Raw genomic sequence first — 72089 nt, forward strand, 5'->3', positions numbered from 1 at the left:
TTACGAATCTTAGTACTCACTTGATTGATAAGAATATTCAAAATATCTTTCTGAATATCTGGTGAACTATGTTTTACATTTTTTGAAACTTTCTCTAAGACGATGTCCCCAATATTCTCATTTATTTTTTCCATAAATTTTGTCATCTCAATAAAATTTGAGTGATTATTAGAAGATGGAGATCCATCATGCCCTCTAAATGCACATGTTTGTAAAGTGAGCCATCAAATGCTTTCAATAGTTGTTGTAAGCTGCAATCTGTTCTTCTACTTTTTTTTCTGAAATTGTGCATTCATCACTTTATCAATATGACTAGGTATATTCATCAAATTATTAAGATATTCCACAGCATTATTATGTGGTGAAGTATTGCATCCTATATGCATGTACATCTATCATCATCATTAACTCACTTCCAATATTTGAATTCATCCGTCATAAATGCAGAATTATGAGGATGCTTATGGTCAATCAAGAAGCATGGAAAGAAAAAAGCAGCATTTTTAGAAGGAGAATACTCTAACCAAGTAATTTTTTAAAACCAATGACTTTGAAATCGTCGATTTTGACTTCCAAATTTGGTCGGTGGATACTCATTCTTAATAGGTCGATATGACCCTGATCCGGCGGATAGAGCAGGGGACCCCCATTTTGAGGGGTCAACGCCATGTGGAAATCACAAGGCCAGGTGGTCGACCGGAGAAGGGCGGACCGGGCGGCTGACCGGAGAAGGATGGGCCGACCTCCCGGCCGGCCGACCGATGAATAACCAATGGCAAAAGGCGTCCCGACAGGAGTTGGGGTTCCGGCGCTCAGTTGAACAGTAAGGAAGGGCCGAGCAGAAGTCATGCTTGGCCGAAGACAAGGTAACATACTGCTAGCAGTCCCTACATAGCACCTTACCGAAGATCTCCCCAGCATGCCTATGCATACGGAAGGCCGGGCGGATGTGAGTGCCGTCCGGCCATTGTAAGATGAGTGCCGGCCGGACGGACTCCCCATCTAGCCGGCCGGACGGACGCCCTGGCATGTGGTAGGTAGAGAAGGACAAGGAACATTTATGACAGCTGTCAAGTCTTATGGCTAGGCCATACTCCAAGTCTGGCGACGAGGTGTTCTGTTGTCCCATCGAGGATATGCCGAGACTGTAGCAGTATGGTGTCAGGTAAGCTCTCTGACAAACACATACCGAGGTATGGACTAAGGACACGTGTTTGCCTCGGTAGGTGTGCGTGAGCTTTTTCACCACTCTATATAAGGAGCTTTATACTTCGCCGGAGGTACGCGTTCTAATATTTTGGGAGCCACTCCTTCACTGTTTGCTTGCCTGACTTGAGCGTCGGAGGGTCGTCGCCGGGAACCCCTTCCCGGCCCGACTTCTGTGCAGGATCGCCGGAGGTTCATGCGACCAGACGGAGACTTACATCATCGACTAGGAGAGCGCCACGTGCCCAGCGTCCGTTGGTTCAACAATTCGGACAGGATCAATTTGGCGCCATCTGTGAGAACGCTCCTGCATCCGAACGGAAGCAATGGACGAGGCTGGACGACAGCACACGGTGACGCTTTCCACAGAGGAACTCGACGCTCTGATTGAGTTGAGAGCCGCTAAGTTGGTGGAGCAAAAACAGAAGGGACCAGCCGAGCGGCCTGAGCAGCAAGCAACATCAGCATCTGGTGGCCGAGCGGAAGCACCCCCAGCCACAGTTCCATTCCATCGAGCTCTCTTCCGCACTCCTCCTGAAGCTGCAGCAGCCAATCGGGATAGAGGCTCTTCGTCAGATGAAGTACCAATGCGGGACAACAGGAAAGGCAAAGCACCCCGAACGGATGCTTCGCCCGAACGGGTCAATCGCCAATTTTCAGAGGCCATCTTGAGGGACCCTCTGCCAAAGCACTACGTGCCCCCGACGATCGGTGAATACAATGGGACCACCGATCCGGATGATCATTTGGGTAAATTTGACAACACTGCTACCCTTCACCAATATACGGACGGGGTGAAGTGTCGAGTTTTTCTAACCACCCTCTCGGGATCGGCCCAACGGTGGTTTCGGAGGCTGCCGGACGGATCCATCACAAGCTTCAAAGACTTCCGAACAGCCTTCCTCCACCACTTCGCAAGCAATCGGCGCTATCAGAAAACTAGCGTGAGCCTGTTCGCCATCAAACAAGAGCCAAGAGAGCCGCTCAGAGCTTATATCCAGCGGTTCAATCAGGTGGCCATGGACATTCCAACGGCCACCTCAGAGACAATGATGAACGCATTTACACAAGGCCTCATGGACGGGGACTTCTTCCGCTCGCTCGTTCGAAAGCCGCCCTGAGACTACGACCATATGCTACACCGAGCCAACGAGTACATCAACGTGGAGGAAGCCCAAGCGGCTCGAAGAAAGGAAACTCCAACTGATCGGGCTCCCTTTGCCGAGCGGAAGCCTCACACCGCTCATCAACGCCAAGAGGACCGAAGGCCGAAGCAACCCACTCCCCCCATGTGAGGTCCCACGTGCAAGAAGTAGCAGCCGAGCGACCCAAGCCAAAGAAGAAATGGACTCCCATGTTTTGTTCATTCCACCGCACGGACACGCATAACACTAGGGATTGTCGAAGCCTTCCCTTGATTGCTCATCCCTTCCCTCGGAGTGGCGGCCATAGATCACCATCATCCGACAGGCGACAGAGGCCCCGCGTAGCCGAGCGGACAATACCCGATAGGCGGCAAAGGCAGACTCCCGAGCGGCATCATACACCGAGACACGAAGACAATCCCCGGATGTCTAGAGAGCGACCTAGGGCGTCCGCCCGAGAGGAAGAGAATAGAAGCAACATTTCCCGAGGCGAGATCAACATCATAGCTGGCGGTCCGACCGGAGGAGATTCTAACCGAGCCAGAAAGGCAAGTATTCGACAGCTCCAGATTCATGCAGTCGGCTGCAGCCAAGAGCGGGCGAGCGGACCCGAAATTAGTTTCGGGCCCGGGGACTTGGAAGGAGTTGAAGTGCCCCACGACGACGCTCTGCTCATCAAAGCGATAATAGCCAACTACACTATTCACCGCGTATTTATTGACACAGGAAGCTCGGTCAACATCATATTTAAAAAGGCGTTCGATCAACTACAAATTGACCGAGCCGAGTTGCTGCCCATGACAACCCCCCTCTACGGGTTTACGGGCAATGAAGTCCTGCCGGTCGGACAAATCCGGCTGGCCATCTCTCTAGGAGAAGTGCCACTCAGGAGGACGCGGACAACAAACTTCGTGGTGGTCGATTCTCCCTCATCATACAACGTCATTTTGGGACGACCGGCGCTCAGCGAGTTCCGAGCGGCCGTCTCCACCTTCCACCAGAAGATCAAGTTCCCCGTGGAGGACAAAGTGGGTGAAGTACGGGGGGATCAACTAGCCGCTCAGCGATGCTACGTCGAGATGGTCCGAGCAGAAGCCAATTCCGCTCGGAAGGCGCCCCGGATCGAGGTAAACGCTATCACTGAAAAGCCATCCTCTTTGATTTATGAATAAAAAGAGGAAGTGCAGATTCATCCGACCCGATCGGAGGCCACGACCTTCATTGCGTCCGATCTGGAGGTCAACCAGAAAGAGGAAGTGATCAAATGCCTCCAGAAAAACTGTGATGTCTTCGTCTGGTCGACGCACGAGCTGCCCGGAATCTCGGCGAGCATAGCGCAGCACGAGCTACATGTCCGACCGGACGCTCGGCCAGTGAAGCAGAGAAAAAGGGATTTCAGCGCTGAACAGAATGCCATCATCCGGGCGGAGGTTGAGAAGCTTCTGGAGGCCGGCCATATACGCGAGGTTCAGTTCCCAAGCTGGCTGGCGAACGTAGTATTAGTCTCCAAGCCGGGCAACAAGTGGAGAGTATGCATAGATTTTTGGGATCTCAACAAAGCTTGCCCGAAAGACTTTTATCCTCTGCCTCGGATCGATCAGCTGGTGGACTCTACGGCCGGCTGCGAATTGATATGTATGCTCGACGCTTACCAAGGTTATCATCAAGTGCCGCTCGCCCGTGAAGATCAAGAAAAGGTTAGCTTCGTCACCGCCGATGGCACATATTGCTATAATGTGATGCCGTTCAGACTGAAGAACGCGGGAGCCACTTATCAACGCTTGATGAACAAAGTATTCAGAGAGCAGATCGGGCGAAATCTGGAAGTGTACGTAGACGACATTCTCATCAAGTCCGTCCGAGCGGCTGATCTCTTCGAAGACATGGAGGAAACTTTCCGAACGCTACGAAAGTATGGAGTCAAACTAAACCCTCAGAAGTGCCTGTTCGGAGCAAAAGGAGGGCGTTTCTTGGGTTACATAGTGACCGAGCGGGATATCGAAGCAAATCCTAGCAAAGTGAAAGTCCTACAAGACATGCCGCCTCCAAGAAATCTGAGGGAAGTGCAGCGCTTGACCGGTCGGATAACTGCTCTGTCCAGGTTCATCTCCAAAACCGCCGACCGGAGCCTGTCTTTCTTCAAAATCTTGCGCAAAGCCACCAAGTTCATTGGGACAAAGAATGCGATCGGGCGTTCGAAGATTTGAAGACATATTTGAATTCTCTTCCGGTACTAGCCAAGCCAGCTGCGGGTGAGCCGCTTTATATCTACTTGTCTTCAACCGAGCAAGCAGTCGGCTCGGCACTAGTGAGAGCGAGTGGAGAAGAGTCTGTATATTTTCTGAGCCACATTTTAAAAGATGCTGAATCTCGCTACACCGGGCTCGAGAAGTTGGCTTTTGCTCTGGTCCTAGCCGCTCGGCGCCTTCGACCATATTTCTTGGCCCACACCATCATCGTACGGACGAATAGTCCACTGGGAAGAGTTTTGTTAAATCCAGAAGCGTCCGGACGGCTCATCAAATGGACTACAGAGTTGAGCGAATTCGACATTCAATATCAACCCCGCTCGACGATAAAAGCGCAGTCCTTGGCAGATTTTGTCACCGAAGTACAAAGGCCAGAGCCCGAAGCCATGTGGAAGATATTTGTGGACGGATCGTCCACTCAGCTCGGAAGTGGTATTGGTGTATTATTGCTGTCTCCCCAAGAAGAGAAGATGCATCTATCCGTCTGGCTTGACTACAGAGCTACGAATAATGAGGCAGAGTATGAAGCCCTTATAGCCGGCTTACAGGCCGCCCGGCATGTGGGGGCCAGGCAGGTGATGTTACATTCAGACTCTCAGTTGGCCGCTCAGCAGCTCACAGGTACCTTTGAGATTAACAACGCTCGGCTCAAACTCTATGCCGAAGCCTTTGAAAAACTCAAGGCTGATTTCCAAGAGGTTATTATCCACAAGATACCCCGAGCAGAGAATCAAGCGGCCGATGAGTTAGCCAAACTTGCAAGCTCAATAACGCCGGTCGCCATCCAGCAGCCAATTGAGCAAGTATCTTTGGTGGCGCACGTCGATCGGATGGAAGGTCTCACGTTTCCGAGCGACTAGAGAACACCCATTACGGAGTTTTTGCACTCGGGCGCCACACCGTCTGATCGGAATGAAGCCCAGCTGTTAAGGAGGAGAGCCGGTTGGTTCACACTCATCGGTGATCAGCTCTATAAGAAGGCTTTCTCTCGCCCGCTGTTGAAATGCGTGAGCTCGGAAGACTCAGCTTACATCCTCCAAGAAGTACATCAAGGATCATGCGGAGGACATCCGGGCGGACGATCGCTGGCTAAGAAGATCCTGCTGGCCGGATACTTCTGGCCAACCTTACAAGCAGACGCCGCTCGGACCGTGTCGACGTGTCTTTCTTGCCAGAAGTATCATAACTTCTCCCACCGACCGGCGGAGGAAATGAAGGCAGCTACTGTATCCTGTCCGTTCGACCAGTGGGGAATGGATATCGTGGGTCCGTTTCCTATGGCGATCGGGCAGCGGAAATTTCTGCTAGTGGCGGTCGATTATTTTTCCAAGTGGGTGGAGGCCGAGCCGCTAGCTAAGATCACCGAGCAGATGGTTAAAAAGTTCATCTGGCAGCACATCATTTGTCGGTTCGGCATCCCTCGCCGACTGGTTTCCGACAACGGGCGGCAATTCACAGGGAAGCTGCTCGAAAATTGGTGCAAAAGCTATGGCATCGAGCAACACTTCACGTCTATGGCCTATTCCCAAAGCAACGATCAAGCCGAAGTAGCCAATCGGGAAATTCTTAGTATTCTGCGCGCTCGGCTCGACCACTTGGGAGGAAGCTGGGTAGATGAAGTGTCGGGCGTCCTATGGGCCATCCGAACGACCCCGAAGGAAGGAACCGGTATCACGCCTTTCCATCTGGTATACGGCGGCGAAGCGGTGATTCCTGTCGAAGTCGGTATCGAATCCGTCCGGATCCAGAATTATGATGAGGGCAACGCCGAGCGGAGGAACATGGAGCTGGATTTGGTTGATGAAGAGCGAGCCAAGGCGTCCGTCCGGCTGATGGCGTACCGTCAACTGATGAAGCAAAACTACAACAGGCGTGTAATCCCCAGATCATTCCAGGTCGGCGACCTTGTTTGGAAGAAAGTCAAGCCGGTCGGCGACGTTGGCAAGCTGGAGGCTCCTTGGGCGGGCCCCTTCAAGGTTATCGAAAAGCTCCGCTCGGGCGCTTATTATTTGGAGGATGAAGACGGGCGCCAGCTGGACCGACCGTGGAGCGCTAATCATCTCCAGCCTTATCGAGCTGCGTGAAAGGTGCACGGATGTAACTCATTTTTTTGTATATCCTAGTTGCCCATGTTCTTGTAATGCAGGAGGCAAAAATGATTTAAAGGATGGCTGATATGTTCGCCGAGCGACCGTGTTAAAGTTAGCCTTCGAGGCCGTCGAGCTCCGACGTTAAAAATCGAGAGACGAGCCGGCATCTATAAACCGCCGAGTAGAAGACCGTCGAGCTCCGACGTTAAAAATCGAGAGACGAGCTGACGTCTATAAACTTCCGAGCGGAAGACCGTCGAGCTCCGACATTAAAAATCGAGAGACGAGCCGGCGTCTATAAACTCCCGAGCGGAAGACCGTCGAGCTCCGACGTTAAAAATTGAGAGACGAGCCGGCGTCTATAAACCACCGAGCAGAAGACCGTCGAGCCCCGACGTTAAAAATTGAGAGACGAGCCGGCGTCTATAAACCACCGAGCAGAAGACCGTCGAGCCCCGACGTTAAAAATCGAGAGACGAGCCGGCGTCTATAAACCGCCGAGCGGAAGACCATCGAGCTCCGACGTTAAAAATCGAGAGACGAGCCGGCGTCTATAAACCGCCGAGCGGAAGACCGTCGAGCTCCGACGTTAAAAATCGAGAGACGAGTCGGCGTCTATAAACCGCCGAGCGGAAGACCGTCGAGATCCGACGTTAAAAATCGAGAAACGAGCCGGCGTCTATAAACTCCCGAGCGGAAGACCGTCGAGCTCCGACGTTAAAAATCGAGAGACGAGCCGGCGTCTATAAACCGCCGAGCAGAAGACCGTCGAGTCCCGACGTTAAAAATCGAGAGACGAAGCGGCGTCTATAAACCCTCCTATTGGAAGATAGTTGAGTTCGGACGGTAAGATTCGACGTTAAAAAGGCGAGCAACCGGAGCCTATAGGGTCGCCGGACGGATGGCTCTCTGCCTGGTCCTCGGTTGAAAGGGCCGACCCGTGGGCAAGCCAGCTGTAAAAGTGAGAAGGAAACCATCGTATGGCCGAGCGGCTTCTTTAGAAAACGCAATTAGCGCAACAAAAAAAAAAAGGATCAGCACAAAAAGTTAAGGATTGGATATTGGTCGAGCAAGCCAATAACAAAGAAAGAGAATTCATTTACACCAAACGGTGAATAGACAAGATTGATAACAATAGTCTTCGCCTCGAACGGCGGGCATACAAAAAACAACAAACTTGAAAGAAGTTTTACAAACCCCTCATTCACTATCGCCAAAATTAAAGAGAGAATCGGGGATGGAGCCCATCATGACCGCTAAATCTTCGGGGGGGACGAACAGCTCGGCAGGTATGTGGCCTTTGCTCTTCAGATATTCAACGGCCACTTTGATCGCTTCTTCAAAAGTTAAGGACGGCTTATCGCTGAACTTTTCGGCAAATTCATCCGAGCGGACGTATGCTTTGCGCGCCTCCGCCAAACGATCGGGCTCCCCATCTTGATACTCTTTAAGAGTAGCCTTGGAAGCGTCAAGGGCATCTTGAAGGTCCTTCATAACCCCCTCTGCTTTAGCCTGGTCGGCTGAGTGGCCCTCCCGTTCGGCAGTCAGCGAGGCGTCCAACTCCTTGACGTGCTGCTCTAGTCCCCGGTTCTCCACCTTCAGCAGGTCTATGTCCTCGATGGCTTTAAGCTTCCGGGTGGTCGCGGTCTTTACTTCCTTGTCCCGCTGCTTGACCAAGGCTTCGAGGCGGGCCACTTCGCTTGTCAAGCCGGAGGATTTACCCCGTTCGGCTTCCAACAACCTTTTGGCCTTCTCCAGAGCGGTCGTCGATTGTCTGCTGTCCCCCGCGGCCTTGAGCTTCTTCAGCTCGTCCTCCAGTTCGGCTAGGCGATTGCTGATGACAATCTGCTCCACCCAGTTCTGCGAACGGATATGAGCAAGTTAGAAGCTCGATCCAAAATAACCAACAAAGTAAAACAACATACCCCGGTCGCCTGTTGTAGATTGCTGTCGCCGAGCTGACCAGGAGTCATCATGGAGATTCGGAGACGAGCATCCTCCCAAGCTTTGGCGAGGGGACCCGTGAGTGTGATTTGCTGCTCGGGGACCATCGGTCGATCAGCGGCCGCCATGTATTCTTCCGACGGGAGGCGCAGGACGGTTTTTATCAACTTTGGGCCGCTCGGATCACCCTTCGAAGCAGCGGCCTTACCGGACGGCTCACCGGTGGAGGAAGAAGGACGGTCGCCCAATCGCCTAAGACGCCGCAGGGTTCGGGGAGGACTAGAGGGCGGCACCTCAGAGGTAGCCCTTGGAGAGCCGAGTGGCGTCGGGGTACTCTCTATAGAGACCGTCCCGGATAACACCGGAGCTTCATCGCCCCGCTCGGATTGCGGTTCATTAGATGGAGTTGGTTGAGATGTTGGCTCCGGCTGTTTGCGCTTCCGAGTTGCCAGAGGAACGTCGTCGGCCGAACGACCCTCTACCTCGACTTGAGCAGAGGGTTCTATGTCGCCCGCGGCCTCGTCGTGAGAAGCAGGAGCGTCTAAGGCTTCGGGGTCAGTTTGAGTCCCCTCACCCTCTTCGCTGACCGGATCAGCTGAAGCCGAGCCCCGCTCGGCGACCTCCCTATTCTTTGCCACCTCGATCTCGGCGACTCGCAGTTTCAACCGCTCGGTAGCCTTGGCGCGCCACATGACTTCAGCTGCAGAAGCAAAAAATAAATCAGTTAGAACAAAACAAACGGGAAGATAAGGGAACTTACTCATGCTGCAAGGCAGATCGGCTGGGGTAGAAGACAAGCCGAATATATACAGTACTCCCGGAAGGAGCAGCTTGTCAATGTGATAGCGTTGACCGACCAGCCGGTCGGCTGCATGAAGGTAGGCCGGATCGCCCCTGAACTTGCCGAGTTCCGGTTGCGCTGGCATCGCCGTTTGCCATTTGATACGAAAGGCCGGTGGCTCGGGAAAACGCACATAGAAAAAGTGCTCCTTCCAGTGTTTGTTGGAGCTCGACATGTTATCAAAAAGAACGAAACCTATCCTAGATTGAAAAACAAAAGTTCCCCACTCGGCCTGCTTGGGGTAGTAGAAGTAATGGAACACTTTGGGGTCTAATGGGATGTTGTTCAATTTAAAGAGAACTACCACCCCGCTCAGCAGCCTAATGGAGTTCGGAACTAGTTGGCCGAGCGGGATGCGAAAATAATTGCAAACTTGCAAGAAAACTTATGGGGTGGAAAGCGTAGTCCGGCCAAAAATTGGTCTCGGAAGAAAAGAACGGTGTCGGCCGGCGGTTCATGAGGCCGATCAGCGGGGGTGGCTAATACTATGTGGTGGTCTGAAGGGATGTCATAAGTCCGAGCGAGGCGCAGCGCGTCCTCCTCGTCAAACCGGCTCTCCATGGTCGTGTACCAAAGACCAGGAGTGCCGGCGGTCGACTGGGAAGTACTAGTCATGGGCGAAAAGCAGTAAGAAATTCGAGGCGAAAAGAAAAGTTCGAACAAGATGGTAGATTTGAAGGGGACAAGTAACAGAAAAAAGAAGGAAGGAGCGAGGAAAAAGAAGGCTTACGAGCAAAAGGGAGGATCGAAAGGGGCTTCGGGGTCGTCGGGGAACGGAAACGCGAGGTCGCCGGAGCAGAAAGAACAGCGGAAGGACGAAGGTCGATGAAACAAGAAGGCGGCGGAGAGAAGTGGCCGCGAGATTTATAACGTTAGCCTCGCGCGACCTTAGCCGTCCGATTCAGGTCGTGAAGAACGAGGTCATCATCCAGCCGTTCATTTCAAACGGCGACTGTCCCATCAGAGGTAACACCACCGCCATACGCTGACAAAAGCAGGGTCGCCACGTGTCAGCAGGATACAGGTTACATTTAATGAGCGCTCCTTACCGCACGCAGCGCACGTGATTGGCAGTAAAGGAAAGGATTGGGTAGGGATTCCAAGGGAATACAAGGCACGAGCAAGACACCGCCGATCGGATGAGCATCTCTATGCCTGGCCGAGCGGACTAGTGTAGTGGCCGTTACTCAGTCAGATCGGCAGTCCAGTCAGTCGGACTTCGCCTCCTTGGACTAGACTTGAGGGGGAGGCAAGTGATCCGGCGGATAGAGCAGGGGACCCCCATTTTGAGGGGTCAACGCCACGTGGAATTCACAAGACCAGGTGGTCGACCGGAGAAGGGCGGACCGGGCGGCTAACCGGAGAAGGATGGGTCGACCTCCCGGCTGGCCGACCGATGAATAACCGATGGCAAAAGGCGTCCCGACAAGAGTTGGGGTTCCGGCGCTCAGTTGAACAGTAAGGAAGGGCCGAGCGGAAGTCATGCTTGGCCGAAGACAAGGTAACATACTGCTAGCAGTCCCTACATAGCACCTTACCGAAGATCTCCCCAGCATGCCTATGCATACGGAAGGCCGGGCGGATGTGAGTGTCGTCCGGCCGTTGTAAGATGAGTGCCGGCCGGACGGACTCCCCGTCTAGCCGGCCGGACGGACGCCCTGGCATGTGGTAGGTAGAGAAGGACAAGGAACATTTATGACAGCTGTCAAGTCTTATGGCTAGGCCATACTCCAAGTCTGGCGACGAGGTGTTTTGTTGTCCCATCGAGGACATGCCGGGACTGTAGCAGTATGGTGTCAGGTAAGCTCTCTGACAAACACATACCGAGGTATGGGCTAAGGACACGTGTTTGCCTCGGTAGGTGTGCGTGAGCTTTTTCACCACTCTATATAAGGAGCTTTATACTTCGCCGGAGGTACGCGTTCTAATATTTTGGGAGCCACTCCTTCACTGTTTGCTTGCCTGACTTGAGCGTCGGAGGGTCATCGTCGGGAACCCCTTCCCGGCCCGACTTCTGTGCAGGATCGCCGGAGGTTCGTGCGACCAGACGGAGACTTACATCATCGACTAGGAGAGCGCCACGTGCCCAGCGTCCGTTGGTTCAACAATTCGGACAGGATCAGACCCCATCTTAAAATAAACTCATCTAATTTCATCTTTTTGATTAATAAGATATTTTCATATCAGAGTACGTAATGTTGGATCAGGTTCAAGAGAACTGACATTAATATCAATAATAGGAGATTTGTTAGATTGTTGATCACTTAAAATTTAATATATCAATATTGAATGAAAAATTCTCTTAACTTATTGATGTATACTTTTTTGCTTTACAAAAATAAGTTAATAGTTTTTCTTTTCTTCATTCCCTAAGTTTTCTATATTAAAGTGAATTAAATATAGAAATTACTATCATTTATTACTAAGTTTTCTATATTAAAGTGAATTAAATATAGAAATTACTATCATCTAGTAATAAAGAAATACCTCTTAATGGTAAATCAGATACAACGACACAAAATCATATGTTGCTAATATTGAAACAATAATAACTAAACGTTACCAAGTATATAAATAAAAATAATTAATTTAATAATCTAATCTATATGTCATCAATCATTTTATCTCATCGATTAAACTAAGTATTACTTATATCAATATATTAATTAGTATTTAATCATCTAATTAATTAAATTGGTCTTAATTCACTAACTAATTAACTAATCAAAATACATTCAATTACATATTGATTACTGATCTAGCGGTAGTTTTCGGAAACAGGCAGCGACTGATGGTGGCATGGGGTCTGGGAAACTACAAGTGACCTGTGACTAGTATTGGCGTTCCGATGATGATGATGATTACTATAATAAAATGAAATATTAAAATAGGGAATGGAATAAGAATAAGAATGGGATTGATAGAAATAGGGAATGGAAATGGGAGCTTTTTTATTCTCCTCTTTTTACTAGGGAATGACTCATTCCCATATTTAGGGTAATGAATCCATAGGACCCACCACTAATCTCCCAAATCAAACACCCACTTTCAATCCTTTTCCTATTCCTTACTCTCATTCCATCCTACTAAGCACCCCCTTAATAACTAAATACAACCAAATATATTAATAAAAGTAACCAATTTAATAATTAATCTATAAATGTTATCAAATCATTTTATCTAACGTATTAAATTTATTATAAAATCAATTAAACTGATTAATTAATCATCTAATTAAATTGATTTTAATTAACTAAGTAATTAATTAATTTGTCGACAACTCTCCACGTGGCGTCCAATCTCTGCGCAGTTTATTTTTTAATAATCGGAAAGCGGCGCGGCATTAATACCTCATGATCTGAATCAGATTCCGATCTGACGATCCGAACTTATGCTATAAATAAGCCTCATCGTGCCCAGCTGTCTTGCACTTTCAGTCCCTTCTCTCTCTATCTCGTTTGCTTTGTAGGGAGGCACCGCCGTTCTGCTCTCGCGCAAACCCTAGTTAGGGTTTCGGCCGATTCCTGTCCTTCTCTATATTCCTTCTCACTGCGAGCATTCTGATTCTCTCCGTCTCGTGATTTTCATCCACTCGTTGTCTCTATGGATGCGTCTCGCAAGAGAGGGAGGCCGGATGCCGCCAATGGAAATGGCGTTGGATCGAAGCGGAATAAAGGTAAATTTCCTTGATTTATGTGTCCTCTCATGCTTTCTCAACGAGTTTGATGAGCGTTTATATTTCTCAACAGAGTACTGGGATTGACGTTGCCTTGTACCATTATAAAGGCGCCTTGATTTGGCCGATTCATGATTATTTTTTCCGTTTTCTTCTATTATTCATTTTATATGTAGAAATGGTGCTTTTTTCTCCAGTCCATCTTATGCTCCTTGTTCTACAGATATCATATTGTCTAGCTCACTTGAATGAGGCAATTCCTGAATTCCTAATTTTTATCAGCGTTCTCAATTGTTTTTTGTCTTTGATGATTTATGCAATATATAGTGTTTACCGAATCAAAGCACATTTTCAGCATGTTTTTTTTCGATGTGAACGATTATTTTTTTGTTTTTTGAAAAAATAAAGATGCGAGCGATTATTTATTGCTGAAGATGTGATTGATAAACTAAACGTCTATTTCTTACGAATGCTTGTAATTCATAATTTTCTTTATCAGAGAATGAGTAGTTACAAGCGAATGCATTTTTATTTGGGAACTTACAAATTATAACGTAAGTAGCATGGTATTTTTACATTGGTTTTATTCATTAAGGCGATTCCATAATTTAAATTCGTTGCCCTCTGTTCCTTCTTTAATTCCAATTAGAAAACGTGGATGAGATGAGAAATGCATGCATTAATATGTATATTTATTCGGATAGGTTTCACAATCTTTGTCTTTCTGTAGATATCATTATGATCTTTGAAGTTAAACTTTGTCTGGAATTTTGAAATTTTGGGATTTTAAGATTTGTCTCCTAAAATTATGAGCTTTGTTCAACTTCACCATTTAAAAATGTAATATCTTAATGCTTCTTAATCCATGAAGGTCCTATCAAACATGAGACACCCAATTAATATGGCATTAATGAAACTAGTGTATGCTAAAGCGTGACACTCAGGTATAAATGTCAGTGATAAAACTTGCTTCAAAATTTTAAAACATTCAATCTACTCTGCATATTTGTATTTAAAGCTTTCATGTTTATTAAAACCTCTTGCCCTACTTCTCTCTTGACCTACTTGTTTATATGCCTTAAGTCATATGTTAATCTATCAAATCTATATTTGAAATAAAGACTAGTAAATGATCAGAACTTAACTGAGGACACATAATCAATTTCATACAGAAATGGACTCCTTTCAACCTGGTATAGGAGGCAAATCCAAGCCATGCACCAAGTTTTTCAGGTTCTAATCTTAACTTATCTAAAATCTACAACATGGAATTGTTTTATTGTAACTTATATAGCAATTAAATTTATTTGCTTCATGAACTAATTATTTAGTGCTAATCCAACAGTTATTTTAAGATTGTGATACAGGTTTATGTTCTCTAAGCAAGTTAATGGTACTGAGTAATGTAAATTGGTTATTGCAAGAATACTTTGGTCACCTAAATTCTGAAGCAATGTGCAAATCTGTTGCAACTACAAATGAAGCCAATTTTGTGATTTTTTAACATGTTTTTAACTTTAAATTTTTACCCATTTTAAATTATTTACTTTAATCATTCTGATTTCTATGCTCTATGATTACTTTTATTGGATTATTCCTTAATCTCTATGCAGCAGTTTTTTCTTAACAAATGATGATTTTGCTATATTGTCTTAAGATGTCAATTTAAAGGTTTGTATTTAAACCAAAATAACTGAATATTAACTATTTATAACCTTAAAGTAGTGGTGCTAATGCTTTATATTTCTTATTAGCAATCAAGTAATAGTCACTTTTTGAGTTTCTACCATCTACTATTATCAATCTTACTGTTGTGCTGATAGTCTGACCTATGATTCTGATTAGAAGTTTGATTGTATGTCCATACAGAATGTGTCTCTTAAGTCATTCTACCTGTCTTGCATTTAGTAGGATAAAGTATAAGAAAGTAATCCTGATTGTCTGTGCCTCTTTTTGTAAAGATAGCTAGTTCTGATATTTTTTCAAAGCATAACAACTACGACCTCTTTGCTGGTTAAAGCAGGCAAAATATTGTTCAATTTGACCAGATGAAACTCATGAACAGTGTGGTTTGAAATATGTAGTAAATCTTTACGGAAATAACTGGACTGCATTCTTATTCCTTTTACTTGCTTTGGTTCCCTTATGCAATTTTTATAGTAGATGCAGACATCATTTTCTTAAAATGAATTATGCTTGCAAAAGAATTGTCATCGCTTTTAGCCACTGAACATAGGAATGTACAATCACCGATCTAAGCTCAGACTTGGAGTGCATAATAGGTTTACCTTTGTAAAATGCTCATGCAGAAGGTTCTTTTAACTTTGTGGCTCTGCATACTATGGCTACTCTGTATCACAATGCTCTTAATAATAATAGCTGTAAGCTTCCGCTAGTCCTTAATGGAGTATAAAGCATTGCTTTGCTTAAATGTTTTTACTACTCAGAGAATAGAGATATTTGATTTCTTCACTGATTGTTTGTGTAGCGACCAGTTGGCATAGAGGTGTAAATTCTTTCCCTGATTTTTTTTTTTCAAATTGTAATTTAAAAGTGAATATGTGAAAATCACTGAGGTGTTACTGTCTTCTTAGTTACTTTTCTCATTTAAGTGAATACTTAAGTTCTTAAACAAATAAAAGCTGGTGGTGAAAACTACTTTGCATGTATATGGAAAATCATATTACATTCGTCAAATAATGTGTGAGGATCCATATACTAAATTATTCAATCCCATTTGGACACTCAAGGGCTTTGTGAAAAGTTGTCTGCCGGCTTGTTTCTAGTTTTCTGCTTCTTACATTGGATGGTAATTTTTCCATTAAGAGTTGGCATCAGTAGTGGTTGTTCTCCCATTCATTTATCACTTAATAGTTTTTTAGTATGAGCAAATTGGATTAAGCAGATAAAGTAGAATTAGTTTTGTAGATTAAATAAAATGTGTATATGCATGCGTGTGCGTGTGTGTCTATATATATAATGAAATGTTACCCTCAACCAATTTGGGCGCTGTTCCTGGGCTACCCTCATTCCGGGCGCTTAGTGTTTTGGCTGCAAGGGGTTGCCCAGGAATGACACCCAAATTTGGTGTGTAGGGTTCTCTCTCTCTCTCTCTCTATATATATATATATATTCATAGTTTTTTTAGTTCTTAGTTTTCAATAGTGACCTTGCTTGGAGTTCATGTATTTGTAGAACTACTTTGAGCAGCTCATTCGATTGAGTTCAAGTTATTGCTTCAGTTATTATTTCTTTTAAGAATGAATTTAATTTTATTGATATGCAAGCATTTTCTTAATCTGTGAATGACTACTCTGCAGCACTTCTGGTTGTCCATATGGAGAGGGTTGTCATTTTCTGCATTATTTTCCTGGTGGCCTTCAGGCCGTGCAACAGTTGACGAACCTAGGCAACCCTGCTCTGGCACCCGCTGCATGGAACCCAGTGGCTCCTCCACCCTTCCACAATGGTGCTTCGCCCATTGTAAAGACTCGCATGTGCAACAAATATAACACTGCTGAAGGCTGCAAATTTGGGGAAAGGTGCCATTTTGCCCATGGTGAACGGGAGCTTGGCAAGCTATCATCCAAAGATGCTCCAATTGCAGCACCCCCTCCCATGGGGGGAAGACTTGGGGCAAGGTTTGACCCCGTGCCCCCTGGTGTAGATCCTGCTGCTAGCTTCGGTGCCTCTGCTACTGCAAAGATCAGTGTGGATGCATCCCTTGCCGGTGCGATCATCGGGAAGGGTGGAGTCAACACGAAGCAGATATGCCGTTTGACTGGTGCCAAGCTATCGATACGCGACCATGAGTCAGACACAAACCTAAAAAACATTGAGATGGAAGGCACCTTTGATCAAATTAACCAGGCTAGTGCTATGGTAAGAGAGCTAATTGTCAGCATCTCTGCTAGTGCTAAACTGCCACTCAGGAATCCAGCTCCTTCTGCCCCGGCTGGCCCAGGAAGCAACTTCAAAACCAAAATCTGTGACAACTTTACAAAAGGGTCTTGCACTTTCGGCGACCGGTGCCATTTTGCACACGGGGAAAATGAGCTTCGCAAGACACCTGCATGAGATTACTTTTGACCCATGTAGTTCTGAGCATTTTGTTTCTGGATATTGGATACCGAGTTAGGGTCATTCAACATCTATGCCTCCGATGACTATTCCACTGTTATTTAAAACTGCTACGTTTTGTTGTTGTCTATTTTACTGGTGCTTGGTGCTGACAAGTTTAATCTGTGGTAGTCAACTCAGTTTCTTAGTATTCAAGGCTGCCACATTTTGTTCTTCTTGAATCCCTGTTCTTGGGGCTGACAAGTTTAATCCATGTGCTAGTCAAATTAATAAAGCAGGCTTTTCTTAGTCCGTTGTTTCTTTAATTTTTATTTTTTGTTAATTAACTATTCAATTCTTTTGAATCAATTAATTTTGAAGGTAAATTATTCGGTCACATATATTTTTTTTCATTAATGGATGGATTTGGTGGATGATTCAACATCACAAAGTGGTTTGAGAGGTGTATGAGATTCGGTGTATGAGATTCTGTTCTCTGTGCGAGTTTCGAATTGTTGCTGTATGGGAGCTCATCTGATTTTTTTTATCGTCACACTTATCCCCTGTTTGGGAGGAAGAGGGAGGGGAAGGATAAGCCTTAATTTCGTACGCTCAAAATTGAAGTGTAAGAAAGAGGAAGGTGAAGGCAAATAAAATTTCTTCTGATTGCCACCATTGAGTAGAGTAGAAGAAGATGGCTAAAGCCTAAAGTTCTCTTGACGGACAACAACAAGGGAGGTGATTCATGATGGTGAGAGCGTGCTCGAGGAGGCAATGCCAGTTGTAAGGAGATGTCATCATCTATTGTTCTCCAACTGTTTGATGGAGAAGAGGGGCATCAACAGTAGAGTAGACACTCCTATTCTCGTATTACACCCAGAGCCGTAACTTCCATGAGGCCAGAGAGACAACCGCCTCAGGGCCCAGCCCAATGAACGGTCCATTTTTTTTAATTATATTAAAAAAAATGAGAGACATGGAACCTAAATGGTCGTTAAACCTATTCTCACGGCTCCGAGGCATACACCGACGTATGACTCTTCTTTGCACGCAATTGCTTCTCCGGTGTTGCTCCTCTTTGCACGCGATTTCTTCTTCGGCGTTCTTTCTACCAAGGCACGAATCCACGGAACAAGAGGTAGTCATAATCTTCTTCTTCGACCATCTTCTTCGTCTTGCAACACGTGACACTAATTGTAACCTAATCATGCAACAAGAATCGTTTGTGCGACCTAATCGCGTCGATTCTCGCAGTGGCTATCTCGCTCGACGCAAGCTGGTGGTTGGTCTTTGCTCACGTGACTTAATTGCGTAGCATGGGGCTGTCACACGCTACCTCAGTCGCTTGTGCAAACTACGACCTAATTGCATGGTAGTTACTACTTGTCATCTTGCTACTGCCTACCACCACTGCATTAGTATCAGTGTTATAGGATACACTAAATGAGCTATCAATGTTATCGATTGATAAAGATAGAGTTCGACAATTGAATTATGTAGATTTGATAAATATTTTTATCTCTAAAATAATTAGACAAGTAGTGTTTATATAATTATTTTAAATATTTATTAATTTTTTTATTGATGTAATATATTTTTTTATTTTTTTTATATATTTAGTATATATGTTATTTGTAAATTGAACTTTATTATTATTTATCGTAGCAAAAGGATAATTTTTTAGTATGCGCTTCAGGCCCTGTTGAACACAGGTACGACTCTGATTACACCTTGTCCGTCACATGCTCGCTCGGATACTGTGATTTACCTCCTTCGTGATGGTCTTGAGTCGGGTACGACGGGAGTGCTGGGGGCGAGCGTTTCGCCTTTTACCACAATACTTGTGCTCGAAGAGGAGACACCGATAGTGAGGAGACACCAGCAGTAACTGTTCTCTACTTGATGGGGGAAAAGGAGAACAGGCGATGAGTAAATATCACACGCAAAAGGAGTGCATCAGGTGAGGAAAGAGGAGAGGCGAGGGGAGAAGAGAGCAGGGTAAAGTAAGGTTTTTAATGCATTAGAAGACATTTGCATCATTTTATTGTTAATTTCTTTATAGATTTTAATACATGAGACAAACTATTTATATCCATCCCTGAAAAATCCTATTTTCCATTTATTTTTGAATTAATATGTAAATTCCTCCCATCTTTTTATGTTTTTAATGCTATATAATTTTAAATATAAAAATAAAGAACAAAATAGTCTAAAAAGTATAAATATATTTTAAAAATTATTATTATTATTATTATAGATCCAAAATAAAAAAGTGAATAAAGAGATCGATTATTTATAATTATGATCTGATCATGCCGATAACCTTTGAATAATTTTCGATCATCCAACCCACACTATAACTTAACAACTATAAATATAAAATCATAACTAATTACCGCCGAATATCATAATCTGGCCACAGTTAAAACGGTTCATTCGGTTAGAGGATCTGGCCCAATATAAAAAGCATAATTTACCTATGTGTATATCTACATTGACAAGTTTGACCTTGGACGGAAATGTGGACGACATCCTCCACATCGCTACGAAGCTCTCGCTTCGCTTCTAGGGCTTCGATTTCGTCTCGCTACTCCAACACCTCGTCCATCTCCGATCATTCATCGTTGATGGCTACCTCCTTCATCCCTGGGATCTCCCACTCCCGTTCCCACTATCTTCCTATGGCTCCGGCGCCGCAGAAGATCCGCCGATCGAACCGACTCGCTGTCCGCCGGTGTCGCCTTGCGACCGGGGGGTTTCGGGCCATGGTGCAGCAACAAACTTTCCAGGGCCCGTCTGCAGCTTACGCTAGGGAGATGGAGCGCCTCTCTGCTAAGGAATCGCTTCTCCTAGCCGTGAGTCCTTTCCTTCCTTTTTGTACGCTTCACAAATATCTGTAGAAGGATATGTCAGACGCTTGCTCGGTTTCTACACCATAAAATAATTATGTTTTTTTTTTAAAAAAAAAACTGGAATGGGATTGAGCTTGTTGAACACTTTGTTCCCGTAGTAGTTCAGTATGAAATTTCAGGATTTGATTTCCATGAGATGTTTGTTTCTACAGTACGAAGTTTGAATTCGGATTGGATTTTTACCGAATGGGATTAACCTGGGTAAAATAGTTCCATTCTTTTTGAAGCTTCTTATGAAAATTTCAGTTATTTATTTATTTGGATAAGTAAAAGTATATATCATGAGGCAAAATGTACAGTGATGATCATCATCCTACTTATGGTTGATGTAGTATCAAATCAGAATAGATATCCAAAAATTGGTATATATTTACTTGTACACCTAAACAGAATAGATATCCAAAAATTGAATATATGTACTTGTACACTCCTAAAAATCCTCTCTCCATCCAACTGTCCCTCACCCAAAAAAACTAGGATTCATAGTCATCCACACATGGTATATCATGGATGTTATGGCTAGGCGTCTGGCCTTCGTCCCTCAGTAATGTTGCCTGAAGACTCGGAGCATCCGTTGACAAGTGGACATCTCATGATGCATATGCAGGCAAGCTCTAATCCGCTTCCACAGCTCTTCAATAGGGGGGCATCTGAAAAATAGATGCTCTTGTGTCTCCTCCTCCTATCCACAAAAAGTGCACCGTTGGTCCTCGAGGTAATCCTGCTATATCTCATGGGAAGCCTCCACCACATCAACATACAAAGGGTAACTACATGGCTTGGCTGCATCTTCAGCATTGTACTTGTCCATGGCTTCTTGCGGCTAGGCCATTTGAAGAAGTCATAATATGCCTACATTGCCCCATCATCACCCTGCACAAACCAGCATGCCAGCATTTGCCAATATAAGATTTCTACAAGAGATGCTTGATCATAGAGGAATCTGAGTGTGCATCCTGCCCAGTCTAGATATCTGCTCAGGTAGGTAGGATGAATCTACCCAAGAGCACCATGTTCCATGCCTTCAAGTTGTGGAATCCAAGCCCCCTTCCTCCTTGGGTTTGCACATCTCCATTCATGATACAAGTGGATGCTTAAAAGTCCACATGAAGGCGCGGCAAATGTTGCAAATACAATCAATATCACCATGCGACAGCGGAAGGATTGACAACCAGAAGCACTCCACCTCCTCCAAGACTAAACTGATGAGTTGCACCTTCCCTGCATAGGATAAAGTCTTTTGTGGCCATGAGTTAATCCTCTAGATCAGTGAATCCAATAGTGGATTAAAGTCCGACATCCTAAGTCTCTTTGCCGCCAGAGGAACCCTAAGGTATTGAAACGGCATGGTGTCCTCTTGGAAGCCGAACAGAAGTCGACTGTGCATCTAATCGTCAACCCCAGCCGTATATATGTTGGACTTCATGTGGTTAACATGAAGCCCTACTTCCTCGTCAAACACATGTGGAAAGGAAGCCAGTGAGTTGATGCACACATTTTGGATGAAATTTGAAATCGTCTGGTTGTGTTGCTACAACATCCTCTCGAGTAATTCAATGCAGATCCCGAACAGATAAGGTGATAGTGGACCTCTTTGTCACAACCCTCGAGCTCCTCTAAAATAATCAAATGTGCCACCATTGATAACTAATGAAAAGGATGTAGTGGTGATGCACTCCAAATTATTTTTTTATTTCTACCCAACTTTGGCGCAACGATAAAGTTGCTGTAGTCCCTGTCGGTGAAATTTCGACAGCATCTCCCCTGTACTGGTGACAATCTGAAACTTGAATACACAGCCCTTAGGGCCTCTCAATCCTCAACCAACACGGTCGGAACATATACAATACAATAAATAAACATTCCACACAGTTTATAATAATACAGCCTCTGACTGACTACACAACCACGTAGTTTAATAAAACCTACTCCACTACAACAAGGAAAGCACAACCCACAACGGAAAACCATCGCAGCGGAAAACATGGGCAGGGTACCAAAAAACTCGATATAAAATACACGAGTTCAATAACTACACATCACAAGTCTGTAGTTCACAAAACAAGGAAACACAAGTCCGAAATAGAAAACCATGTCGACACGATGTGGGGACTAGCAACTGGAACTTCCTGACGACTTCAACCTAAAAAAGGAATAATCAACGGAGTGAGTTCAAGAACTCAGCGGGTATCAAGTAGACATGCATAATAAGATATATCTATCAGTAATAATCTTGTGGTACAGTCTCCTGATCTATAACAGGAAATGCGAAAACTGAACAAAGGGAGAAGTTGTATTCACCAGGACCTCCTATCCGGATATAAGGGTCATCAGACCAAATACCTCATATCTCCTGTATGCATGTCAATCATATGCAATGACCAAAATGCAGCACCCAAAAGGCAGCAATCACAAGCAATAAATGCAATCCATGCATATGATGCAAATAACATGGTCACCCTTGACGCCAGTCAGCTACCTTACACGCGATGGTGAGGTCGAGTGGGTGCACTCTGCCATCACTACTCCTAAGTGACCGAGTGGATAGGATGTTGTCAGAGTACACCTATCCTCCTACCCCAAACATAGTGGGGGAGCCTAAGCTCTCATCTCCCTGTATCATAGTCAAGAGGAGGGATCCCTGTCCGCTACCACGCTGCAGTCATCGCTACCCATAGCCGACCGGTGGAGCCCTGACAGAGCAAAACTGCACACACCTTGCCTGATATACCACTAACCCATGAATGGTTGTGTGTGCAGATCATGTAATTGGCGATGTGCTCAATAACAATGGAGCTGACAATCGCTCAACATGCAATCATGCAAAATGGTGCATGACACTAAAGCATGTAACTCTTGAAAATACCAACCTCCTCATAATGTGTACCAAAAGGAAAACCGAGTTCATAACAATGATCTAGGTACACATGCCAGATAATAAACCTAGGTACACGTGCCAAGTAATAAACCTAGGTACACATGTCAAGAAATAACACTAGGTACGCATGCCAAGTAATAACACTAGGTACGCATGCCAAGTAATAACACTAGGTACACATGCCAAGTATATCTAGTAGCTAGACCTGTATTCGGTAATGCATTGTATGTCACTACGTAAGTACACAATGCAAGAATCAAGAGAACATGAGCAATAAAACAGAACAGATAACAATAAGGGCATACTATGGGTATCAAGTAGTGACATACCAAGGCATATATAAACATAATCATTACTACTAGATATAACCTACTACGCATATCAAAATGATAATATCAAAAGAGATAAATCAAAGATACCTGTCTCAAAAATGGAAATTGTATCCGAAATAAACTTCACGTCGTGATATGTCTCCTACTAGTATCCTGCAACACAGAACATATAGTGCTACTAAGTTCTATCATAAGCCAAGTCGTTAATCCTAATCCTAATTCAATTAGGAATCTACATTTTAATTCCATTCATTGATCTAACATTTCCTTCGCAGCTAATCCCTATATGAATTAATCCCATTTCGACAGGAAATAAAAACACATGCCCATCATCAACAAATTAACAGATTCCAAATTAGATTCAAATCCAACTCTTTAATCTGTCCAAAATTAGTTTGTTACACATTAAATAACTCTAGCCAATCCACCATCTCATTGGCCTATGCTAAGCATAAATTCTAAAAACTCACCCGAGATGATATCTTGGCCGATGCTTCACAGCTGCAGAAACCCAACGCCAAATTTGGTGGCCGAAGCTATAATGAAGTTGCTACCAGGAATTGCTGCCGGGAACAAGGCCAAAGCAACTGTGAACAATTTACCCACGCACAAACTGTTGGGACCAAAAGGGATTTACATATCTCCACAATAGCATGATATTGTTCACTTTGGGCCTAAGCCCTCATGATTTTGCTCTCGGGCTCTACCCAAAAATCCTCATATCAATGGAGATATTTTATCTCTTATAAACCCATGATCTTTTCCATGTATTTTCAAGATGAGACTATGTTTGCAACCTTGCAGCTCCAACAATCCCCCCCTCAAACAAAGGATCACAAGCTTCTCACGTCCGATCCTCGACCCACCAGGTCTTCCTGCCCCTCGGTCCACCCGACCTACTAGGACTTCCTTGCATAGCCACAGCTAGGATTTCCTGCCTGGTGTCTGGTCCTCTTGATCTAAACATAGGAGCCTCCACTTTCTTTGTTCGAGGTCAATATTGTACCCACATGACTTAATCAGACCATAACTCTTGTGCACAGTCGACGGTTAAACCTTCTGGCAGTCTGAGCTCAGATACCAATTGTTGAGACCAAAAGGGATTTAGACATCTCCATAATGGCATGATATTGCCCACTTGGGGCTTAAGCCCTCATGGTTTTACTCTTGGGCTCTACCCAAAAGGCCTCATACCAATGGAGATATCTTTTCTCTTATAAACCCATGATCTTTCCCATGTGTTTTCAATGTGGGACTATGTTTGCAACCTTGCAGTCCAAACACAAACATCCCATACAAGCATTGGAAATCATATCTCTACATGTCTTACCCCAATTCTCTTCCTCTTCGACAGTAGGCAGCAGAGAGCCTGCAGCTAGTGAGACCAGAGCAAGTGGCTGGTCATGGGTGAAGATGACAACAACAGGTAAGGTCGTAGCCGCGGGGCACGAGTGGAAAGTATGGCAGTGGAAATCGGAGAGGGGCCGACAACTATCCTTGCGACAGGTCGAGCGATCGGCGATCAGCGATCGGGACTCATCAGCATCGGATATCGATGGCCAGCACGATGAGTAATCGCGAGAGGCAGCGCGTGAGGGAGAGGACTCGGGCTTTCCTTGGCCGATGGTTTTGTTCTCGTGGGAGAAGAGGAAGCGAGATGTCGGGAGGCAGCACGTCGGTTAGGGAAGATGAAGAGGTGAAGAAGAGGGCGGTGGTGGCTCGACGTCGCGAGAGGGGAGAAGGGAGAGGGGGATCGAGCGGAGAAGGATGGAGAAGGGCACGGGATTAGGTTTTTTATAAATTTTGAACTTATGTTTAGGAAATCAAAACCTAAGTTTATTCCTCAATCAACTCCCATTCTTGGGTATTCCAAACAGACTTTTCCCAAGCCTATACATTCATCCCCTTAAACTCGTCATACGAGCTCCGATTAAATCCCAGAAAATTTCTAAAAATTTCATTAAGGTTATTCGTCCATTAAATCTTATTATTTTATTATTATTTTGTTATGGTATTTTACATGGTTCGAGTCATGGAAACAACTTCTTGCAAAGCAGGTAAGACTGCGTATAATAGATCCTTTCCCAGGACTTTGTATTGGTGGGAGCTTCATGCACTGGGCTGCCCTTCGCTTGTTTATACACTGAGAGCAGCAAAATCACCCTTGACTACCTAGATGAGATTAGCGTAGGAAAGTTTGACTCTTAAAAATTTTAAATGACAATATGAAGTTTTATGATTCTCACCAGCTTTCTAATTCTGACATATCGTTTTTGTGTTCTAAAATTGCATTTGTTTTTCTGCTCATTTTAAGTACTGCCTATCATGCTAACATATTTTCTTGCTTTTTAACATTTTGACATCTTTAAAATATCTTGGTTGCTTGATTTATGTTTATAATTTCAGTTCAGGGATGCTGGTGGCTTCCAGTCGTTGATTGGTGGGAAGACAACAGAGATGCAGCGGATTGATGTAAATGAGCGAATAGTTGGTCTCGAGCGACTAAATCCCACTGCCCGTCCTACGACGTATGTTTATTCGTGAAGAGGGTTTACAACAGTTGCAAGGATCAGTTTTTATGCTTTTGGAATGGATCAACAAAAATAATTACCATTTTCTGAAGCAGTTGGTAAAAAGGACTCACAATAAACTATCTCTCTTGTTTATAGACATTAAATCAAATTTCTTATCAGCTTATATCTAATAAATGAATAACTTGTTTTCCTCACATTTTTTTTTGCATTATTGCTCATCATTTTTTTTTCAGATCACCCTTTTTGGATGGTCGATGGAACTTTGAGTGGTTTAGTGCTGGAAGCCCTGCATCACTTGCTGCAAAATTTGTGTTTGAGTAAGATTCTCTTTCTTTGTAACATTATCCATCTGGTTATGTAAGTGGTGCCTAACCATTTTCCTAGTATGTGGATGAAAGAATATATGCACACTGGTTCACTATTATCACTAATTTTTTGAGTTGGTTTGTGTTCATATAGACAAGAGGCATAGTAGCTATATAACATGGTTATAGTCTTTGATAACAATATAATTATTGTTGGACACACGCTAATGCAAAATTTAATATTTTCAGGAGATCACCTGCAACTCTAGCCAATTTATTAGGCTTGGATTTGCTGTTAAAGGATGGATACTCAAATATCACAGCAAATCTTAGGTTTTTCAACTCTGTAAGCCCAATAAAACATCTTCATGTTTAAAGAATTTCAATTTTTGGCATGCATATGTCCATGGTCAAGGAATTCACTATCTTATATTCCTTCTATTCATGTAGTCAAAACTTAAAGATAGACCACTTCAAGTTGTAGTTTCAATCGAATGGTCTGAACAAGGAAACTGTTTTCTAATTAATTATTCATCAATCTAGGCTTTACCAAACTAACCAGTTCCTTGGTTTCCATTTTTTGGTTAGTAAAAGTTCAGCTTAGCTGATTTTCTGTGCTTTTGTGCTTCATTTTATCCATGATTTGAATCAGAGCAACTCTTGGAATTGATCCATTAGCCATCTCTCCTGTGGTCAAATTATATCTGCCCCTAGGGCATAGCCGAATTGGTTATGGTAGGTTTGCATAATTGAGCAAGGGTCGAATCCCAGCAAAGATCGAGGAATTATCCTCCCATGTGATGGCTAGTTTTGGTTTTCTGATTTACTCCCTTCCAATAGTGTGGGGCAATCGTGGGGGTGGGGGGCCGCCATGGTGACAGATTTCACCTAGCAGAATGTGGTTAAATTATATCTTCATACATTTCTTGCTGGATATTGTCTTAAAGTTCACTGTTTATTTTGGTATTGTGGAATGTTGTTTCTTATAGCCATGTTGACATTGGTTATGGCAAGACCAATTTCATTTAGATCTTCATATGATCTTTAACTTCCAACATAGAGAAGCAATATGTAATGCTTATTACTCTTAAAGCTAGCAACAGCATATGTGAATGGAAGGTTTTACTTGCTATGGTTCTGCTTGCTTTTTGATCTTTTTGAGCATTTTTACTATTTTACATTTTGCCATAATATTCATTTGCTTTCCTAATGATCTTGATTTGCAATTTTCTGCAGATTGAAAGCAAGCTCTTTCTAGCCACCAAATTGTCATTAGAAGGTCCTATGCGGATGAAAGAAGAGTATGTTGAGGCAGTGCTGGATACACCAATAGTTAGCCAAGACACTGTACCGGAACAGTTGAAAGGCCCTCTTGGACAAGCAACTGGTTTTTTGGAGCAACTCCCACTGCCGATTAGAGATGCTTTTGCGAACGGACTGAAGATCCCACTAAGTAATTCCAGTTGAATTAGAAGTTAATTACATGCATTTAGGTTTGTCTTGAATGAATGTCAGAATATACTTAATTTGGTCCCGCAATTGGGACTCTCATACAGGGTAAGGTTGTGTACCATGGATCCTTCTCCGGGACCCCGTATGACGGGAGCTTCGTGCACCAGGCTGCCCTTTTTAACTGGGACTCTCATGCATGAAATATTGGATGTTATGTGGGCCTGTACCTTAGTTTTCTTACCCACATTTTGTTATAGTCAGCCAGGTCAATTGTTTTGGAATAACTCCATGCTAGGATTGGGGATGAAGTTAATCAACTTCGATCAAATTCATTGGCCTATTTACCAAAAGTCCTCTGTTAAATATCACTTTAGTATTTTTTTTAGTCTTCCCATTTCTAATTCTTCACATCCACAGTACACGAAGGTAAAATAGAATTTTCTGTGTCAAGCACATGGCCCCTTTTGGTTAGCTAGCGGCCAACAATCAGATAGGTTTCACTATGGTTTCCCTTCCTCAATTAAATATGGATGTTGGACACTTTAACGCATATACTGCTTGTATTGCCTCATAGATCTTCCTGATCATGCTTTGGAAGTTATTTACAATTTTTTTTTCATAAATACTGAAGATCTTGCCCATACAACAATGTCATTTTTCATAATAGTCAAGCTATTCATTGACTGCTTAATGATGTTCATCCATGGTTGTTTGGGTTCTTACATGAATTTTGAAAAGGCAAATAGCATTGTTTAACTCTCGGCTGATTCACATTGTACAAGTTTTTTACCAAACACCAGTAAAGATAGCACATTTCTTTCCTAGAATGCCTATATACTAGAGAGGAAGAGATGGAAGAATGTATCCTCGATGATTATTCTTGGAGAACATAATGTAAGGTGGAGAATTACACTTAATGTAGCATCTAAGATTTTGACACCAAAATTCAAAGGAGGTATCATTAGCAAATTATATCATGTTCACATTCTTGATTTTTGTTTCAAAATTTTTAAATATAATCTTATAAGTATTGCATCTTAACTGAGTTGCCTTTGGACTCCAATTGGCACTTAAGCATTCCCTCTGTGCGTCATTTTTTTTTTTGGAAGAACATCAATCTCATGTATGATTTTGTGAACCATGCCTTTTGATATTCTGAAGACTTGTGAGGTCAAAACATCATTTAGCAATTTGAAGCACTACTGGATGTAGAATGAGCTTTTATAATTCTTTTAAGTTGATGCCAATGGAACTTGTGTTTTGCTTTGACTTTAGCAAACACATATTGTTTAAGACTCTTTAATACTTTATCCTCTGCAAATTAAGTAGTTCTGCAGTACATTGATGAATCTTCCGATATGCCAATCAAAAGAAAAACCCTTCATGAGCCAATATTTATTCCCTTTTCAAATTTGCTATCTGTTTTGCTTAACTTGCCAGTGCTGAGATCAACCTTTTATCTCATCAGGTGGAACTTTTCAGCGAATGTTTATGATTTCCTACTTGGATGAAGAAATATTGGTAAGTAACATATCATGCCCGTGAATCACAAGAGCATTTCTCATTTGGAATCCTCAAGATGGTTTGTTGCTTTTTTTCTTTATTATTTTTTTTAGCAAACATTCAAGTTATTGAAAAAAAAAATGAGACATCTCCGTGAATTTATTGAGTATTCATTGCTGGATTATATATATTGTGGCTTATTACTGTTCATATAGTTTAAATTTTAGACCATGTATTCATTAATGTAACGGCAAAGTTTTTTTTTTCTTCGTAAATTACAAGTTCAAATAAACAATTACTACACTCTATTTGGATGAACACTTTTCTTCAGAATCTATTGCATTCTTCTGATGAATTAATCACTAAATCGGATAATACCTCGTGCATATGGTGTGCTTAAGGTCTTCGTGTTTGGCAGTCACCGATCGAATGTGTTCACGCTGAATGTTAACTTTTAAATAGATTCAGCTTTAGCTACCGAAAACACTGAATACTGATATTGTTGCTTTGCCTTCAGATCATAAGAGACTCTGCAGGAGCTCCTGATGTTCTTACGAGGCTGGAAGGTTCTCCAGCATCGACGCAGTCAGATTCAGTGATGTCAGAGTATGAAAGTTGAATTCTTGGCTCAAAGACTTCTGCCAAAGGCATCCCCATGTAAAATACCACTAACTGTTATGTTCCTACAATAAAAACATTGCATATTAAAATATATTTTTTTGTTGAGACAACTAAAATACCTGGTTCTTATGTTGCTTTGAGATGATTGCTCATTCCTTAACGTTTCCTATTCTCAGTGTCATTTAATTTGTTTTTGCATATGTGAAAGGCTATTAACACCAGAGTTTTTTTTAATGCCTATTTACTTGAGCAGAAAGAGGGAAGGAATTAATGGTGCGTTTATAAACTATTTTTTTTTTCAAAAAAAAAATGGCATAAATCGTGAGTTGAATTGATTACGCATTTCATATTTGATTCATAAAAATAATATAAGTATAATATCACCAAGTTATCTCATTACGTGGGATCGATTATATGGATATTTATATATCATTATATTTTATTTTTTACTATATCATAATCTATATTTAAATGAATTATTATTAATTTTTTTTAATCTTCATCATTTAATCTACGTATTTGTCATAATTTTACATCGCTTAACTTAAGAATTTATTGATCGTTTAACTATATGTCCATACTAACTTAAATATCTTTCGGAGTTCTATCAATAGATGTATTTTTGATTTTTTCTCTAATTCTCTTATTTCTAATTCTGTTCATCCTCGTATATTCACGCATTGGTCTTAACATCCTCTCTGTAACTTTTATCTTTTGTTCTATGTACTCTAATTATAGTTTAATATTCAATGTTATATAGAATCGGTGCATGTTAATGAGGTGAATATCGACCATCTTTCTTTTTTATTTCTTCGTTTGTTTGTTCGTCTTCTATCAAAGTTAGTACGTAGCGGAATAATAATAAACAAAACAGAAAGAAAGATTGGTAGATTTATTTGGTTCCCAACCCCCTAATGTCAGTACGTCCAAAGCCTAATCATGAGAAGCATTCGTCCACTAGTGGTCTCCTTTCTGGAAGGTTTCCAGAGTCAGAAACTCGTCTTACAATTTAAGCACAAGTACAAGAGATATAAAACAAAGTATAACTTGTAATGAAAAATACAAACAAAGTGTTGCCAAGCAATCCGAAAATCCCAAGTGTCTCACACTCTTCCTAGCGCTTTCTTGGTCACACAAGCAAAGCCGAAGACCGTAGAGTAGAGAATTGATGTTTTTGAACGTAGAACCTTCATCTCCTTTTATAGATTTGGATTAGATCCTTATCTGAATGAAACTATATCTGAATCAAACTTTCTCTTTATCCACATCATCTAACTTATCCTTATCATGATCCAAATCATCAAGTTAAATCCGATCTTTTTATAAAATATCGAATAAAATAGTAATAAAATAATAAGGTTAATTGAGGAATAATCGAACTGAAATTTTTAGAAATTTTAGAATTTTTCTGAGCTTATTTGACATACTTAAGGGAATCAATTATTGAGCTGTAAGAAAATATATTTGGGATACAAATGTGAAAGTTGATTGAGTTAATAAAACCTAAGTTTCAAATTAAAAACCTAGGTTTTTGTTTTTATTTTCGTTTCTTTTCTTCTCCTTTATTCTTCTCCTCCCAATCCCCAAATCTCGCCGAACTCCTCCGAACTCCTCTTCTCATCGCCCTCTCCTCTTCTCCCGATCCATTTCCCGTGCCTTCGCCGACTCATCGCCGAACCCTTCCTTTCCTCATCTTATCACCGCCCGAACTCCTTTTCCCTCCCAAGCCGCACACCACCGAGCTCTTCTCCGTCCCCGAACATCATCATCGATCGCCCTCACGTCACCCCCGGTCGCCATGGCTCGACGTCGGCAGACGAGACCACCCGATTCCTCGCCCTCTACCTTCTCTCTTTGCGTCGCCTCTGCCTTACATCGTCGACGCCACCCGACGCCGTGTCGCCCGACGGATGCTGAGCCACAGCGTCACTGATTCCGGTTGCTTCGCTGTTGCTGGAAGGGAGAAGCTACCAAAATATCTCGGACGAATGCTTGAGTCCGATTGTCGGCAGATCTGCACCTAGGGCATCGTCACCCTCGCTACTCGTGCCGTTCCCAGCAGATCAACCACCGACGCTTCTTATTGTCGATGTGTTGTTGGAGTAGCGACCCGTACCACCACCGGGAGGTGACCAACTGAGGTGAGGCATTCAAACAATGGGTTGTTGAAATCTCGTTGAGCAGATCCCTGTTCTCGTCGGGGCTTACTTCCGTGAGGGATCCAAGTTGGAGAAGAGGGTTGATTAGGGTAAGTTCTGGTTTCAATTGTTAGAATTTCATAAACCTAAATGCTCTACGAGTATTTTCTGGGTTTCAGATTTTTATCACAGCCGACAAGCATCCTTGAGGTGGTTAGATTGTTGGATGGATTCATGACTGCTGGAGAAGGTGTCAAGTTTTGTGCCATTGAGGTAATGGAATCTATAGGATACAAGTTTTTGGGATTTTGCTTTGATGGAAGGTGTGATCTCTGGTTTAAGAGGTTTATTGATTAGTAATTAGCTTTAATTTCTAATGTAGAGTGTTCACCGTGGATTAAGAGGTTGGAAATTAAGGGGCAGCGGGTTCACTATAGTTTCGGCCATGAGTTCCCAGTAGCATACATCTTCAGCTTTTCAACCGTAGGTCAACAATAATTCATCCAGTTTTAGGTGAGTTTTAGAGTTGTGCAGGTATAAGATTAATCTGATTAGGTTGTAGAATGGTTGAGGTTAATTAGAGAGATTACACCTAATCTAATAAAGGTGATGTATTAAGTTTTGGGTTTAGCTAATTGTCTTATACGTGATTAGCTAAACTTTATATCATGTAAAATGCAGGACGTTGATTCGAGGCGAGTATCTCGACGTGGGATTTGTTCCGATACAAACTACTGATTAAGGCGGGTATCTCTTGACTTATCTTTTATGATATTGTCACTTTGATATGCATAGTAATTTATAGCTAGTAGCAATGATCATGCTTAGATTTGCCCTTGGTATGTCACTATTTGATACCTATTGTATGTTCTGTTTGTTGCATGTTAAGTATCCATGTTTATATCTCGTGATTATAGTCATGTGCACCTTAGTTCTTAGAGGAATTGACATACTAGGTTTCACTGAGTATAGAACTAGTTTTCTGGATTTAATTATCTAGTATGTGTACTTAGATCTGTGATACCTAGGTCATAGTATGATTTATTTTCCTGTTTAATACATATTATGTGGAGGTGATTATGGGTAGGATTTACATGCTTAGTGTCATGCATCATCTTGCATGATTGCATGCTTTGCGATTATCAGCTCAATTATTGTTGAGCACATCGCCAGTTACATGATCTGTACACACAACCACTCATGGGTTAGTGGTATATCAGGCAGGGTGTGTGTAGTTGCTCTGTCAAGCTTCGTTGGTCTGCTCATGGGTGGTGAGACTGCAATGTGGTAGCAGGCAGGAATCCCTCCCCTTGATTATGATATAGGGAGATGAGAGCATTGCACTCCCCCACTCTGATTGGGGTAGGAGGATAGGTGTACTCCGACACATCCTGTCCACTCAATCACTCATGAGCAGTGATGATAGAGTGCACAGTTGTCATAGTTCTACCCACTCGGTCTCACTATCGCGTGTGAGATGGCTGACTGCGTCAAGGGTGACACATGTCATTTTTGCATCATATGCATTGATTGCATTTATTGTTTGTGATTGCTGCACTTTGTTTGCTGCATTTTGGTAGTTGCATATGATTGACATGCATACAGGATAAATTATATATCTGGTCTGACGACCCTTACATGTGGATAGGAGGTCCTGGTGAGTACAGTTCTTCTTCTATTATCTTTTCAGTTGCATTTCTTATTATTGATCAGAAGACTATACTCTATGATTATTACTGATAATTATATCTTATTAGGCATGTCAGCTTGACTGAGTTCTTTGAACTCACACTATTGAGCTATTTCTATTTCAGGTAGCAAGTAGATTTTTGGAGTCGTTTGGAGTATCCTGTCTACCGGTTTCCACGTCACATCCGAAGACCTATTTCTGATTTTCATTTGTACTTTATTTGGTCTATGTTTTTGGTGTACTTAGCATTGTATATTCCGACTTTGTTTCTGGATTGTTGTGATGTGGTGTCTTGTATTGTTTTGATGTGTGGTGTAAGCCTAGCCGGCTAGCAGTCTTTGTTTTTTGTCTGTGATAGTTTCTATCATTTTCTATTGTGTTTTTGGTTTTGTACAGCCGAGTGAGCTGTTTAATATATATATAACTGCGTGGTTGTGAATATTTTGTTCCAGTCGAGTGGGCTGAGTATAAACTGCGTGGTTGTGTATATATTCCAACTGTGTGTGGTTGATGTATATTTTTGTATGTATAAATGTTTCAGATTGTCACGTCTATAGGGGAGATGTTGTAGAATTTTTCCTCTGGGTGGGACTCTCCCGGAGCGTAACAATTTATTTGGTATCAGAGCCATAGGTTTACGAGTCTTATTTTTTGTGTTTTGGATTTCGTGTTTTGATTTTTTTGATGCGATTTTTTTGAGTTCTGAGACCTGACAACAGCAGGACATCTCCAAGTTATAGGAGGTATGTTGGTATATTGTTATCCTACATTTCTATTAGTATATGCATTGTTGACTATGATAATTATGATATGTATTAGTACTCTTTGTTAGTACCTGTCTAGTTGTTATAGCATATATTACATGTATTGGGTCAACTACTGATCATGGTCTACTCTAATGGAGATCAAGGATTACAGTCTCAGGTGATTTTTCATATCATACCACCGGTAGTTTCAGCTTCTTTTACTACTAGTTGGTTCGGAGTTGGAGGCACATACCAATTCCTGCTATTATTAGTTGAGTAATGGAAGTAGAGTACCGATTTAACTTAGTTAGTTTCATTAGTAGATAATTAATTGACTCTTATTAGATCGGTCAGTAGAAAACTGATTTACACTTGTTAATTTGGGTAGTCGTGGATCGATTTACCTTAGTCGTTTTGTGGAGGATTAATGTATTTTTATTGGATTAGTTAGTAGATGACCGATTTAGTTTTGTTGGTCTGATCAGTAGAGGACTGTGATACTCTATTTCTGGAGGTTCGAATCTTTGGGATTATTTGTGCTTAGTTAGGTATATTGAGCACATTTGAGTACATGATTTATATCGACTTAAAAAGGATTGAATTAGTCGTGTGCCATTATCGGCTTGGTCAGTCTGTAGAGATCAATGTATTCTATTCCATGAGGGCTTTAATCTCAAACTGTATATACCTGGTTAGATAACTTAGAAGTTACATTTGGGCTAGGTGACCCCCACTGATGTAATAAGGTATATAGCTAATTGCTTAACACTTAAGAGATATAACTGTTACTAGGGTGTTAGTTGATTAATACCTATGAGATCCACTATTCCGAGTGAAAATTATTGAGATGTATACTATAAGTCTAGCTTTTGTATGAACATCTGTTTTTGAAATATTTTGAAATGAGAATCACTTTGGTCAAATGTTTATATTTTATATTTATATATATATATATCAATGCAGTTGTCCATTTAATTTATATTGTAGATAACATGGTGTGTGGTGCCACACAGAAGATCATGTTATCGGTTCCTTATAAATTATAAATAGTAGCTCACAACCAAGATGGATTGAGACAAATCATTGGAACGGTTGTAGTGTAATTTGGTATTAGTCTGTCTTGACTATAAAATTACACTAGTACACTATGTGTGCATTGAGCAAGACCATTTGAGGTTGTTCGATTTATACTGACTACATAAAAGAACAGAACCTCTGTTATTATAAATGTGTACCCTCTTAATCCCTATATAATAACAAGTACGTATACTTAGTATTTATTTTTTTTAACTTATCAATTGGTGAGATTTATTCGTTAAATCAATAGGCCCGATGAGTTGGGAGATAGTATTATTTATATGGTGTGTTGTTGATTATAGAAGGAAACTGTGTCCTAATTATTTAGGTTGATGATGTCCCCTTGAGGAGCTCATAAGGATTATCATGTAAACCCTGCAAGTGGACTTAGTCCGGCATGATAATAAAGTTGAGTGGTACTACTCTTGGAATCAGATGTTAATTAATTAGGTTGTTAGTAACTCAATTAATTAACGGACAGGTGATATCTTAAACACGGGGAGATTAACGCACTCATGATAAGAAGGAGTCCATATTGTAATATGGGATTGATGCGGTAGTTCAATAATAACCCTTCAGTGGTATGAGTTATTATTGATGGACTTGGGTTGGGTGTTCGGGCCGAACACAGGAAGCCCAAGCCCATCAGGAGGCCTAAACCAATTCCTCCTTTAGGTCTCTGTTGTAATCTCTATATAAAGCCTCGCATCCACCCATCCATAACTTGGTTTGGTTTAATTTGGTTATACAAAGGGAGATTTTTTCTAAACAGAATTTTGTTATTTTTTTTTCTTTGTAACCGACGATAAGCCTATAAAAAGGAGTAGGCGGTGGCTCCTAAAATCTAATTTTCTCTCTTCTCCTCCTTGTAGTCGGCGCTCCTCCCCTCCTCTTTGCTTAGGGCCAGCGCCCATCCCCTTCTCCCTTGCTAAGAGCCGGCGACCTCTCTCCTTGCTAGGGTCGGCGGCCCCCTCCTTGCTAAGGTCGGGGTCCCCCTCTTCTACTCTTTGGTGGGCGGCAGCTTGGAGAAGAGGAAGAAGAGAAGGTGCCCCATCCTAAGAGCTCCTTTTGTAGCCGGCGGTTTGGAAACCGAGAAGAGAATGAGGGTGGTGTTATCTTGGTAGATCGTCGCCCACATGACGTCCAAGAAGAGGAGAGGAATACGGCAGAAGATCAAGAGGTCTTTACCTACAAAGAAAAGGTACAACTAGTTCTTTAATTCCGCTTCGTAATTAGTTAGTTTTCTTTGTATCGTTTTTAGAATACCAACACAAGAGGCCAACAATCTTGTACTTCGATCAAGGTGTGCTTTGATCCGTCAAGAACTTGCTTGATTGATCAAACAAATGTGTGATCAAACATGCGGGTTGCTAGGAAAAGTTCTGTACTTGTACAATTTTTGTATAAGGAAATTTAAACAGAACGGAATTCCAGTCCCTTCAGAAATATCATATAATGATCTACGAGAGGTAGAGTGTCAATTGATAGATATTTTGACTAGCTATTTAGTTATAGTGTTTCTCTATCTTGTGTGCATTGCTCACCTCTAGAGGTTACTGAACCTCAGGTAGAGCAACCGTAGCATGAAGTACTGCAACATAATGGTTAGATGACTCAACTAATATTATCTCTATCAAGTAGCTTAAGGCCTTGATCACGTGATCATTCACCAAGGTCTTGGGGTCTATATGTCATATCAGAGAGTGTTCGATCTTTTGTCGACATTTGACCGAGGGTATTTACAGTCATGACTATGAGAGTTCTATAAATACACTCTTGATAGGTAGACTTTTAGTCAGGAGGTTGAGTGAATCATTAGATATAGTCTCTGTAGTGGTACGACATAGATGTGCAATGTTGAACCATGGCGAGTATTTCTTTATTGGTCTCTATTTGTTCGTTTGAACTTAGAGCATGGTTATCATTGGAGGATTAGGTTGTCATACCTTGGATTGTCTATGATTATTATTTTTTCTGCTTGATACTTATGCTTGATTTCTGAGGTAAACCACTAACCCATGAGAGTAAGTAGCATAGGGTTTTGTCTGGTTGATTGGGTTAATATGCTGATTATGCATATCTATGTTGTGTGTACACATGATTGGTATATGTTGTAGGAGTCCTAGGAAAGATTCTTCATTTGCAGGTAGTGTTTGTATATATGTCCAGTTATGATTGTTGTAGATTTTTTGTGGATTATACCTATGTGGTTAGGTGTACGTGTCTGATTGTTTTATTGGAGCTATCTTGTCGATTGAACTTGTGTTGTGATATGTGCACATGTGTTTGGGTGTTTTATTAGAGGTATCTTGTCGATTGAATCTAGGTAGTGGTATGTGCACATGTGATTTGGTGTATTATTCGAGTATCTTGTTGATTATATCAGTTTTGTTTGTGCACTCATGTTTATTATGTTTATTGGAAGTATTACATTGATTATACTCTTGGCGTATGTGTATATATGTTAGATGAGTATTATTGGAGAAGTATTGTCGATTATACCCATGCTGATATATGCACACGTGTTCGGTATGTAATGTTGGAGGTATAATGCTGATCATACCTATGTTGCGTGTGCTCACGTGTGTGTTGTGTGTACACGTGAGTCGGGTGTATTATTGATAGTATCATGATGATTCTACCTATGTTGAGAGTCTACCATTATGTCTTTGGCTGTATACCTTGTCAACTAATTCTTCTACTAGTGAGTGGCCTACTATGATATTGAGAGTGTCACGTCCCGGAGGAGTCCCTGTCCGAAGAAATTTCGGCAGCATCTCCCCTGTACGGCGGACAATCTGAAACTTTCTACAAACACTATATACCTCAGTCACATGCGGCTAGAATAATAACAATAAATAAACCATCACCACGCAGTTAATATGACAAGTAAACAGCATAATAATACCCTGACTTGAAATCAACCCTACTCAACTACACTCGTAAAGCTCAAATCCGACGATAAGATCAACTCACCTCTTCTGTCGTCTAGGCAGGTATGTAGTAGAACAAATCTAACAAAAATCCATCAACAAGGACAATCCAAACAATATCCAAGTATCAAACAAAACCAAGTGTAAACATGGTCAAATAAGAAGCAAAACAAAACCAAAAGATCCATAAGTCTTCGGAGTCTTCAGGGGACCAGCAACTAGAACTCTCTCCTGACAGCATCATCCTGAAATATAATAACAATGGAGGCGGGGTGAGTCCAACACTCAGCAGGTACAACTAATATACAAAGTAAGGAAATAACACCTAACACTAATCATACGTACAGTCTCCTAATGTAATAAAGGTAAATGCATACTGAAGTAAACAGGAGAATACTGTACTAACCAGGACACTCAGCAGGTACAACTAATATACAAAGTAAGGAAATAACACCTAACACTAATCATGCGTACAGTCTCCTAATGTAATAAAGGTAAATGCATACTGAAGTAAACAGGAGAATACTGTACTAACCAGGACCTGGGTATAAAGACAAGCAGTCCGAGAGATATGGAAATCCTGTATGCATGTCAAACATAGGTATCCAAACAATATGCAGCATATAAATGCAGCAAACACAAACACAAGCAATAAATGCATCATGCATATGATGCCAATGATGCTGACGCCAGTCGATCATCTCACACAATAGTGAGGCCGAGTGGGTAGGCTGTGACAGTGTGATTCGTCGTCACTACTCACGATGGTGGCCGGTGGATGGGATGCTGTCGGAGTACACCTATCCTCCTACCCCAAATCGTAAATGGGGGAGCGCAATGCTCTCAACTCTCGGTACACGATGACAGGGAGGAATCCCTGCCGGATAACACGTTGTGTCACACTACCCATGAGCGGACCAACAGTGCCTAACAGAGTCCCTGTTGCAACACACACTGCCTGAATCGACCACTAACCCATGAGTGGTGGTGTGTGTAGATCCATGTAACTAGCGATGTGCTCAACAATAATGGAGCGGACTATCGCACAGCATGCAATCATGCAAATGGTGCATGACACTAACCACAAAATATCCTGACCTAATCCATGTGTATATAAAAGTGCACTATAGGTCAACGAATCAAATCAAATCAAAGGTACACAGAAGGTATAAAACCTAGGTCCTGAACATGGTGAAGCATGGTATATCACTACCCCTACAAGCATGTATAAACAAGTAATGTATACATGAGATGCAAACCGATCAATCAATCAAGCATATATCAAGTTTTGGGTAGTGATTAACCGAAACAGAATGAGAAACATAATTAATGCAATTTGTTATATTCACTACAATGTATATCAAATGACATAAGTCAAAAGTACCCGCCTCCAATCGAAATGGTCCAGTCCGACAAATCGAGATACTCGTCTCACGTCAAAGTCCTGCGGTATCAAACAAAATGTCTAGTTTAGCTAATTCTATAATACAACAATTAGCCAAACTAGATTCTAATCCAACTAATCAATTAGAATTAACTTCGTTAACCTTAACCCTTAATTAGGGCAAAAACCCTAATTTCAAAACACATAAACCTAATTCATCAACATGCATAACCATCTAGAATTCAAATCATTGCTAAATCAATCCATTATCCACAACACGTATCAAATCCATACACTTACCTCAATTCACAACCGAACAAGATGCCGGAACTAAGTGGATGTTGCGGTTGGAAATGAGATTGCTGCCAACACCAGAAAATCCACAGAACAGTCGTTTTCTAGTGGAACCCTTCACTGAACAGAACAAGATGAGATCACAATTCACCCCTGCAATCCAGCACAAACATCACAATTGTATCAAAATCCCCAAATCTGCCTGACCTGAATCAGAGCCCTCGTTTCCTCTCTGCAGGAAACTGATGGACAAAAAGGATCCGGCTGTGGAGAGATCTAGGGCACGGTGAAGACAGAGGAGAGGTGGTCGGAGCCTAGGCCACGACTTAACGCTTGTCTCCCGGCGAGCTTCTGTTGACCGCGACCAGGAGAGGGAGAAGGCAAGTGGCGCTTGGTGGCTGGCACAGAGGAAGTGGAGATGGGTTGGCGGCGGTGCTAGGTCCAAAGAAGAGAGGCGCTGCTCCGTGCGTCGTCGGCGGCTAGGGCACGAAGGAGGTCACTCGGCTGCGAAGAGGGAGAAAGGAAGTGCCGACTTCCCTTGGTCCGGGCTTATGCACGCGTGGGAGAGGCGGTTGGTGCTCCGGCGGTTAGGGCTCGGAGGCATCGGCGCGCGAAGGAGGAGTCGGGCACGCGAGGTTTCGGCGAGGCAGAGAAGAAAAACATAAAATAAAGAAAATAAAAGAAAAAGGGAAAAGGGAAAAGAAATTAAAACTTTTCCTCATTAAAACAGGGTAGCCTAAACAGGCTTTTTCCCGGCCCCGTCTTTATCCCCGTTAACTCATCCATACGAGCTCCGAAAAATTTCCAAAAATTCCGGAAAATTCTCTTATTAATATTCGCCTATTTTCAGTATTTTACATTCTCCCCCACTAATAAAAATTTGGTCCCCAAATTTCCTTATCTACCATCAGCAAGTACCAACAACAGATATAAAGTATAAATGCTGAACGGTAAACAAATCACATACCTCAAGTGAAAAGATGGGGGTATCGAGCTCGGATAGTATCCTCGAGCTCCCAAGTAGTCTCCTCATCCGAATGATGCTGCCATCCGACTTTAACCAGCCGGATAGTCTTGTTCCGCAACTGCCGCTCTTTCCGGTCCAGAATCCGTACCGGAACCTCCTCATATGTAATGTCAGGCTGAACTGGAACTGGAATATCTACCATCACATGCATCGGATCGGGTACATATCTCCTCAGCATGGATACATGAAATACATCGTGCACGCCTGACAGGGACGGTGGTAGTGCCAGTCGGTAAGCGACCGCTCCAATCCTCTCCAAGATCTCGAAAGGGCCAATATACCGCGGAGCTAGCTTACCTCTGAGGCCAAATCTCTTCACCCCTTTCGTGGGTGAAACTCGCAGAAATACATTGTCGCCAACAGAGAACTCTAGTGGTCTGCGTCTCCGATCAACATAACTCTTCTGGCAATCCTGCGCCTCTGACATCCTCCGTCTGATAGTACGGACCAACTCTGCATCCTGCTGAACTCTATGAGGTCCCAACAACTGGGCCTCTCCAACCTCATCCCAGAGGACGGGTGCCCGACAAGGTCTACCATACAACGCCTCAAACGGTGCCATCTGGATAGCCGAATGAAAGCTGTTGTTGTAACCAAACTCTACTAACGGCAGATGGTCCTCCCAACTACCTCCGAAATCCATAACACATGACCTCAGCAGGTCCTCTAAAGTCTGAATGGTCCGCTCATCCGTCCATACATCGTGGATGGCGGTAGATCTGAAGCATGTTGTGTGCCCAAGGTCTGCTGCAGACTCTGCCAGAAACATGACGTAAACCGTGGATCTCTATCCGAAATGATACTCAACGGAACACCATGTAATCTGATAATCTCCCGACAATACAGATCTGCCAGTCGATCCAGAGGATCAGTCCTCCGGATCGCTAAGAAGTGCGCGGATTTGGTTAATCAATCAACGATTACCCAAATAGCGTCATGGCCTCGTCGTGTCCTCGGCAACCCTACCACAAAGTCCATGGTAATGTGATCCCACTTCCACTCAGGAATAGGAATCTGCTGAAGTAATCCTGCAGGTCTCTGGTGCTCAGCCTTCACCTACTGACAAACAAGACATCTAGCTACGAAATTCGCGATGTCTTTCTTCATGCCGTTCCACCAATAGGAACGCCTCAAGTCTCGATACATACGGGTCCCACCTGGATGGATCGCAAATCGAGAACGGTGAGCCTCCTGGAGTAGCTCCTGTAAAACCGGATGAGACTGAGGTACGCATAATCTGCCTTGGAAGTATATAACACCCTCCTCGTCTCGTGTGAACTCGGTCTGCTGCCCGGAAGCTATCTGACTGCTAATGAACTGCAAATGCTGATCACCAGCCTGGGCCTCTCGGATCCTAGTCCTGATCGACGACTGAGCAACCATGGTAACCAGAATACCCTGCTCTGTCGGTTCCTACTCCTCAAGATCTAACTCAGAGAAACCCTGAATCAAGTCCGTGACTGAAGTCCGGTGGCAAGCCAAAGTCCCTCTGGACTTTCTGCTGAGTGCATCGGCAACCACATTAGCTTTTCCCGGGTGGTAGCTAATGGTACAATCGTAGTCCTTCAGGAACTCCATCCATCTCCTCTGTCTGAGATTAAGCTCCTTCTGAGTGAAAAATATATTTGAGACTCTTATGATCAGTGAGAATCTCAAATGTAATACCGTATAAATGATGACGCCAAATCTTCAATCCATAAATGATGGCGGCTAACTCCAGGTCATGAACTGGGTAGTTCTTCTCATGCTCCTTCAACTGTCGAGAAGCATAAGAGACTACTCTGGTCTTGCATCGAGCAGCGCCCAAACCACGAAGAGGCAGCGTCGGTGTAGAGTACAAATCGTCCTCTCGGAAGGTAAAATCAAAAGCTGAGCCGACACTAATCTCCGCTTCAGGCTGGTCTAGCAATCCTCGGACCATGTGAACTTCACGCCTTTCCCGGTAGGCGTGTCGGTATATGTCTGAGAATTCCTCGATAAAGCGTCGATATATCAAGCGATCGAGCTGCGGATCTCTGGCGACGGTGATCAGCGGTGGCGACCTCGATCTTCGAGGATCAACTAAAATACCTGCTAGAAACCACGTGCCCGAAAACCGGTGAGGATAACGGAATGCACACTTCTTGAACTTAGCATCGGTGATGTCGTCTAGAGTCTCAAAGCGTATCGAAGATCTTGTGCATGCTCCTCCTCGGAATGAGAATAGACCAATATGTCATCAATGAAAGCGATAACAAACCGATCCAGATACTCCGAAAGATGCGGTTCATCAAGTCCATAAACATTGGAGCATTGGTAAATCAAATGGCATTACAAAACTCATAATGGTAGTATCTCGTGCGAAACATCTTGGATATACGGTCTCGACCCTCAGCGATGATATCCGGATCGCGGATCAATCTTAGAATACACCGATGTACTAAGCTGATCAAACAAATCCTCAATCCGTGGTAAAGGATATTTATTTCTGACGGTCACTGTTCAGTTGTATGTAGTCAATACATAACCTCATAGTGCCGTCCTTTTCTTGACAAATAATCTGGTGAACCCATGGAGAAACACTAGGCGAATGAATCCCTGTCTAAAGCTCACGGGTTGAACCTTGACTCGTTCAACTCTTTTGGTGCCATACGATATGGAGCTTTCGATGTTGGTGCGGTCCGGAATCAGCTCAATAGTGAACTCCACTTGCCTTCTAGGAGGCAAACCTGGCAGCTCCTCCGGAAATACATCCGGGTACTCCCGGACTACAGGAACGTCGGAGAGCTGCGAACTACTGATCCTCAGTACTAATCAGAGATAATAAGAAACCATGGCGGTAGTGAGCGGCAACCTGCTGAATCGCGAGATAATCGAGATGCGTGCGTCTCGATGCGGTGAAACTCCACGAGGTTGGTTGGGCGGAAAGTGACCACCCTCGTCGGCAATCAGCGGTAGCATGATATATTGACAATCAATCCATGCCAAGTATGATATCAAACTCGACCATCTCCAATACTAGAAGATCTACCGTAAGTATCATGTTGCCAAAGTCTAACGGCAACCCCTCCTGGGTGACATCTAAAGTATCACCGGACGGTAGGGAGACGGTCAATCACTGCAGTCTAAAAGTAGGTAATCTACCAATCTCCGCATAAAGTCGGGATATAAAAGTCGAGCTACGATATCAATCAATATATCGCGGAAAATGCATAAATGGAAATCATCCGCGGAAAAGCGGATCGTCGGCTCATTGTGCATCCTCTCGTAATCGCATGAGCACGTCGGTCTCGGCGGAGGAGGTGGTAATCTTGCCGGTATTCTTTGCTGCTAAGCGAAACACTTGAGTATCTTGGATAATGTGCGGAGGAGGCGGGAGGACGGTGGCGTCTTGTCTGGATGATTGTGGTGAGTGCAGATGCGGCCTGGGGTGAGGCGCATCGTCGCCTGCGTCGGATAATAAGGTCACAGAGCAGAACTCGGGATGCTATGGAAGCTGGAGTACTCTGTCCAAGCATGCCAAATCTGCTTCTGCGGTGGAGCTATCCCTAACGATGTGAAGATTGGGCTTCGCCCTCCTCGATATGCCTACGAATGACTAGGCTGTCCCCTCGACTGACCCTCCGGAACGTGTCTGAGCCTTGGTGACAATCTCGGCTCTGGTGCCCAGACAGTTTGCAATAAAAGCCAGAGAGCAAGCTGGAGTGAGGTGATCTCTGGATCCACATCGGAAACAGTGAGTATCGCTGGAAGGTGGTTGCCGGTTCTGCTGAGAAAACCGGGAACGTCTGAAGAAGACCACCCGACTTCGAGGCCCTGACCAGACCGACTGCGACTACTCTGCTGCTGTCCTATCGCCGGTGTCTGCTGGATCTATCCGGATGCCCGACTTGTATGCTTCCTCTTCCTGTCCGGAAATGCTCTCTGTGAGCTAACTCTATCATCAAAGCTCGATCCGGTGCATCCGAATAGGATCGATCCCTAAACCCGAAGCCGTGCTTGCGAGATAACCATCCGATCCTGTCTGTGCATCATGCGAGATCGTCCTCCATGACTAACTCTGGACAAAACTTAGCCAACGGTTAAATTCGATATTATACTCATCACGTGCGAGTGTTATGGCGAGACTCATGAAATCTGGGAGAGCCATCGATATGATAGTGGAAGAAAGGGCTCAAAGCCTCTTTGAACTGGTCAGTGACGTTCGCTGTGATGATAGAGCATGTGTAATCCACAGGCGTTAGCCTCATCCGTAAATGGAAGCGGCCACTCGCTTTCTCCCACTCGAGCAAGCCATGTAGAAGAAGGTCCGCTCCAAAGTCTCTATCCATGACAGGGCCATACTCGGATCGAGGTCTCCTCGGAAGAGTGAATCGAGTCTTCATCGATTACGCGTCTGGAATCCTAGCTCGTCTTTGCGACAATATCGATGGTATGTCGGGAAGTGCAGGCTGGTGAACCACTAGGCCGGTGCTACAAGTGGTACAGCGGAATAAGCAGGCGGTGCTCCGGTCTTCTTGAATAAGCCGGGCATAAGCGTGGTGATGCTTGTCGGGTGAACATAGGTGGCAGCGGTGGAGTGCGATGGGTAATGGTGCGGATGTGGAGCAAGCTGCTCTGAGCCTTTGGGGCACGGGTGCCAGGTGTCGGGTACCTTTAGGTCCGGTGGCGGTGGTGCAGAATCTGTGAGGCTGGGGCGGATATCGGGGCATGATGGTACCCCATGGTGCCGGAACTACGGTAGGGATAGGTACACTCGATGCAGTGAGGTAGGTACCTCTATAGACCATCGAGGTCCGAGGCCAGCCGCGCCATAATATCTTGAGTCATCCCTAGCGGCGGGCTCATCAGCGATAGGCATCTGGCATATCCAGAGATCCCGTGGTCCTCGCACGTGGTCGTCCAGCACCACGTCTCGCCGCAATACGCGTAGACCTCCTCATATCTGTTAAATTATATTACAGATATTACTACCAATATAACAACCAAAAAATAAACATCATACCTATTTACTGTCTGGAGATGTTCCGTCGCTGTCCAGTCCCCAATTTAACCTCAAAATTCCGAACGAGAAAATCGTCGGAAATCCATATAAATCCGAAACGGAAATCCGAAACATAACCGAAATAGATATCCAAAAATCTAGAACACCAAAAGCAGGTATCATAACCCTGCTCTGATACCAAATAAATTGGTATCAGATAAATCCCGAAAAATCCAGAACACATAGCAAGTATCGCATACCTGCTCTAATACCACTAAATTTTCACGCCCCGGAGGAGTTCCTGTTTGAAGAAATTTCGGCAGCATCTCCCCTGTACGGCGGACAATCTGAAACTTTCTACAAACACTATATACCTCAGCCACATGCGGCTGGAATAATAACAATAAATAAACCATCACCACGCAGTTAATATGACAAGTAATAATACCCTGACTCGAAATCAACCCTACTCAACTACACTCGTAAAGCTCAAATCCGACGATAAGATCAACTCACCTCTTCTGCCGTCTAGGCAGGCATGTAGTAGAACAAATCTAACAAAAATCCATCAACAAGGACAATCCAAACAATATCCAGGTATCAAACAAAACCAAGTGTAAACATGGTCAAATAAGAAGCAAAACAAAACCAAAAGATCCATAAGTCTTCGGGGTCTTCAGGGGACCAACAACTAGAACTCTCTCCTGACAGCATCATTCTGAAATATAACAACAATGGAGGCGGGGTGAGTCCAACACTCAGCAGGTATAACTGATATACAAAGTAAGGAAATAACACCTAGCACTAATCATGCGTACAGTCTCCTGATGTAATAAAGGTAAATGCATACTGAAGTAAACAGGAGAATACTGTACTAACCAGGACCTGAGTATAAAGACAAGCAGTCCGAGAGATATGGAAATCTTATATGCATGTCAAACATAGGTATCCAAACAATATGCAACATATAAATGCAGCAAACACAAACACAAGCAATAAATGCATCATGCATATGATGCCAATGATGCGACCTGGTCACCCTTGACGCCAGTCGATCATCTCACACAATAGTGAGGCCGAGTGGGTAGAGCTGTGACAACCGTGCACTCTGTCGTCACTACTCCTGATGAGTGACCGAGTGGACGGGATGCTGTCGGAGTACACCTATCCTCCTACCCCAAATCATAAATGGGGGAGCGCAATGCTCTCAACTCCCGGTACACGATGACGGGGAGGAATCCCTGCCGGATAACACGTTGTGTCACACTACCCATGAGCGGACCAACGGTGCCTAACAGAGTCCCTGCTGCAACACACACTGCCTGAATCGACCACTAACCCATGAGTGGTGGTGTGTGCAGATCCATGCAACTGGCGATGTGCTCAACAATAATGGAGCGGACTATCGCACAGCATGCAATCATGCAAATGGTGCGTGGCACTAACCACAAATATCCTGACCTAATCCATGTGTATATAAAAGTGCACCATAGGTCAACGACTCAAATCAAATCAAAGGTACACAGAAGGTATAAAACCTAGGTCCTGAACATGGTGAAGCATGGTATATCACTACCCCTACAAGCATGTATAAACAAGTAATGTATACATGAGATGCAAATCAATCAATCAATCAAGCATATATCAAGTTTTGGGTAGTGATTAACCGAAACAGAATGAGAAACATAATTAATGCAATTTGTTATATTCACTACAATGTATATCAAATGACATAAGTCAAAAGTACCCGCCTCCAATCGAAATGGTCCAGTCCGACAAATCGAGATACTCGTCTCGCGTCAAAGTCCTGCGGTATCAAACAAAATGTCTAGTTTAGCTAATTCTATAATACAACAATTAGCCAAACTAGATTCTAATCCAACTAATCAATTAGAATTAACTTCGTTAACCTTAACCCTTAATTAGGGCAAAAACCCTAATTTCAAAACACATAAACCTAATTCATCAACATGCATAACCATCTAGAATTCAAATCATTGCTAAATCAATCCATTATCCACAACACGTATCAAATCCATACACTTACCTCAATTCACAACCGAACAAGATGCCGGAACTAAGTGGATGTTGCGGTTGGAAATGAGATTGCTGCCAACACCAGAAAATCCACAGAATAGCCGTTTTCTGGTGGAACCCTTCACCGAACAGAACAAGATAAGATCACAATTCACCCCTGCAATCCAGCACAAACATCACAATTGTATCAAAATCCCCAAATCTGCCTTACCTGAATCAGAGCCCTCGTTTCCTCTCTGCAGGCAACTGATGGACAAAAAGGATCCGGCTGTGGAGAGATCTAGGGCACGGTGAAGACAGAGGAGAGGTGGTCGGAGCCTAGGCCATGACTTAACGCTTGTCTCCCGGCGAGCTTCTGTTGACCGCGACCAGGAGAGGGAGAAGGCAAGTGGCGCTTGGTGGCTGGCACAGAGGAAGTGGAGATGGGTTGGCGGCGGTGCTAGGTCCAAAGAAGGGAGGCGCTGCTCCGTGCTTCGCCGGCGGCTAGGGCACGAAGGAGGTCACTCGGCTGCGGAGAGGGAGAAAGGAAGTGCCGACTTCCCTTGGTCCGGGCTTATGCACGCGTGGGAGAGGCGGTTGGTGCTCCGGCGGTTAGGGCTCGGAGGCGTCGGCGCGCGAAGGAGGAGTCGGACACGCGAGGTTTCGGCGAGGCAGAGAAGAAAAATAGAAAATAAAGAAAATAAAAGAAAAAGGAAAAAGGGAAAAGAAATTAAAACTTTTCCTCATTAAAACAGGGTAGCCTAAACAGGCTTTTTCCCGGCCCCGTCTTTATCCCCGTTAACTCGTCCGTACGAGCTCCGAAAAATTCCCAAAAAATTCTGAAAATTTCCCTTATTAATATTCGCCCATTTTTCGTATTTTATAGAGAGAGTTGACAATGGATTTGATATGTTTACTAGGTTGTTATACCTTTGGCTGCACATAGTGACCTGTGGTAGAGCAATCTCGTGCATTCTCTAGTTAGATAGTTAGATGTCTTGATCACTTATGGATTGTTTGTGGTGGAGCGTAGCTCCCACATATTATAGATTGTTGTGGTGGAGCATTGCTTCCACGTATTATGGATCGTTTTTGGTGGAGCGTTGCTCCCACATATTGAGAATTGCTTGTGGTAGAGCGTTGCTCCCATATATGTTGTTTTTCTTGTGATAGAGCGTTGCTCTCACATTTGATAATCTATTCCTTGGTGTTTATTGTCGGGGATCTTATGGTTGAGGAAGTATGATGCACAGACATTATAAGTTCTTGGTTTTATCATTTAGGCTTATAGTGCCTTAGATGTTATCATTGACTCGATGATTTATGTATCCCTAGGATATTGGATCAGTATCCGTTATCTTTATTGATGACGTGGTGATCTATTCCCGATCCAAGGTATATCACGTACACCATCTTCGCATAGTTCTAAGGATGTTTTGACGGAAACATTTATATGTGAAATTCAGTAGTGCGTATTTTGATTATCTTCTGTGAGATGATTGAGACACATGGTCACCAGTAGGGGTATATCGTGGATCCACAGGAGATAGAGGTTGTTACCAGTTGGGAGTTGTCGTAGTCTATATAGGAGACTCGCAACTTCCTTTGTTGAGTTAGTTGTTATCGGAGGTCCGTTAAGGGTTTTCCTCGCGTTGTTATGCCACTAACACGCCTGACCAGGAAGGGCATGAAATTCACGTGGCCAAAAGTCGGTGAGACCATCTTCTAGGAGCTGAATCTGGGATCGGTGTCGGCACCAGTTCTGGTTTTGCCTCTGGAGAGGACGAGTTCGTACTATATACCGACGCTTCTCTACGGGGTTTGGACTATGTTTTGATGTAACACGGTAAGGTAATCTCTTATGCTTCTCGTCAGTTGAAGGAGCAAGAGAAGAACTACCTTGTACATAATCTAGGGTTAACCACCATTATCTTTTCTTTGAAGATTTAGCGGCATCATCTGTAGGGTATTACATTTGGAATTCTTACGGATCAAAGGAGTCTCAAATATCTTTTCGTCCAGAAGGAACTCAATCTCTGACAGAGGAGATAGATGGAGTTCCTGAAGCATTATGATTGTACCATTAGCTACCACCCAGGGAAAGCTAATGTGGTTGCCGATGCGCTTAACCAGAACTTCAAAGGGGCTTTAGCTCGCCACCGAGTTTTAGACATGGACTTGATTTAGGGTTTCTCCGAATTGGGCCTTGAGGAGTAGGGACAAATAGAGTAGGGTGTTCTAATTACCATGGTTGCTCAGTCGTCGATCAGGATGATGATCCGAGAGACCCAGGCCGGTGACCAGCGCTTACAGTTCATTGGCAGCCGGATAGCTTCCGGGCAGCAGACGATGTTCACCCAAGATGACGAGGGTGTTATTTATTTACGAGGCATGTTATGCGCACATCAGTCTCACCCGGTCGTGGAGGAGCTACTTTCGGAAGCTTATCGCTCTTGATTTGCCATACACCCAGGTGGAACCCATATGTATCGAGATTTGAGGCGTTTCTATTAGTGGAACAACATGAAGGAAGATATCGCCGAGTTTGTAGCTAGATGTCTAGTCTGACTATGGATTTTGTGGTAGAATTGCCTAGGATACAACGAGGCCATGACGTGATTTGGATGATCGTTGATCGATTAACCAAATTCGCACACTTCTGACCGATTCGGAAGACCGATTCGCTTGATCGATTGGCAGAGCTGTATTACCGAGAGATCATCAGATTGCATGGTGTTCCATTGAGCATTATATCGGATAGAGACTCATGGTTCACGTCTCAGTTCTGGCAAAGTCTGTAGTAGACTTTGGGCACACAGCTCCATTTTAGTACAACATTCCATCCGCAGACATATGGGCAGTCAGAGTGGACCATTCAGACTTTAGAGGACTTGCAGAGGTTTTGCGTACGGATTTTGGAAGTAGCTGGGAGGCTCATCTGCTAGGACCTCATAGAGCTCAGCAGGAGGCAGAATTAGTCCGCACTATTAGACGGAGGATGTTTAAGGTGCAGGACCGTCAGAAGAGTTGTGTTGATCGGAGACGTCAATCCTTGGAGTTCTCTACTGGAGACCATGTATTTTTGGAGAGTCTCACCCACGAAAAAGGTGAAGTGATTTGGCTTCTGAGGTAAGCTAGCTCCACGATACATTTGGCCTTTCCAGATCTTAGAGAGGATTGGAGCGGTAGCTTACCGTCTAGCGCTACCACCAGCCCTGGCAGGCGTTCATGATGTATTCTATGTGCCGATGCTGAGGAGATATGCACTCGACCCAATACATATTCTGTCAGATATATCAGTTCTCATTCGATCTGACGCTACCAACGAGGAGGTTCTATCATGGACTTTGGACCACAGAAAGCGTCAGTTGCGAAACAGGACTATTCGGCTGGTTAAAGTCGGATGGCATTATCATTCTGACGAGGTGATTACTTGGGAGCTCGAAGATACGATCTGAGCCCAATACCTCCATCTTTTTACCTGAGGTAAGTGGGTTAAAGTTTTGTTCAGCATTTATACTATTTTATTTGTTGTTAGTACATGGTGATGGTAAATAATGAAAATTTGGAGATCAAATTTTTATTAGTGAGGGATAATGTAAAATATCGAACAAAATAGTAATAAAATAATAAGGTTAATTGAGGAATAATCGAACTGGAATTTTTAGTAATTTTTAGGAATTTTCTGAAATTTTTCTGAGCTCGTTTGACGTATTTTAAGGGGATCAATTATTGGACTGTAAGAAAACCTATTTGGGATACCCAAATGTGGGAGTTGATTGAGTTAATAAAACCTAAGTTTCAAATTAAAAACCTAGGTTTTTGTTTTCATTTTCGTTTCTTTTCTTCTCCTTTATTCTTCTCCTCCCAATCCCCAAATCTTGCCGAACTCCTCTTCTCATCGCCCTCTCCTCTTCTCCCCATCTATTTCCCGTGCCTTCGCCGACTCATCGCCGAACCCTTCCTTTCCTAATCTTATCGCCGCCCGAACACCTTTTCCCTCCTGAGTCGCACACCGTCGAGCTCTTCTCCGTCCCCGAACATCATCGTCGATCGCCCTCGCGTCACCCCCGGTCGCCATGGCTCTACGTCGGCAGACGAGAGCCACCCGATTCCTCGCCCTCTACCTTCTCTCTCTGCGTCGCCTTTGCCCTACATCGTCGACGCCACCCGACGTCGTGTCACCCGACGGGCGCTGAGCCACAACATCACTGATTCCGGCTGCTTCGCTGTTGCTGGAAGGGAGGAGTTACCAAAATATCTCGGGCGAATGCTTGAGTCCGATTGTAGGCAGATCTGCACCTAGGGCATCATCGCCTTCGCTACTCGTGTCGTTCCCAACAGATCGACCACCAACGCTTCTTATTGTCGATGTGTTGTTGGAGTAGCGACCCGTACCACCATCGGGAGGCGACCAACTGAGGTGAGGCATTCAAACAGTGGGTTGTTGAAATCTCGCTGAGCATATCCCTGATCTCGTCGGGGCTTACTTCCGTGAGGGATCCAAGTTGGAGAAGAGGGTTGATTAGGGTAAGTTCTGGTTTCAATTGTTAGAATTTCATAAACCTAATTGCTCTACGAGTATTTTCTGGGTTTCAGATTTTTATCACAGCCGACAAGCATCCTTGAGGTGGTTAGATTGTTGGATGGATTCATAACTGCTGGAGAAGGTGTCAAGTTTTGTGCCATTGAGGTAATGGAATCTGTAGGATACAAGTTTTGGGGATTTTGCTTTGATGGAAGTTGTGATCTCTGGTTTGAGAGGTTTATTGATCAGTAATTATCTTTAATTTCTAATGTGGAGTGTTCACAGTGGATTAGGAGGTTGGAAATTAAGGGGCAACGGGTTCACTATAGTTTCGGCCATGAGTTCCCAGCAGTATACATATTCAGCTTTTCAACTGTGGGTCAACAACAATTCATCCAGTTTTAGGTGAGTTTTGGAGTTGTGCAGGTATAAGATTAATCTGATTAGGTTGTAGAATGGTTGAGGTTAATTAAAGAGATTACACCTAATCTAATGAAGGTGATGGATTAAGTTTTGGGTTTAGCTAATTGTCTTATACGTGATTAGCTAAACTTTATATCATGTAAAATGCAGAACGTTGATTCGAGACGAGTATCTCGACGTGGAATTTGTTCCGATACAAACTACTAATTAAGGCGGGTATCTCTTGACTTATGTTTTATGATATTGTCATTTGAAATGCAAAGTAATTTCTAGCTAGTAGCAATGATCATGCTTAGATTTACCCTTGGTATGTCACTATTTGATACCTATTGTATGTTCTGTTTGTTGCCTGTTAAGTATACATATTTATATCTCGTGATTATTACCATGTGTACCTTAGTTCTTAGAGGAAGTGACATACTAGGTTTCACTGAGTATAGGACTAGTTTTCTGGATTTAATTATCTGGCATGTGTACTTAGATCTATGATACCTAGGTCACAACATGATTTATTTTCTTGTTTGGTACATATTATGTGGAGGTAATTATGGGTAGGATTTACATACATAGTGTCATGCACCATCTTGCATGATTGCATGTTGTGCGATTGTCGGCTCCATTATTGTTGAGCACATCATCAGTTACATGATCTACACACACAACTACTGATGGGTTAGTGGTACATTAGGCAAGGTGTGTGCAGTTGCTCTGTCATGCTCCGCTGTGTTAGGACCTTCGGATGGCTAGAGAGGGGGGGGGTGTGAATAGCCTCCTCTAAAACTCAATCAATTTTCTCACAAAACTTTGTTAGCACAGCAGAAATAAACAAAAAGAAAACTGATGCAAGGAAGGAAAACAACCACCACTAACAAAACGATGTACGAGGTTCGGGGATAACTTGCCCCTACTCCTCGGCGTGTCCGTAAGGTGGACGATCCCTTGATCTTTCGGTAGATCACACCCCGGACAAATTCCGGCTAAGTATTTCTCCTTCTCGGTGGAGTAACCTCTCCACAAAAGTCACAGAATAGATTTAAAAATGAAGCACAATGACTTACAGAGTTCAGTGGCTAAAGGATTGAACAAATGAACTTACAGCCACGAAGCAAAATACAAAGACAGAAGGAAGCAAAGAGCTCAACGACACAGCCTCTTGATTGATCGACAGAGAGTTTTTCCAGAACCTTAGCAAACCTCTCTTCTTCCTTCTTCTTATTCTGCTTTCTCACTGTCCCGAATCACTGTCACTTGTGTCGAATCACTGCAACCAACTCAGGCGTCGCCAATCACTCTTCCTTCTCATCTGGTTCTCTGAACTAACACTAATACCATCCATGGTCTTCACTGGTGTCTCTGAGCTCGAACCAATGAGCAAGAGTCCAACTGATCGCGGCCAGTGAACGTTGAAGCTCGCATTGCACAACTTGCAGTGAAACACAGCATAAAGGGCACTTGTTCTTATTCTTCTGATGGAGCTTAATTTGAAATTAAGCACTGGCACAACACCTGCAACCTGTAACTCAAAAATCTCACAGCAGAAGATTTGATCAGTGAATCAGAAATCGCAGAGAAATAGCAGAAGACAAACGACATCGTTGTGGATCGGTCATTAGACCGATCCATAGCTCTCTGGACCGATCAGGACTCATCCTGATCGGTCTGGGAAGACTCTGATCGGTCTGTGGATCGATCAGCCTGTGCGTGGATCGGTCCACAGACCGATCTCCCTACAGTTCTGAGTCTTCGTCGCTTGTTACTGATCGATCACCAGACCGATCAGATAGCCCACAGAATCTTCTGTGTGGTAACTGATCGGTCCACAGACCTATCAGATAACCCACAGAAAGGTTCTGTGTGGTTTCTGATCGGTCCACAGACCGATCAGATACCTAAGGTATCACTGGATCGGTCAACAGACCGATCCAATGTCCCTGTGTTAGTTTTAGAGCTTCCCAGCCCTAAACCCTAACGTCTTCTGGTCGGAGCGAGCTACAAGCCCTCTCGCCTAGTCAGGAACGAGTGCGAGCCCTCTCCGACTTCGTCCGGTCGAGCGAGCTACAGGCCCTCTCGACCTAGTCAGGAGAAGGCCGAGCCCTCTCCGACTTCATCCGGTTGGAGGCAGTGCAGAGCCCTCTCGGCCTAGTCAGGAGAACAGTGCAGGCCCTCTCGACTTCGTCCGATCCGAGCGAGCTACCAAGCCCTCTCGACCTAGTCAGGAGGCGAGCTCAGGCCCTCTCCGACTTCGTCCAGTTCAGAGAACGAGCTACCGAGCCCTCTCTGACCTAGTCCGGAGAACGAGCTGCCGAGCCCTCTCCGACTTCGTCCGGTCCAGAGAACGAGCTACCGAGCCCTCTTTGACCTAGTCCGAAGAATGAGCTACCGAGCCCACTCCGACTTCGCGTGCCAAGTATCCGTACTTGGACTTTTCTTCTCCACATGATCAACCTTGATCATTAATCAGTCTGAGTTTAGTTAATATCTGATACAAACTTAAATCAGTGTCAACATCAAAACAACAGCCAGGTCAGACTGTATCAACAATCTCCCCCTTTTTGTTGTTTGACAACACGATTTAAGTTTAGATCAGAAATATTCATATTTCCCTAATTTTAGGGGAATCAAGATCCTCCCCCAAAGCCAAACCTCATATTTCAATTTTAGGGGAATCAAGATCCTCCCCCTAAAGCCAAACTTTCATTTATCTCTAAACTTAGTTATTCTCTCCCCCTTGTCAAACACCGAAAAGGTGCGAATTAGGTAAGAAAACGTTAAAGGACTCCCCCTTAACCCATACTGTCTTTTTCTTAATCCACCTAAAATGTCCTCTAAGTGTATTATAAGACAATGATAAAGAAATAAGAGACATACAAGACATGGCATACGAACAACATATTAAAAACCAATAAGAAGTGAAATATAAAGAAAAACAAGAGAATGAACAGCATAAATAGATGAAATCAGCAAGTATCCAGGTCAGACATAAATATCCAACAAACAACATCCAAAACATAGACAGTCAAAATGACATCAAAGAACAATGTGTATCAGTCAGCCTCCTCATCATGAGGAGCATCAGCATCATCAATGGGAGGAGTGGGTCCCTAAGGTGGCATGCCGCTGCTCGAGGATGGATAGCCCGGGAAATCCTGCGGAGGTGGGTATCTGGCCATCCATTCCATGATCGCCTGATGTGTCGCCAGCTGCTGACTGCGTAACTCATCGTAGCGCTAGTCAATCCGGACGCACAGCCCGTGGAGCTCAGCAACCAGCAGCTCATCGTGCTGATCAATGCGACTCTCCAGCTCGGCGATCTGCCAGCGCAGATCAGGGTCTGCCTCTCCATCGTCAGCAGCACCAGCAGCAGGAGCAGCAACAGGAGCAGCCGCAACCTGTCGTGGAGGTCCCCGTGGTAACTCACCTAGAGCTCTCCCATCCTTCCACCGAACATCCCCATTTTGTCCTATGATGCCAGACTTGGAAAATGCCCGCTTCCCAAGTCTGCAATCCTGCCTGACCATCTTGACTATTCTACCATTGGAAACATCAATCTGAAGGGTCTCGAGCCAATCTGTAATTATATGCCCATAAGGCATATAAACCGTGAAACTGTTTGGCTCGCTATAGGAGATGATCGAAGAGTAGATGCTGGACATGATGTCAAAGTCGAGACGCCAACGTAATCCATAAAGCATCAGGCAATGATATGGTCGGATCTCAGATAATGGTTTAGATGTGATAGGCAGAAGGCAGTTCGTGACAATCTTAAAAAGAATGTAATCTTGAGCAGATAATCTCAAGGCCGCAAAAGTAGAAAAATCAACATCTAATTCATCTAGCCCACCCGGTCTAGGTTGTCTGAAGAAATACTCATAGACGGAGTCAGGTGATACATCAAAGGGTGAGGGTAAGGGGTCTGGTAAGTCAGGATATATAGAAAAGACATTTCCGGAACACCTCCGGCAAGCTAGATAGTCAAAGAAAGCTGAGAAACTGAAATCAAGAGTTTGCTTAGCAACTTTTGTTTTATAACTTACATCATTAGTTTGATGAAGGTTGTTATAAAACTCAGATACTAAGTCAAAATTGATATCTCATTCTAAATATACAAGTGAATCAAGTTTGTAATATGCAATGATTTCTGACACAGTTGGACAAAATTCGTCCATGAACTTTCGATCCACCGACCTACACGGGAGTAATTTAAAGGTTCTTTGTTTAAAAGCTTCCTCATAATGGTGGTTTGGAAATCTCCCGGAGACAGATGGTTGAGGTCGGGAGGGAGCCTTAGACTTCGACTTAGACTTCTCAGGTGACTTAGAGGTCCCCTCACCCACTTGTTTCTTCCTAAGGTGTAACAATGTGATCCAATAGAGCAAGTAAGTGAGCACCGGAGCCACCAACACCCGAAACAAAAAGCACAGATATGGTGAGAAATGAAACCGAAATGCCAAGTTCTAGAGAAGTATGGAGTTACCTAGGTGCCATTGAAGAATCTTTTGGCTAGGGCTTTGGCTAGGGTTCCGGCGTGTAAAGAGAAGAGAAGAGGTAAGGTGTAGGGAAGAGTCGGCTAGGGCTTCCGCGTGAAAAGGGAAAAGAAAGGATCGGGAAGATTTAAGGGAGATGGGTGTACAGATGATGAAATGATCGGGCGACTGTCCGATCAGGAGGTATCAGGAACCTCCTGATCAGTCCCTGGACCGATCCGGGAACCTCCTGATCGGTCTGTAGACCGATCAGGTGACGATCAGTAGTCGCTGATCGGTCCCTGGACCAATCAGGGAACTTCCTGATCGGTCTGGAGACCGATCAGAAAAATGATCAGTAGCAGGCTCTGGCACCCAGGCTGACCTGATCGGTCCCCGGACCGATCAGGTAACTCTTCCTGGCGTACAAAACGAACCTGATCGGTCCCTGGACCGATCAGATTACAAACAGAAGGGTGGAGAGATTTTTGGATCGGTCGACAGACCGATCCACCTTCTCCTGATCGGCCTGTAGACCGATCAGTGTCTGATACTTAAATTACTCCAGGAATTTCAGTAACTGAAATTCGTAGAGATGTTCGATAATTCGTAGAAGTTTCTCCAGAAAAACTTCCAAGTTCAGTACCTAGAACCTGAAGAATCTATAAGCATAACTATTTCCTAAAGATTATGGTCTGAAATTGTTTATAGCCCGAAAGTTTCAGACATTTAGAAAACAAACAACTTAAGGCCTGAAAACTGAAATTTTCGACTTGTTATGTTCAGTTTCAAGTTTGTCAAAATATAACTAACTTGCTATCATTCTTTCAAGGACTTGTCCTAGTTTCAATCAAAATCATGAAAAGTATCGTTCAAATGTATCAAACAGTCCATTAACCAAAGTTACATAATTTCTAGGTAAAGGTCCAACCAAGTTTCCTTGGTTGGAATATATGAGTAAGATCTAGGAACCAAATACACATGAATTATGTAATGGTCTTCCCCATACTCAATTTATGTCCCTTCAACCTAATTATTCAAGGGATGCATGATACATTTTGAATAATTCGGCTGATCCTAGCATCTCACCCCATTTCTAGCAAACAAAAACAATTTGTTAAACCTTATAGTTTGTGTGAGATGTCCCCAAGTTGCCCAAATTAATTTCCCTATTTCTCTTGTTGTTTTAATTGTCCTTATTGATCATGATGGGGTCCTAATGGCCTATGGAGCCAAACACATTCCCAATTCTCTTCTCAAATGACTAAATTCATTTTCCGGAAGAGGTTTGGTGAAAATATCGGCTAGGTTTGACTTTGACTCAACATATGTGAGTGCAATGTCTCCCCTAGCTACGTGATCTCTAATGAAGTGATGACGCACTTCAATGTGTTTGATCCTTGAATGATGGACTGGATTTTTCGTTAGGTTTATTGTGCTGATGTTGTCACACAACACTTGCACTCCCTTATATGAAAGCCCATAATCTTCTAGGGTGTGGATCATCCACAACAATTGTGATACACTCTCTCCCATGGCAATGTATTCAGCCTCGGTTGTGGAGAGAGCAACGCAATATTGCTTCCGACTTGACCAACTAACCAATGATGAACCTAAAAATTGGCAGCCCCCACTAGTGCTTTTCCGATCCAATTTGCACCCAGCATAATCGGAGTCGGTATAACCTATCAAGTCAAAAGACTCCGTACGAGGGTACCATAGACCTACTCTAATTGTGCCCTTAAGGTATCTCAGGATTCTCTTAACTGCAATTAAATGAGATTCCTTGGCACAGACTTGATATCTAGCGCACATGCCCACAGCAAAAAGTATGTCCGGTCGACTAGCTGTGAGATATAGAAGACTACCGATCATGCTTCTATATTGCGTTAGATCAACTGGTTTTCCATTCTCATCATTGTCAAGGCGAGTGTTTGTCGCCATTGGAGTGAATACTTCCTTAGAGTCACTCATTTTGAATTTCTTGAGCATCTCTTGAGTGTATTTCGTTTGATGGACATAAATGTCATCTCGAGTTTGTTTGATTTCAAGTCCAAGGAAGAATGTCAATTCTCCCACCAGACTCATCTCAAACTCACTTTCCATGTGAGTGATAAATTCATTCAAATAGCCCTTGTTATTTGATCCACAAATTATGTCATCGACATACACCTGGGCTACAAATATGTTTTCACCATCTCTACGCAGAAATAGTGTTAGGTCTATTTGACCTCTTACAAAACCCTTTTTTAATAAGTAAGTTGACAACCTTTCGTACCATGCTCGAGGTGCTTGTTTAAGCCCATAAAGAGCTTTCTTGAGCTTGTACACGTGGTTTGGAGCTTCGGTATTCACAAACCCCGGTGGTTGTTCAACATAGACCTCTTCTTTAATGAAACCATTTAAGAAGGCTGATTTAACGTCCATTTGATAGAGCTTGAAACCTCTATGTGCAGCAAAAGCTAGCATTAAACGAATGGACTCTAATCGAGCCACAGGAGCATAAGTCTCATCATAATCGAGGCCTTCGACTTGACTATAGCCCTTGGCTACAAGTCTTGCCTTGTTTCTCACGACTTCTCCCTTTTGGTTTAACTTATTTTTGAAGACCCATTTGGTTCCAATAATGGTGGTCTTCTTAGGTCTAGGAACTAAGTCTCACACTTGGCTCCTTTCAAATTGACCTAACTCATCTTGCATAGCTACGATCCAATCAGGATCGTGCAATGCCTCATCAACTAATTTTGGTTCGATTTCTGAGATCAAGGCGACCTCATTAGACTCATTTCTAAAGAATGATCTAGTCCTAACCCCTTGTTGAATGTCTTCCACTATCTGGTCTTGGGGATGACTAGAGGCTATCCTAGATTGCCTTGGTGTTGGCGGTGCCTCATGAGTGGTCTCACTAGACACAGATAAGGGCTCAGTATTAGGTAAAGGATCAGACTGAGCCCTCTCTTGCCTTTGCTCATCGTCATCGGAGTCAACTTCGACTCTTTCTATGTTTTGATCATTTAAACTTAGATTTCTAAGTTTAAATTGAATTTCTCCTACATCCCTTGATTGATCATTTGATTTAGGGATTTCTTCAAATGCTACATCCGAGGACTCTTCAATCAATTTAGTCCTATTGTTGTAGACTCGATAGGCTTTGCTGGTGAGAGAGTACCCGACTAGTATCCCTTCGTCAGCCTTAGCCGTGAACTTTCCAAGATGATCCTTGGTGTTCAAGATAAACACCTTACAACCAAACACCATAAGATGTTTAATTGTAGGGGGTCTCCCAAACCAAAGTTCATGGGGAGTCTTTCCTAAAAACCTATGTATCAAGACTCAGTTTTACACATAGTAAGCGATATTTACCGCTTCAGCCCTTAAGTAGCTCGGTAGTGAATACTCATTGAGCATGCTTCGTGCAGCCTCTTGGAAGACTCGGTTCTTTCTCTCCACAACCCCATTTTGTTATGGGGTCCTTGGAGTAGAGAACTCGTGCCTATATCCTTTTTCTTGACAAAATTCTAAAAATCTATGATTTTGAAATTCTCCACCATGATCACTTCTAATTGTTTTAATTGTTGTTGATTTTTCATTTTCAGTTCTTCTACAAAAAGAAACAAAAACATCTATGGTTTGATCCTTATTTTTCAAAAAGAAAGTCCATGTATATCTAGTAAAATCATCAATGATCACTAAACAGTATCTACTCTCATTCAATGAAATAACATTACTGCAATCAAACAAATCCATATGCAATAAATCTAAAGCAGTAGATGTACTTACAGTGCTTTTACCTTTATGAGCCGCTTTTGTTTGCTTACCCTTTTGACATACATCACATAATTTTGTCTTTTGATACTTGATGCTTGGTAAGTCTCCCACTAAACCTTTGTTGGCCAGCTTTCGAATATTCTTCATGTTTACGCGGGCCAATCTTCTATGCCACAGCCATGATTCTTCTTCTTTTGACATGAAACACTTAGCAGAGGCATTAGTAACACTTTTAAAAGATACTTGGTAAATGTTATCTACCCTTGTGCCTACTAGTACCGTGTCAAGTGTGTCAATGTGTTTGACCAGGCATTGACTTGAATAAAACTCAATTGTGTAACCCGTATCACACAATTGGCTGACACTTAGGAGATTAAAGGTCATCCCCTTGACTAGAAGGACATTTCTGATTTGGAGACATTCGGATATATGAATATCTCCAACTCCTATAACCTTAAGGCTACCATTATTACCAAAGGACACATTACCTCTATTTTTATTTTGAAGGGTAGTAAAGAGTGACTTGTCCCCGGTCATGTGCTTGGAGCATCCACTATCAACAAACCAAGTTGATAGATGCTCCCCATTGACAAATGCCTACAAGACACGAAAGATCGATGTTTTAGGTACCCAAATCTTTGGACCTAATGCATCTACAATGAAAGACCTAGGAACTCATGCCTTGGTCACACCCTTCCTAGTCTCATGAACCCTAGAAGCATGTGATATATGAAATTAGGTTCTAGACACTAAGGAAATGAAACTAGACTCCTTAGGTTGATATCCTAATCCAGCCTTATTGTAGACCGCCCTTTGGGCATTTAGAATCATATCTAAGGTCTTAGAGCTAGTTGAGAATTTCTCAAGCATTTTCTTGAGTTTCTCAACTTCACTCTTTAGAGCTTTGTTTTCATCCTCAAGAAGCTCTTGATGAAGGTCATCAACCTCATCTTCCCTAAGAGTCTTCAAGTGTTCTACTTCTTCTTTTAATAATTTGATTTCAGTTTTTGATTTCTTAAGCAAAGTTGATAAATGTGCAATAGTTTTATAGCATTTTTCTAAATGTGGAGAAGTTACCTCTTCATCATCCGAAGATGATGAAGCCGCGGCTGATGTATCACTTCCGGACTCTGATTCCTCCCTTGCCATGAGTGCTAATTGACGAGTGGTTTTCTCCTTTTCTTCCTCCGATGAGCTTGAGGAGGATTCATCCCAAGAAGCTTTGAGAGCTTTCTTCTTCTTGGTCCTTTCTTCCTTCTTCTTGAGTTTTGGACACTCGCTCCGATAGTGTCCTTTCTTGCTACACTCATAACATGTAACGTTAGTCTTATCAATATTTTGATCAATAGACTTACCTTTCCCTTTGTATCTCCGGCTCCTTCTCATGATTCTTCTCACGAAGTTGGCCATCTCGCTTGATGATGATCCACCTTCATCATCGGACTCGGAGGAGGATGAGGATGTAGGAATTTCTTTCTCCTTCTTCTTTTCTTTCTTCCTTCTTCCATCCTTGCTCTTTTCTCCTGCAACTAAAGCAATACCTTTCTCTTTTTGACCCTTGTTAGCGAGTTCATGAAGTTCCATTTCACAAAAGAATTCATCTAATTTAACAATTGAAAGGTCCTTGGAGACCTTGTAGGCATCTACCATAGATGACCACAAGGCATTCCTTGGAAAGGCTTTGAGAGCATACCTTACGAGATCGCGATTTTCTACACGTTCATCCACGGAATGAAGACCATTGATGATCTCTTTGAACCTTCCGTGTAGTTCACTTACCGTTTCGTTCTCCTTCATGGTGAGATTTTGTAGTTGGTTTAGGAACCAATCTCTCTTGGCGATCCGAGAGTCTCGAGTTCCTTCTTGGAGCTCGATGAGCTTGTTCCACAAATCCTTTGCACTCACAAATGGACCTACCTTGACAAGTTGATCTTTGGCTATTCCACATTGTAGTGTGACCACCGCCTTGGCATCGGCTTGTCCTTTGCGAGTTTGCTCGGCAGACCACCTTGACGACTCTAGTTCCTTACCTTCTTCATCCTTCGGAGGTGTGAAACCTTCCTTGACCGAGAACCACATGGAGATGTCGGTCTTGAGATAATACTCCATACGACTCTTCCAATATTGGAAGTCCGCTCCATCGAAGTAGGGTGGGCGATTGGTACTAAAACCTTCCTTCATAGCCATCTTCTTGCTCTTTAGGGTGTTAATCCGGATGAAGAGCGCCTTGCTCTGATACCACTTGTTAGGACCTTCGGATGGCTAGAGAGGGGGGGTGTGAATAGCCTCCTCTAAAACTCAATCAATTTTCTCACAAAACTTTGTTAGCACAGCGGAAATAAACAAAAAAAAAACTGATGCAAGGAAGGAAAACAACCACCACTAACAAAACGATGTACGAGGTTCGGGGATAACTTGCCCCTACTCCTCGACGTGTCCGTAAGGTGGACGATCCCTTGATCTTTCGGTAGATCACACCCCGGACAAATTTCGGCTAAGTATTTCTCCTTCTCGGTGGAGTAACCTCTCCACAAAAGTCACAGAATAGATTTAAAAATGAAGCACAATGACTTACAGAGTTCAGTGGCTAAAGGATTGAACAAATGAACTTACAGCCACGAAGCAAAATGCAAAGACAGAAGGAAGCCAAGAGCTCAACGACACAGCCTCTTGATTGATCGACAGAGAGTTTTTCCAGAACCTTAGCAAACCTCTCTTCTTCCTTCTTCTTATTCTGCTTTCTCACTGTCCCGAATCACTGTCACCTGTGTCGAATCACTGCAACCAACTCAGGCATCGCCAATCACTCTTCCTTCTCATCTGGTTCTCTGAACTAACACTAATACCATCCATGGTCTTCACTGGTGTCTCTGAGCTCGAACTAATGAGCAAGAGTCCAACTGATCGCTGCCAGTGAACGTTGAAGCTCGAATTACACCACTTGCAGTGAAACACAGCATAAAGGGCACTTGTTCTTATTCTTCTGATGGAGCTTAATTTGAAATTAAGCACTGGCACAACACCTGCAACCTGTAACTCAAAAATCTCACAGCAGAAGATTTGATCAGTAAATCAGAAATCGCAGAGAAATAGCAGAAGACAAACGACATCGTTGTGGATCGGTCATCAGACCGATCCATAGCTCTCTGGACTGATCAGGACTCATCCTGATCGGTCTGGGAAGACTTTGATCGGTCTGTGGACCGATCAGCCTGTGCGTGGATCGATCCACAGACCGATCTCCCTACGGTTCTGAGTCTTCATCGCTTGTTACTGATCGGTCACCAGACCGATCAGATAGTCCACAGAATCTTCTGTGTGGTAAATGATCGGTCCACAGACCGATCAGATAACCCACAGAAAGGTTCTGTGTGGTTTCTGATCGGTCCACAGACCGATCAGATACCTAAGGTATCACTGGATCGGTCTGTCGATCGATCCAGTCAACCAAAGTATCACTGGATCGGTCAACAGACCGATCCAATGTCTCTGTGTTAGTTTTAGAGCCTCCCCTAAACCCTAACGTCTTCTGGTCGAGCGAGCTGCAAGCCCTCTACGGCCTGGTCCGGAGAACAGTGCAGCCCTCTCCGACTTCGTCGGTCGAGCGAGCTCACAGGCCCTCTCGACCTAGTCCGGAGAAGGCTGCGAGCCCTCTCCGACTTCGTCGGTTCGAGAGCGAGCTACGAGCCCTCTCGGCCTAGTCAGGAGAGCAGTGCCGAGCCCTCTCGACCGTCCGATCCGAGCGAGCTCAGGGCTCTCTCGACCTAGTCGAGCGAGCTACCGAGCCCTCTCCGACTTCGTCCGGTTCAGAGAACGAGCTACCGAGCCCTCTCTGACCTAGTCTGGAGAACGAGCTGTCGAGCCCTCTCCGACTTCGTCCAGTCCAGAGAACGAGCTACCGAGCCCTCTCTGACCTAGTCCGGAGAACGAGCTACCGTGCCCTCTCCGACTTCGCGTGCCAAGTATCCGTACTTGGACTTTTCTTCTCCACATGATCAACCTTGATCATTAATCAGTCTGAGTTTAGTTAATATCTAATACAAACTTAAATCAGTGTCAACATCAAAACAACAGCCAGGTCAGACTGTATCAACACGCTGGTCCACTCTTGGGTGGTGAGACTACAGCGTGATAGCGGGCAGGGATCCCTCCCCTTGACTATGATACAGGGAGATGAGAGCATTGCGCTTCCCCACTCTGATTGAGGTAGGAGAATAGGTATACTCGGACAACATCCTATCCACTCGGTCACTCAGGAGCAGTGATGGCAGAGTGAACAGTTGTCATAGCTCTACCCACTCGGTCTCACCATCGTGTGTGAGATGGCTGACTGGCGTTAGGGGTGACATATATCATTTTTGCATCACATGCATCGATTGCATTTGTTATTTGTGATTGTTGCATTTTGTTTGTTGCATTTTGGTGGTTGCATATGATTGATATGCATATAAGATACATTATATATTTGGTCTGACGACTCTTACATCTGGATAGGAGGTTATGGTGAATACAGTTTTTTTTCTGTTATCTTTTCAGTTGCATTTCTTATTATTGATCAGAAGACTGTACTCCATGATTATTACTGATAGTTATATCTTACTAGGCATGTCAGTTTGATATCCGCTGAAATCTTTGAACTCACACCGTTGAGTTATTTCTATTTCAGGTAGTAGGTAGATTTTTGGGGTCGCTTGGAGTATCTTGTCTGCCGGTTCCCACGTCACATCCGAAAACCTATTTTTGATTTTCATTTGTACTTTATTTGGTCTATATTTTTGGTGTACTTATTATTGTATATTCTGGCTTTGTTTCTGGATTGTTGTGATATAGTGTCCTATATTGTTTTGATGTGTGGTGTAAGCCTAGCCGACTAGCAGTCTTTGTTTTTTGTCTGTGATGGTTTCTATCATTTTCGGTTGTGTTTTTGGTTTTTTTACAGCCGAGTGAGTTGTTTAATATATATATATAACTGCGTGGTTGTGAATATTTTGTTCCATCCGAGTGGGCTGAGTAAACTACGTGGTTGTGTATATATTCCAGCTGTGTGTGACTGATGTATATTTTTGTATGTATAAATGCTTCGGATTTGTCATGTGTACAGGGGAGATGTTACCGAATTTTTCCTCTAGCTGGGACTGCCTCGGGGCGTGACACTTTTTCCATATCAGTTTCTATGCCAACAATTTTTTACAACTCAACAATCTAGAATCGAACCCAGTTAGTCTATCGAACTGTTGGTTCGGTCTACTAAACCTATTTGGGTCTGGTTCAACCCGAGTCAAGTTCGGTTCACCCATTTATGTTTGTCTATTCTCTATTTTGCTTTCAGCTCCAAGCTCTTGTAAAATAATCATACAAAACACAAACAAGCAACCTAGCCTATATATGTAAGTCTACTTGACCTACTAGACTTACCTTTTGTTTAGAGGTCCATTCTCCAAGTCTACCACCTAAGGGTTAATTCCTTAGGATCAAGTAACACTCCTATAAATCTACTTGACCTACTAAACTTACCTTTTGCATGAAAGTCCTTCCTCTAAGTTTACCACCTAAGGGTCAATATCTTATGATCAAGCGACACTCTTGTAAATCTACCTGACTTACTAAGCTGCATGATTCGACTGTATCCAAGACTTTACCATCTAAAGCATATTCCTTAGGATCTCACCACCCAGGATTCACTCCCTCAAAATTTCCCTTTTTAAGCATTCGTTAACCTTTGACCTGCTTGGACTTACCCTTGTCGGACATCCAATCCTACAAACCTTCTTGGGCTTTGTCTTACCTAATATCCAATTATGACTTGTCCTTGCCAGACATCCGGTCCTACAAACCTACTTAGACTTTGCATTGTCTAACATCTAGTTAAGACTTTCCCTTACCAGACATCTGGTCTTATAAACTTGCTTGGACTTTATCTTACCTAACCTCCAATTAAGAGATGCCCTTGCCAGTCATCCTGGCTAGACTTCTCTCTTCCAAATATCAAGTCCTATTTGGATCAACCATTGATCAAACTTACCAGACTTAGTTGTAGGGGATCGGTGGCCGGCTAGAAGGGGGGTTGGATAGCTAGGTCACCCCCAACTTCGATTTCTTCTCTACAAAAGATTAGTATGTAGCGAAAATATAAAACTAAAACAATGAACGCAAACAAGAGAGAATACAAACGCTAACATGATTCCTTTACGTGGTTCGGAGATTGCTTGCTCCTACTCCACGGCATGTCCTTGAGGTGGACGAATCCTTTATCCTTCGGTGGATCAGTCCCTGGCAATCTCCGGCTAGATCTTACTCCTTATCGGTGGAGTACAACCTCTCACAAAGCTCTCTTCCTCTTACAAGATGGAACTTAAGTTTGGAGAGAAAGAGTGGACTTGGAAGCTTTGGACAATGACAAAGGAGTGATTCAACAATAATCAGTAATCTCCTTTTTGCCCCAAAGCTCCTCTTTTATAAGTGGAGAGAGATGATCAACAAATCAACTCAACCCAACACCAGTCGACTGATTCATGTATCAGTCGACTGGTGTGACCATTGGACACGGCCAATGACACTCCGCAGAATCCGCGATCCTACCAACGACTATGTACCAGTCGACTGGTCCCCTTTGCCGACGAGCACAGAAGCATTCTATGCTTTCTGTTAAATTGGATCAGTCGACTGGTCCCATGAACAGTAGACTGGTCCATTACATTCTCACACTCTCATCCTTTTCGGAGTCGCCTTTGAAGTCCTCTTCCTTGGCCTTCGTCCCTCAGATGCACTTGAGCCTGCGGCTCCTCTCCGTGCCATCTTTTACGTTGCCTTGAAGTCCGCTTCGTTTGGTTTTACTCCATTGCTCCTCGTCTGCAATCCCTTAGATGCACCATCCTTCACCGATCTCATGGACCCGAGCCATAGGATGAGCTTCCTAAGCTTAGCCGTACCAAACTCCTCATGTGTGTTTCATCAAGTCCTGCAAGACTCAAACACATATCAAATACATATGAAAGTCTAACTTAAACTCTTTTACATACACATCAAAATCATGATCATACCGATCAAACTTAGGTCGATTGCTCCAACATTAGTTACATTGTCAAATATCGAAACCTTAGAAGTTGATTGTACCAACAATCTTCTCATTTTTGATGTTTGACAATTTCTTAAGTTAGGTATTGGTCTTTAGGGTTTTATACCAAAGTTAGAAGATTCGAAATATTTCTAACTTAATGTCACTCTCCCCCTTTAACACACATTAAAAATCATAAATTACCTAAGGTCCATTAGGTCTTGCATCGTTCCAACGATGAGTTTTTATTTTTGAAAACACTTACAATAATTTTAGCTAAAGTATTTATTTTTAAAAACTATTTTTGAAATAAAATTATTTATGAAAATGTCCATTTTAAAATTTCCTTTCAAAATATTTTCTAGAAACATTTATTAAAGAATGTATGAAAAAATATTTCAAAGTTTTTACAAGATGATTTTTCAAATATTTAAAAAAAAAAGTTTTGTAAGATTTTTCAAAGGGTTTTCAAGGTTTTCAAACATAGTTTTAAAGATTTGTAAAATTAATGTAAAAGAATTTTAAAAATTATATTTGATTTTTCAATCATGATTTCCTCTCAACTTGACATATCCTTAGGAATCCTTGTTAACCACAAGAAAAACTTTCTGTATTTTATGGGTTGATTCAAATCAAAAGAACAATTAAAGTATTTTTCAAAAAAAATTTAAAAATTTTTTAGAAGTTTTCAAAAGTTTTCAAAATTATTTTCAAAGACATGTTAAAGAATTTTAAAACATTTTTTAAAGAATTTTCAAATGTATTTTTCAAAAATATGTTTAAGAATTTTTAAAATATTTTTCAAGATTTTTTTTTTAAATCAAGGAATTTTCAAAAGTATTTTTAAAATACTTATAAGATTTTTCAAAAACACTTCTTTATTTTCAAAATATTTCAACACTCCCTCCTCTTAATCTGACACCTCCTAATTACCATTGTTAGCTACAAGGAACTCTACCTAAGTGTTTAGTGGACTTAGCGTTGACCTAGAGAATCTATGTCTAAGTGTCGGTCAACCAATTTTCAAAGATATATAAGTTTTTAAAAACTATTTATAAGTATACTCAATCAAGCATGTATTTCATTAAAATATTAATATGTTGAATCACTATTTTGAAAATAAGTTTTTGAAAAATAGTCTATAAATTTTGAAAACTTTTTAAAAATATCTTCAATTCAAGTTTTATGGTTATCTCACTAGTTCTAAGTGTTTCAATACAATCAAGCATGATATCCTTACGAGTTTTGTAAAATATTTAGTCAATTTTACTTGATTCATTTTGAATTTTACAGATTATTTGACCTTATAGTAGATTCAAGTTTAATCGTTAATCAGTTAAATATATATTTCAAAAATTGACTTTTAGGTTGTGGTGAGACATAAGAGTCTTTTTGGGTATCAGAGCAAAGACCACTTCTACACAAAGCTTTTTTAAGAAATTATATATTTAACCTTCCTATTAAAAAAAGCTTAGTCTAAGTAGTTTAAGATGTAGCGATGTAGATTCGGTTAGTTCCACTTAGCTAAGTAGAGTAAGTATGGTACATATTACCCTCTTTACCTTTCTAGATCAAGCTTCCCTAATATACTATTATTTCACCCCACCTTGTTATTATGTTGGATAAAAATTAAATTATTTTTTTCCTATCTTGTTAATCTAGATTAAGTAATTAATAAAATACTAGCATAAATGACTTGACATTTGAAAAAAATGAATTAAGCATATGTATATTCATGACAGTCATGCATGGTTCAATCAAGTCAAACAAATTTCAATTGATTTCTAATATCATATTCTCGATTTGATACATTTTATGTGAACTCACGAATACGTCAATTCATTTTGACACATTTAGATTTTTATTAATTTTATTATTATTAGATTGGATAGAATTGTATTAAGTAGTTGCAATTATTAAGGTTGAGTTAAGTTTAATTAAGTCTTGATTATTTAATTTAATGTAATTTAGATTTGGATTTGACTTAGCGAAATTAATAGATGTATTGTTTAGCATTTTAGGATTTATTTTTGATTTTTTTTATTTATTGTGTCATAATTAAAGGTTCGGGTAATAATTGATTAAGTTTAAATTTTTAACAGTTAAATTTGAATTATTATAATTAAAATTTATAGATTTATTTTTTTAAAATTTTGGTATTTAAGTTTGAATCTTTCATATTTCATCGTTATTTTTTTATTATTTATTATTTCATAATTAAAGGGTACTGTATTATGATTAATTAAATTTGAGTTTTTATTATTTAAATTTGAACTTTTCGAATTAACATTTTTAAGATTAGAATTTATCAATTTATATTTAGTATTATCTTAATTAATTAATTTATTATTTAATTCTAAATTATTAGAATTAGAATTTGAGTTGATTGAATTTGAATTTTTTAAGTTAGAATTATCTTCATTTAATTCTGATTTTTTTTAAAAAAAATTAGGATTGGAATTTAAATTGACGGGTTTATCTTGTAAGTTAAATAATAGATTAAGATTTTTATTAATTCCTTCATGACTAATATCATTTGATTATTAAGATTATTAGATTTATTATTTATTTCTGAATTTTTTATTAAGGTTGAATTTTTTGAATTATTATCGTCAATTAAATTATTAAGGATAAAATTTAAATTAATTGGTTAAATTTAAATTATATATATTAAATTAATTAAAATTATTTTTATTATTATTGAATTTTGAAGTTATTAAATTAGAATATTTCAAATTAGACTAGTTATTAATTAACTTTGGATTTATTAAATTAATTAAATTTAAATTATTTGGATTAATTAGAGTTGAATTATTCAAATTTAGATTTATCTTGATTGAATAAATTAAAAAATTAATTAAGATTAAAATTGATTTTATCTAGATCTAGATTACTTGATTATTTTTTTATTAAATTGATTATTATTAATAATTTTTGAGTTTTTAAGATTTAACTTTGAATTTATCTTAATATTTGAACTAATCAAATTATTTCAAGAATTATCTGTTGGTGCAAGAAGCATCAGACAATCAAATTTAAGTTTTGATTATCACAAAAGGATCAAAGTTAAAGTTATTTGTGGTCTAACAAGTGTGAATGAGCTTGCAGGAAAGTCCTAAGTGTTATTAGGTAAAAGTTCTAGTGGATTCTAGGCAGTTGGAAAATCCTAGGGAAGGTAACTCTAGGTCCTAGGGGGAGGTAACCCTAGGTGGTGAAAAGTCTTAGCTACAGTTAGGCAAGACAAAGTCTTGGCGGGTCGAGCACTTTGGGCGAAATTCTAGAGTCGGGGACTCTATATGAAAATCCTGGTGGTCACGGACCAGGTGGAAGTCTTGACGGATCGTGGAGCGGACATTCAACATAAAGACCTGAAGTCTCGGACGCTGAGCAAAAGTCCAAATGGTCGTGGAAGACCGATCTGGCAAAAGGTAAACTATCCTGAGAGGAGTAGATGAGGGTGCGTTCCCCTAAAGAGGGAACATGGCGTCGGTTCAACCTAGAGTTTTAGTGAAACTCAAAATCAGAATCGGACAGTCAGAGACTGTCAAATTCATATTTTATATATTGTTTATTGTCTGGACTAACTTTGTTTTGCAGAAAATCAATTGGCAGAAAAACTTAGTTCGGGCGCTCGGACTAGCCTCGCCCAGGGCGGGCGGTGGGCACCCAGGTAGTCCAAGCGCCTGGACCCGGTCCAGACGCCCAAACCCGAAAAATCATCCATAAGCCTACATGGAGCGCGTTGATTAGCCAAGACACGTGGTCCAGGCACCCGGAGGGGTTCTAGGCGCCCAAAACAACATATATAAGCAGCATTCGGCTAGGAGCTTGAGAACGA

At 42.5% G+C, this 72089-nt stretch overlaps 2 protein-coding genes and 1 long non-coding RNA gene across 4 annotated transcripts; all 3 read left to right on the forward strand.

Annotated features, from left to right (window-relative positions):
• The first annotated feature begins 12895 nt into the window (after positions 1 to 12895).
• On the forward strand, positions 12896 to 17522 carry LOC122054812 (zinc finger CCCH domain-containing protein 14-like). 2 transcript variants are annotated; one of them, XM_042616252.1, is made up of 4 exons: positions 12896 to 13151; positions 13225 to 13404; positions 14324 to 14384; positions 16472 to 17522. In XM_042616252.1, exons 3-4 carry the CDS (start codon positions 14326 to 14328, stop codon positions 17226 to 17228), a joined length of 816 nt encoding a protein of 271 aa, XP_042472186.1. In that variant the 5' UTR covers positions 12896 to 13151; positions 13225 to 13404; positions 14324 to 14325; the 3' UTR covers positions 17229 to 17522. The 2 variants fall into 2 exon arrangements, with proteins under 2 accessions (XP_042472186.1, XP_042472178.1); XM_042616244.1 differs by lacking the exon at positions 13225 to 13404.
• A 2184-nt stretch (positions 17523 to 19706) lies between these two features.
• LOC122054828 (probable plastid-lipid-associated protein 13, chloroplastic) lies at positions 19707 to 29887 on the forward strand. The gene is made up of 7 exons (XM_042616260.1): positions 19707 to 20065; positions 25739 to 25860; positions 26100 to 26183; positions 26421 to 26517; positions 27408 to 27624; positions 29092 to 29144; positions 29644 to 29887. The coding sequence occupies exons 1-7, from the start codon at positions 19730 to 19732 to the stop codon at positions 29743 to 29745; spliced, it is 1011 nt and encodes a 336-aa protein (XP_042472194.1). The 5' UTR covers positions 19707 to 19729; the 3' UTR covers positions 29746 to 29887.
• Positions 29888 to 31240: 1353 nt separating this feature from the next.
• Positions 31241 to 32634, forward strand: LOC122054836. Its single transcript, XR_006132844.1, has 4 exons — positions 31241 to 31995; positions 32065 to 32158; positions 32268 to 32398; positions 32567 to 32634. It is a non-coding gene; the product is annotated as an uncharacterized LOC122054836 (long non-coding RNA).
• The last annotated feature ends 39455 nt before the right edge of the window (positions 32635 to 72089 follow it).

This window comes from Zingiber officinale, chromosome 1B, assembly GCF_018446385.1.
Source record: "Zingiber officinale cultivar Zhangliang chromosome 1B, Zo_v1.1, whole genome shotgun sequence".
In the NCBI taxonomy this organism is placed as follows: Eukaryota; Viridiplantae; Streptophyta; class Magnoliopsida; order Zingiberales; family Zingiberaceae; genus Zingiber; species Zingiber officinale.

Bases quoted from the DNA above. Each gene is read 5' to 3' on its own strand.
- LOC122054828 (XM_042616260.1), top strand. From the start codon at position 19,730: ATGTGGACGACATCCTCCACATCGCTACGAAGCTCTCGCTTCGCTTCT. The intron at 25,861-26,099 runs GTATGTTTATTC...TTTTTTTTTCAG, and splicing joins CCCACTGCCCGTCCTACGAC to ATCACCCTTTTTGGATGGTC. The intron at 27,625-29,091 runs GTAATTCCAGTT...TTATCTCATCAG, and splicing joins CGGACTGAAGATCCCACTAA to GTGGAACTTTTCAGCGAATG.
- LOC122054812 (XM_042616244.1), top strand. From the start codon at position 13,079: ATGGATGCGTCTCGCAAGAGAGGGAGGCCGGATGCCGCCAATGGAAAT. The intron at 13,152-14,323 runs GTAAATTTCCTT...AATTTCATACAG, and splicing joins TGGATCGAAGCGGAATAAAG to AAATGGACTCCTTTCAACCT. The intron at 14,385-16,471 runs GTTCTAATCTTA...ACTACTCTGCAG, and splicing joins CCATGCACCAAGTTTTTCAG to CACTTCTGGTTGTCCATATG.